A 72,089-nucleotide genomic window follows, 5' to 3' on the forward strand; every position below is an offset into this window, starting at 1 on the left:
CACACACACACACACACACACACACACACATACAATTAACGAGGATAAGAATCAATCCAAGCGTAACTTTTTTGGTAGAAATTATAGAGTGACTTTAAGATTCTTGGACCTAAAGATAAAGTTTGTTTTTCAGATGTTCAGGAGGATGTTCTAAAGAAGGATAGACTGGAATCTAATGAAGTTAATGGTAATTAATAGTAACGCTGAATTGGAAAGTTTAAGTTTTGAAACAAACGGAGCGTTAATCCCTCTCTTACAAAAAAGTCGCTAAATTGGTAACAATGGTGTTTTTAAAGAATTGCGTTTATTTATTTCATTTCTAGATAAAATGCTATGGTGAGATTCTTTACATATATTTCTTAAGATAACCGTTTACTTAGACTTGAGCTCCACCAAGTGTATCGAAGAAGAGAGAGAGATCCTTCGCATGCCGCTAAACTTTATAGTACAATTTCGCGATCACGCGCAAAGAAGCTAATCTGGCTTGTGTGTTAGCGAACTAAAGCATCACTGCGGTCGGCACTTTAACATGATCATTTAGAATTTTAATATTTTTTTCATTTACAAATGTTTTTTGTAAATGAAATTTTGTAAATGTTTCATTTATAAATGTAATTAATTGATTCGATATTTTGTGTCCTTCTAGCGGGTAAAACTTGTTAACTGTTCTTTCAACAGTAAGTGATCTATCGTAAGAGATTACCTCTACTTCTGCTGCCCGTACCTGCCCATTACTGGATTGTAGTAAACTTTAAATTATGCCCATTTTCCAAACTGAACGTGGAACTTTTGAATCATCAATTAACACGACGTTGCTAACTTTTATTTGAAACCTCCAATTCTGATTTGTAATGGTTTTGTGAAGTTCTCTTATATTAGTTAAATATTCCTTTTTCCAAACATTCCAGTAGTGTTCCAAAATCACCTTATGAAGTAAATATCTTTGATAATCTTCGCTTTAAACAGTAAAATTATTAGATTTCACAGATTCCAGAGGCATTTCTTCTAAATAAAAAATGATTTGGAGTGAGAGGCTCGTCTCTATGTATTTTATAAACAAAAGTGATTGGACGGTTATTTGTAATTACTTCAACTTCAGCCAATATTGTCAGCATTTCTCATATGCAAATCTTGATGTGCCAAGGCTTTTTTTAAGTGTTCTATTTGTAGTTGGGATAATCCTCTTGAATACTCCTTCCCGCCAAGGCTCAGCAGGAACGTTGAAACATCAATGTATACGTTGCGAATTCGAGAAGTTTCTGCAGAAAAGTTAGAACCATTGTCACTAATAAAATAAACGAGTGCGCCAAAGCGACCAATAAAACGATGAAGGCCACGAATGAAAGCTTCTGCTGTACAATCTGGAACCCGATCTAAATAGAGAAAACGTGTACTCAACATGTAGCAACAAATATCCTCGCTTTATACATAACATTACTTTCATATATTTCTTAAGATAACCGTTTATAAAAAAGTTACAAATCCGCTAAGCTTTTTAGTGCAACTTCGCTGTCATGCGGAAAGAAGCTAATCTGGCCGGTGCGTTAGCGAACTAATGCAACAATTAAATAGGAAGAGCAAGTGAAATATTTAGTGCTTGATTTTTTTACACATATATGTTAAGGAAATATGAAAATGCGGCTTTCTAAAGGAGAATTAAGAAAGAAACTATGCAAATGACAATCAATTATCAAAACAATTCGGGTGACTTTACTATCGCAATACCAACGTTTCAAAGTTAACGTAATCTCGAGCTTTTGTTAACATGCCGTTAGACGACTTAGTTTGAGAGTAAAATCATTTATTCCTTTTTTTGAATTAAAAATTATTATCTATCACACCACCAAGATAAGTTTTGAACAGGTCTTCCAAAACTGTTGGGTTTTGAGCTATAGCCCCACCTCACCCCTCCTCCTCCCCTCCTTAGTTTAGCTCAAATGTTAACTAAATTGAGCTCAATTGCCTGATTTAAAAACTTAATTCCATATGTTATTAATGGTCATATGTCTGTAAATTACTATTTTTATCTTATACTTAAAATACGAACAAAAGATTCGTTTCACGAAGAAATAATTGTGCAGGCAATGTTATAAACAATGAAAAAATGTAAATAATTGTCTAAAGTAAATGATAAACGAAACAAATCTAACTTTAAAACATTTAAGCATTTTTTGATTTAAAACTATAATGTAATGACATTTGAAACTCGAACGCAAGATGAATTAAAGTCAATTTTTAGGAGAAATACTTTAGAGGTAATACAGGTTTTCAATGTTCTGGCTGGAACCTCTTCATAAACTAAATAAACAGCTAGGGAGAGGTGGGATGTAATAACAATATCCTAGGTGGAAAAAATTCCATAGTTTCTTTTCAGGGGAAGAATGGACAGCTATTTAAGATCTCACTGTTCCAAAAAAAGACTTCCCACCCAAACCTTCTGACCCAGAGAAACCCTCTTGAGGAATGATAGTATGTATCTAGAGGATCAAAAAATTTTAAACTCAAAATCACTGATTGGCGTCCGAGAGGGATAATTGCATTTAAAGTTTATGCTAAAAATGAAAAGGTTCAAAGAAAATAAAATCAGTTGTATTAAAAAAAAATTCTGTATTAAGTCAAAGTAACTCTACATACATAAAAAACAATAAAATTAAATTTACTGTCACCTAAAAAAACGAAAAATCTTTTTAAATTTTTTTTCTGGAGTTAAGCGAACTAAGACTTCGGAGTTTTGTTGCGCAACGCAAACCTAAAAGTCACGTAAAATTCTGGAAAAAGACATGTATATGTTTGTTTACATTTGTGTTTTTTAGATTTGTATTTGTTTAAAACAAAAAATTTAATTTTTCATGACAAAATGCCTAATAGGTCAAAGACTCATGAAAAAACCGAAAACGTATCTGCTTTCTTTGTTTCAAAATGGCTTCTAGAGCACTGACAATATGAAACACAGATCACAGGTTATTTTACAGAAACAGATTGATTTTTAAGATCCAAGAGTCTCTCTTGGTGTATGTGAGGCCTGTAGATCATCACATAGAAGATGTGATGAAGGTCAGAAGGTCACTTTGCCAGAACTTCACAACTTTAATTCAATCAGTCTAAAAAGACTGACCAGAACTTCAACCTGTGATTGCAAGATTTGCTCAACTGCAAGACTATATGGAAAAGTCTACTTTTCTTGATAACTCATCCAACCCAGGACCAGCCAAGGTTACAAAAGCTCAAAATACTGTAGAGAAAAGATGTGGAAAATGCTTTTCAGTCATTGGCCGTGATTTTGCTCATGTACGTCTCAAACAAGCACAAGGAGGCAGTCCATTTCCAGTCCTTCAAGGTAAATAATGTCTATAATGTGAATAAAAAGTATAATTGGTTTGTGTAATAGTTGAGAATCTTGACTACATTTTGTAATTTATTTGCAGGTTCATCACGATCCAAATGCCTCTTTTCAGAAAAAGAAGTCCTTGGTGCTGAAGACATAGCAAAAGTACAAATTAACACTGGTCTTTATAACTCTGGAGTGCAGAAACTGGTTTCAACCTTGAGCAATGTGTCACAGACCCGCATTAAAGAAAAAAATTTTGAAACTAACTTTCAGTCTTTTGGGCGACAACTTGCATCTGAATTTACTCACACTGTGGTTCTGTTTTCATCAGAAAGCAAATTAGCAGAACCAAAAGTAGTTGCACATTGCATTAATCCAAAGACTCTTCTAGAAAAAACTCTACTCAAAAGAAACATTTCTCAAAACACCCTTGTAAAAGTGGGTATAGATGGGGAAGGAGGTTTTCTCAAAGTCAGTTTGGGTGTTATTGATGTGCAACAAACCCCACAACATGTCGCTAGAAGACTTCTGACTCATCAAACTGCAAAAGATTCCAGTGTCAAAAGGCAGCTTTTACTTGCTGTTTGTGAGGAACTTCCAGAAACCTATGAGAATGTGAAAACAATCTTTGAACTTGTCCAAGTGCACCAAATAAGTTTCTTCTTGTCTTGTGGCATGAAACTTGCAGACATTATTTGTGGAATTCAGTCACATGCTAGTTCACACCCTTGTACATGGTGTGACATTGATGCAAAGAATCTTGCAAGCTGTGGAACTCCTTGAACCTTTGGTTCTATCAAGAAAAACTTTAAAGCTTTCATTGCCTCTGGGGGTGATAGCAAAAAAGAAAAATGGTTTATCAACACTATTCATTCTCCAATTATCAGTCTTCCTGATGATTCTCTCCTTATTGACCTTATCTCTCGAATGGAGTACCATCTGTTATTAGGAGTTGTGAACCATCTGCTTAAGTCGCTCAAAGACTCTTGGACTAATGTTGACAAGTGGCTTTCATTGGTCCTCCAAATTTTAGGCATAAATTTAAAATGCAATTTTCTCTCTCGGACGCCGATCAGTGATTTTGAGTAAAATATTTTTTTCATCCTCTAGGTACAGACTACCATCCCTCAAGAAGGTTTCTCTGGGACAGATGGTTTGGGTGGGAAGCCTTTTTTTGGAACAGTGATCTATGTTAAAATAGATTAAGACGCCTAGATATAGCTCGAGGGCGTTCAAACTCGTAAAAACGGTGTTAATTTCATAAAAAGTTGTTTGATATTATTCAAAGTTTAAGCCATTTAAATCTCTCAACGTAAGTTTTAGCAAAAGTGAAGGATATTAGTCAAATTTTTCCTTCAAAAATGGTAACGAAAGAATTTTTGTGATCAACTATTAACTTGCGTGGCTTAAAGCCAACTTTTAAAATTAAAAAAAGTTTTGGCGAGTCGCTAAACTGACAGCTATAATGTAATACCACTCAAGATACCAAAAGGTTTAAGAGATTAAACAAAGTACAATTGATTTCGGTCGTCCCCAACTTTTTACTAACTTTTATTTAATTCATTAGCTTTGACACTAGGAGATATAAAACATACATAAGAAGTTTAAAATATTAGAAAGTTCCAAAAGTCGTTCCTTTACGTACCGCACTAAATAAACTTGAAGACCATAAACGTTATCGTCAGATTAAGCTATATTTAGGTTTTATTAGCAGTGTTACCAACAGTTAAAACCTTAAGTCTAACTCCTCCCAGCCTTTTTTCTATAAGCAATGATAAAAGCCAAAATAAGGTTTTTCATTACCACATATTGGCCATATACCCATTCACTCCAATAAATGTACATTAATGTAAAGTAATTAAGTAGTTATAAAGTTTTAACTTTGACACAAAAGGCCATGATAAAATAAAATTATAAAAGGGTTAGTAATAATATTAATAAGTTAATAATAAGTTTGTAAAACTAATTATTAGAAACATTTGACGAGTGGCACTTGAATAAAAAAATTAGCAATCTTATCGGCAATTTAATAATTACAACTTTTTTCCAATCACGCTCAACTGCTTGAATTTTCTTGAAATCATTCAAACTTGAAAACAATTTGAAACAATTCAAAATCATTCGAATTTGAAAAAAATATTTGAAACACTCTTCAGTTGTTATATTGTAAAATAGAGAATTAGATTCGATAAAATATGTTTTCGTAGATTCGACAAAATATGTTTTCGTAGATTCGATAAAATATGTTTTCGTAGATTTGATAAAATATGTTTTCGTAGATTCGATAAAAGATGTTTTCGTAGATTCGATAAAATATGTTTGAACTTAGCAAGATTTAAGAGAGTTAAGAAGAGATTTTATTAAAGATTCGAATTAATCAGGACAGACGAGCAGCTAGCATCAACAGCAATCTCCTTTATGAGCCTCTCAATATCATTGAGAGGCTCATGAACGAAGTTGCTGAAAATATATTGTTGCATAATTGGCATTTAAATCTCTTGTAAAGGTAAAAGTTGCTATAATAGTTGGCGAACATTAGGCTTAGAACATCTTCTAAAAGAGCATGCAACTCAAATACTTGAGCAGGTGGTACAGTGGAAGCAAAGAATAATAAAGTGAAAAAAACAAATATTTTATCTAATTAATTTTTTTATTTTAGTTGTCTATAATATTGTTTACTATATATAATAATTTTATGCTAATATGTTGTTATAGAAAATTGTAGCTTATTCATTTTGTTGATATTAATAATTCATATCAGTTACTTAGTCGTATTTCATATGAATAATTTTAAGAAAAATCATGATGAGGATCATGACTTATGATGATCACATATATAATAGGTAAATAAAAATTTTGATGTAGCATATATTGTTTCAAATTTATTTTTGAAAAATGTTTTGAATTCTATGCTTATCAAGCAAGTTAGTTTTTTATATTTCTTTGCCTTCAATGTCTTTAATTTCCCAGTTTTATTATAAATTGCATCACAACTTGCATCTAAATAATATTTAAACAAATCAGTGAAAAATTGAATGACATATATAAAATTTTTGTTAACTTACAAATTTTTAAAACTTGAACAGAGCAATTATTGGAAATAAGAATTTTTTATTTGCTTAAACATTAAGAATTGGTTGTTAAGCAACTTAACTTTGGACTAAGTGTTTAACTTTTACAAACCAGATTGTATTTTTCATTTGAAGATATTGAAAAGATACTGTAGCTGTTGTTTTGAATTAGACGAGGTTAAATTAAATCAATTCTATTTTTCAATCATGAGTTTTAACATGGCAAAACTTTTAATTTCCAAAAATATGTTTTTAAAAACCAGACTTTAAATAATTCAAGTACGACAAGCAGCTTTCATTAAAATGCGTTTTTTACTTAGCATGTAGCTTTAAAATTTATGACCAAATTTGTATTTTTTAATACTTTTGCTTAGTTTTATTTTTAAAACTAATGATCAAATTAATACAAAAAAAAACTATATAATAATAATAATAATAATATAACCAATTTTACGGAAAAATGAATCAAATGACTTATTTTTCCAAAAAAAAAATTTTTGCATAGTTTCTTTTTAATCTTGCAATTAAAAAAAACCATGATAAATTTGTAGTGTTTAAGGAAGCTTTTTACCCTTCCTACAAACGGCACTTATTCTATTGACCACCATTTGTTTGTTTTTAAAAAACTGAATATGGTCAAGCAAAAGTTTTAGAAATATCTTACACTCTTTAATTATACTTTTCAATAACTGTTTAAGAAAATATTATAAGACTAATAGTTTTATTATAAGATTTTTCGGTAGGAAGTAATTAATAGTTATTAAACTATGCAATAGTTATTTTATAGCAATAGTTATATATATATACATATATAGTTATATATATATATATATAGTTATATATATATAGTTATATATATATATAGATATATATATATAGTATAGTTATATATATTTTATATGCTATTGTTATTTTATTATTATGCAATACACGATACCATCGTGTGATAAACCCATGCGATGTAGCCACTAAGCACTCAGTGAAGATTTTTCTTTACCAAATCGCAAAAGACTTTCAGTAAGACATTTTCATAATTCTGACTTTTTGCCAGTTTCCTAATTATTATAAATCAATCACATTCTAGTTGTTACGCTCCTTTTACGCAATAGGTTCAACAAGTTCAGATTTTAACAGTTATTTTTTCCATTTTTATCGTTATAAAGTAAATTCAGGCATTGTAGCAACGAGGAAGTAGAGTTGGAAGATCTTGGCTGGGAGAAGGCTGTTTTTACTAATAAAAGTTATATGCGATTATACCATATATATGCGATTGAAGTACAGTTTACTGATGAAAAAGTTTTCTTGTCTCCCCCCCCCCCTATTCTCCCACCTCCGTATAAAAACCGGCCCCTCGATTTTCGAAACATAATGAATAACTTATGTTATACTTACTAATGTTTAAAAATTGACAATGTAAAATGAAATGTTTTTTAACACATTTTTAACAAAAGTACAAAATATCATGATTCTTAAAGTATAATGATAATAATAACAATAATGATAATAGTAATAATAATAATAACAGAAATAATAACAGTAGTAATAAAATAACAACAGAAATAATAACAATAATAATAATAACAAATCGATATTTCATTTTATGAATAGTGTCTCTTAAGAGAAGACAAATACTTTATAGCACTTTTATTAATAGCATATTCTTTAATGAGTTCTAAAGTCGCATTAGGAAGTTATTGATTTCCACTTTGTCTGTTACTTTTTTTAAATCTTCAGGAAATGGAAGATGTAGAATATCGTCAACAATTAACTTACCTCTTTGACTGTTATTTATTTCATTTATACGGTAATCAGTGTTTGGTATCAATGGTAGGTTTAAAGCTTCTGCCAGAATAATTTTTTCTATCAAAAGTGCTTTTCGTGCACTTCCTGAACCAAGCGTTGGATAATATGTTTTGGGAGGTCAATAAATCCACATGAAAAACCTTGATTGCGACACTCCTAGAAATTAAAAAAATTTCAACACTCTGTTGAAATATAAAACCAATAATTGCGTCAAACGATAAACTGATTTTACTAGAAAAAGTTTAAATAATAACTTATGCTTCGGTTGTTTTTTATTGTTTGCTTGTTATCGTTGTGATGCATGTTATTGACTTAAATATCTGAGGTCCTTTTTTTCCAGGTATATTATTTAATTATCGCTTTTAATTTTTTTATTTGTATATACTATTATATTTCTGATATGATATAGATATTAAATATATTTGGTAAGGAAAAATGGATATCATTTAAAAATTACTAGTATATAATTACTTTTAAAAATCTGTTCTTAAAGGCATATGAAAGAATACTTGATTTGCAGAAAATAGTATCCTCGCTAAAGATCCCTTTATCCACCCACTCCTCACCCCCTTTCTGTTGTCATAATTGATAAAATGTAATAAAACTCCTTATTTATCTAATTAGTAACTTTATGTATTTTCTACTCTCGTTGACATAGCACCCGTTTCGCATTGCACACTACGCCACTGATAGAAAATACAAGGGATTTGTATTATTTGTTAGTAATTTAAAATTTGCACGAATTACGTTATTGCATAATTAAATAACTGTTGCTTATAGTCACAGAAGGGATTGTTGTTTTTTTTTTATAAAGTTAAAATTATATCTATGTATTTTTGCTTTCAGTTTACTTGCAGTAATACCTATGATTTTATACTTTTTATATTTTTAATATAAACGTAGACGTTTATACGATTAAAAATGCAGGTTTTTTTAAAATATGGCACATATACAGCTATTAATATACTGGTATAAACTGTCCTAACTGATGTGTTTGTGTAATTGTGCTATAAATATTGATATTGACCTGGTTATACCATAAATAGTATCGGCTTATCTTATATTGTATCGGCTTTCTTAATATGTATATCCTTTTGTGGTACATCCCGTTAGGGCTTTACATCCTAATTATATGTCTTAGCTGTTTTCTTCAATCTTTCTTCCTCGCATTTCCTTACAACTATTCGATGTAGCGTGGCGTCGTTTAAGTTTGGTTGCTATGAAAATTTGATGAAATAATTGTACTGTTGTCACGTCGAAGTTTCCTTCTCTCGCATGCTTAATTCAAGTGGAGTGGGGGTGGGATATAGATCTAAGTTTAGGTTTAAAAAACGAGACGCGAAAGGGGGTCCTAATAAAAAGTACTGATTACGCTAGAATGAATAAAAAGCCTAATCCGACGTTTGAAATTTTCTTGAAGTTATTTGTGTGATAATTTGTGATTAAATATAACTAATTGATTAAATATAACTAACTGATTAAATATAGTTTAGGAGTTAAATATAGTTAAATATAATAAATATAGTTTAGTAACTGATTAAATATAGTTTAGGAGTTAAGGTAAATTTACTACATTTGTTCTACCTTAGAATGTAGATAATTTACTTTTTTTTACTTGTCACAAATGTGTAAAAATATGTTTTGTATTAATATAGTAAAAGATATTGTTTAAATTTGGAATAAATTTAAAAATTCAATAGTCAATGAACAGTTGGCCGTAGAACCCATACTTAACCAGTCAAGTTTGATCAAAGAAAAGGACTAATTTTGTAAACTTTTTTTGAAAATAAAACAAAAGCAAAGAGATTGAAAAAAAAGTAATGAAACGAAAAAAGTAATGAAACGAAAAAAAAACTAAATTTTTACGAAGTAAAAATTATTAACGCAAGGCTTACAAAAAATTTTGAAGTGCTTGTTACAGAGGCCTGCGACATAGGTGCCTGTAATTGGGTGAACACCTTTCTAAATTAAAGATCAAAATTTAGATATGAATGAAAATAAGTTAAGAGACTCAATTGAGAAATAAAATGCCACTTGGTAATATACTATTATACTGAGCTTGTGGTGAAAGCATTGATGACAGGCACGTGTCATGCAAGAAACTACTCGCATTTGTCATGTATAAAAGGTGGCTTTATTAGTAACAGACACGATAATACCAGAGATTTGTTAACTGTTTGTCTAAATAAAGTTTGTATTCAAGTTCAAGCAGGGCAACATTTATTTCCGTTAACAAAAGAAAACTTTATAGTAAGACTGCCTATACAAGCAACAAAGCCAGGTTAGATATGAAAGCAAAAGGATTTAAGGGAAAGATGTTTTTTTTTGAAATTAAGAGTTACGCACGTAAATTAAATATTAAAACTAAGTTAAACATTAAAACGTAAATAAACAAAAACTAACTAACAAAAAAGACACCCCGTAGCCTGGAAAAAACGCGAATATTTGCGACAAGTTGTAGAAGTGAAACTTGTTACATTTACCTTATTGATTTTTGATACAAATGATGGTTTCGAAAACGAATGTCAAAAATTAAGAGTACTACTTGCGCTCAAACTATCTAGGTAAAAATGGCGATAGGTACGAAGCAGTCATAAAAACCCTAAACCCGAACAAAATCGGTCACGAACACTTTTAAGCATTTCGTCACTGATGACTATCGCTTAGAAAATGCGTTAAGTGGCCTAGTTTAAAATAAGTATTTTTGTATTTCCTTCTTTCTTTGCATAATGCTAAAAATAAATTAACTTAAAATTTATTCTCTATTTCAATCTACATTCATTTTTAGGATTTTCGGCAAAGTAACGTAAAAGAAAAAATGTATTGTTTTCTTAAAATAAATAACAACAGGTGTATGTGTAGTGGCTCACCACAACATCTTTACCATTTCTTTTTCGGCCGCGCTAAGATGTTTTGTTATAGGGCTGGTTATAATCCCCATTTTGGACCCAAGTACGAAACACAATACGCGGTTTAGACCCTGGGTGGCTTTGTCGTCGCAGCAGAAAATCGTGTCTTGTCAAGCCAATAAAATATTTAAACTAAATAATTTTTGATGAAAATTTAAAACGATATTAAACCCTTTAAAAAAATTAGATATGCTTTGTGTTTCTTTACATTTTTTTATAGCGATTGTTTTCAAATTAAACACTAAAAATTTGATTATTTTATCTATAACATGCGCGACGGATATTTATTATAAAAGTTCTTAACACTTAATAAATAAAGATGAATGATAAGCAGGACAAGTTCGAATTATTACTCAAAACAAAGTAATGAAAAAATATTACATAAACTTTTACAAAACTTTAACAGTTGAATCAAATAACGCAATATAAATAATATAGGAACTTTTTTAAAACAATAATTCCAACTAAAGTCACTGACTGAAAACGTTAGGCGCCAAATATTTTAAATGGTTAAGTACTTTTTGATCTTAAGAACCTGATACTAAGTAGAACTTTATCCGTCGGTCATTTTTGTTGAATGACTTTAACTTATCACACCCTGTAAATATCCATGGGTAACATCACCCAAAAGGACCGAACAAATCCTTTTAGATGGGCATTATATAGACCTAGTGTGAACATTTAGAGCTGTTTTTGAAATCTTTTAACTACGTCCGAGCCATTTTTTTCATTTTTAAGTTATATAGTGAAAATAACCAAAATCCAAGATTTTCCAAAAAAATAAACAGCTCAAAATCATAAATTACAGTGATTTTTTTAAGTTGTAGGTATATAGAGATCATAATAAAATAATTTTAAGTCATTTCAAACATCCCAGAAGATCAAATAATTATTGGAAATTAAAAAAATGAATTTCATTTGAATTTAGTTACTTTGTAATGACTAAGCATCAGCAATGATTTTATGTACATGTACGCATGCATGCACTAACTTTTCAAATTAAAAAGGGTTAAATCCTTCCCTGTCATCCCCCTTCCATTGGCATGAAGTACACAATAAGATTATGTACACAAAAAATTGTGTACACATAAAGATTATCATGAAATTTATGAAATAAAAAACATTCATAATTATTTTTCCTTGTTGAATGAAGATCATTTTTTAAAATGAAGACATAAAGCATCAAAAATGCCAAATAAAGCAAAAACACATGAAGAATGCAGAAAGTCTGTTTGTTTTCTTTGCATGAGGAAAGGAGACCGAGAGTTAAATGACTTTATCATTGGAAAAATTCACAAATTGTTGAAAACAGACATTGACTTTGCAGATGAAAGAGTCCCACAGGCTATTTGCAATGCTTGCCGAACTCTCTTGCAAAAGAGAGATGCTGGGGACATGAGTGTTTCACTTCCTGCAATCTACAACTTCTCTGCAATCATTGTCAAGCCTTTGACACGAACATCTGGTCCATGTGACTGCCTCATTTGCCAAATAGCAAAACTCAAGCTCAACCAGAAACATCCCTTGGCACCAAAAGAACTGAACAGAAACCTTGACCAAGGTGAATCTTCTAAGCCTGGCCCATCACCAAAGTCCCGCTTACAGTCATCAGAGAAAAGATGCGCACAATGTTTGTCCATTCTTGCAAGAGGTTTCAGACATTCATGCACAATCGGAACAAGACACCAAAACTTGCAAGCATTGGTCCAGTCAGATCCTGTTGGTGCTGAGCAAATTGCATCTGCCATCATCAGCTCAAAGGATGCATTTCCTGGAGGAACTGTCCGGCTGAGTCAAGCAAGAGGAGGGCAGTTATTTCCATTAACACCAGGTAATAATAAACTTCTGTGGGAATCACTTTTACTCATAACTATTGTTGTTGTAATCATTCACAAGTAACAAAAAGTTGTTAAATTTATTTCATTTGCTTTTTAGGCCCAGCATCTGCACGCAAATCAACCAGTTCAACACTTACAATGCAAAGCTTGTTATATGTTCAGTTGAACAAAGGACTATCCAACACGGGAATGCGACAACTTGCCTCAACACTTAACAAAGCAACAGAAACTCGACTAGTTGAGCCATTTTTCCAGCAAAAGTTTGCTGCTGTAGGAAAATCGTTGAATGATTTCTTCGAACTATCAGTTGTCAACATTTCAGCAGAAAAGGAAAAGCTGAAGAGAAGAGAACAATCATTCACTGCAAAAATCTTGAGGACTTAACCAACAAGGTGTTGTTGTCAAGGGAATACGGCTCCAATCATTTTGTCAAGCCTGGCATTGATGGAGGAGGATCATTCTTGAAAATGAGCTTAGCAGTTATCAAGGTAACTGATGAAGATGATGAAACAAGAAGTCCTCAACAAAAAAGTCTTCGCTTGCTGACAAGCTCATCTGCCCGAGACACAGGTGTCAAGCGGCAGCTCATAGTTGCCATCGCTGAAAATGTTTCTGAAACATATGAGAACGTCAAATTGATGATGAACATCATTCAATTAAATGATGTTTCTTTCTGCATGCGATCTCAAGATGGCTAACATCATTTGCGGAATTCAATCCCATTCAAGCAAACACCCTTGTTGCTGGTGCAACATTGATTCTGACAATCTCTCAGAATATGGAACATCCAGAAGTTTCGGATCAATCAAGGAGAGATTTGAAGCCTATGTTGCAGCTGGATCGGATACAAAATCAGCAAAAGATTTTGACAATGTAATCCATCCACCACTGATTAAAATGGATGACTCAACACTCATTTTGGATGTGATTCCATCAATGGAACTCCATCTTCTTCTTGGAATTGTCAATCATCTTTTCAAGAATCTTTCTGAGTTATGGCCTGGTGCCAAAGAATGGCCAACTTGGCTGCACATTTAGCTCTAGCCATACTATGGCAGACACTTTGCTGGCAATGAATGTCATAAGCTTATGCAAAACCTTGACATTCTCCAAAGAATGGCAGAAAAAGCTTGTGCCTATCAAGCATTTGGTTTCATTGAAACTCTAAGACATTTCAAAGAAGTTGTCACTTCATGCTTTGGAACAACTCTGCAGGAAAATTATAAAGAAACGATTCAGAAGTTTAAAACTTCTTTCCTATTCTTGCCAATATCGGTGACACCTAAGGTCCATGCTGTTTTCTACCATGTTTCTGAATTTGTAGAAAAACATCAAACCTCCCTCGGAATCTTCAGCGAACAAGCAACCGAAGCAATGCATTCAAGGTTTAAGGTTCACTGGGAGCGGTACAAGCGCATCCCAACTCATCCAGAATATGGAAAACAACTCTTCAATTGTGTTGTTGACTATAACAGCAAGCATCTGTAACAAACAACACCTACAAACTCAACTTTTTCAGAAATATATGTTTTGGACTAAAAAAAATTATAAATTGTAAATTTAGAATTTTTTGAGAAATTTAAAAACTGTTTTTGGATTATGCATTTTGTGAAGAAAGCTTTTAATTCTAGTCTCAAATTTGCAATATGTAAGAATCTGTTTATTTTTTATTATAAATATTGTCCAGACCAAGCAAGTTGTGAAAATATACTTTATGGAATTTTACACTTTGTGGTTATTTTACCATAGAACGTTAAAATGAGAAAAATGGCTCTGACAAACTTTTGGATGTTTGAAATGACTTAAAATTATTTTATTATGATCTCTATATACCTACAACTTAAAAAAATCACTGTAATTTATGATTTTGAGCTGTTTATTTTTTTGGAAAATCTTGGATTTTGGTTATTTTCACTATATAACTTAAAAATGAAAAAAATGGCTCGGACGTAGTTAAAAGATTTCAAAAACAGCTCTAAATGTTCACACTAGGTCTATATAATGCCCATCTAAAAGGATTTGTTCGGTCCTTTCGGGTGATGTTAGCCATGGATATTTACAGGGTGTGTTATGTATTGTTCTTTTCAAAATTGTTATTTTTAAAATGACAGACTATTTAAAAATTCATTACTAAATAAAATTTTTGAGGTAGTAAAAATCCTAAAACCGACTTCTTTAACACGTGTCAATTGCTAAAGTATGTTTGTTTTGCGCGGACAAGGTCGTAAATGACAAAACAGCAAGCTAACAAAAATGTTGTAACAAGTGACAGAGAAAAATACTTTGAATCTTTTCATACCCGAGATATTTCCCGCTATATTCCTGGTCAAAATTCCTGTTTCTAACTTAAGCACTTTAAAACTTTGCAGTTACTAAAATAATAGGCAATGTAAAAAATATATTTGTCACACTTGTAACACGTTACACCACGTAAAAACCGGCCTTCGGCATAAATCAAAATCTACAAATGTTGTTTTAGATTTTCCAGTATCGTGTTGGAAAACTTTATGTGCATTTCGTGTCACTTGTGAAATCATTCTGAATGCTAATTTTTTGTACCACTTAAGTATAACTTTTACGCAATGTGCCTTAACTATGTAACTGTTGATCAACTCTGTCAACCCCTCCCATGTGACTTTTAAATGATCGTACTACTGATGGTTTTTTATTGCAGAGTCATTTACATAGGTTTTACCAATGGTAATCTTTTTTGCTTAATGGTATGTTAACAACATACAACCCTCTGCTTATTTCCTGACTTATTTTTGACAGCTCAATATTACATGCAATAACACGCAAATCAACTGTGGAGCAATAGAATACAGCTTACTCTTTTTCTAATGCAAAATTCAGCAATGTCTTTGCGGTAATTTTTTCTATTTGATTTAACTGTTCCACCAAGGTGTGTATTTCTTTCTAAGAGAAAAGTTGCTAATGTAGGGCTCGCGTAGTCGTTATCTGTAAGTAGTATACGCCCTTTATCTAAAAAAGATTCCATTAGTGCAGCTGGTATTTGCTCAGTGCTGGGTATATCCTCATTTCCATCTTCATAAAACATGTTTTTACCACAATATATCAAAAAATTGAGTGTAATATTACTTCATGTAGTAAATTTATGAAGTTTTATGCCAAAGCTTTTTGTAGGAATATATAGCTTAAAATGCAACCGTCCTTGAAAGCATACAAATGATTTGTCAACACTAAGATTTTGTCTGGAGTAAAATACATTACATACATACATACATTCATACATACATACATACATACATACATACATACATTCTTACATACATACATTAGGGTGCATCACAACTGCATGGAAAAAAATTGAATGTCTAATTCAGAGCTGTCTATATTTCTATTTTGTTCCATTATGACATCAGATAAGTTAGGCAAGATTTTTAAAATCTAAGTACATTTAGAGGTCCCCCATGAAGAAAAGCATTTATTCAAATTACCACCAATGTGCGACGCTGAATAAATCACAGAAACAGTCACAGAAAATTCCGTATAATTATGTCTATTTTGACTATAATAATGTTAAACCTCAAAATTCAATGTTTTAGAGCCACATTAAAAAAAACTGCAATTTTACTTGAAATTATCGAATAACTTTGTTAAATCTCTAGTTTAAATATAATTTTTAAAATGTAAAAGTTGAAATTATTGAAATCTGAAACAGTTTGACTGTGATTAACCTTTTTGAGTATAATGCAGTTATCAGAATGCCAGTTAGTTTTGTTGTGTTGTGACATCTTTTCTTTTGAGGCACAGATTTGGAATGTCTTTGCGATCTTTTTCGACAACCTGAAAAACGTTTTGAAAATGTTCATCCGATCGAGCAGTTTCGACAAAGTCCGATGCTAGTTTGACACCTCTCTCGGCACCATTATTTGCAACATTCACTGCTGCAACATTTTCATTACTCAATATATAAGAGCAGACTTGTTCCACTCATTGACAGGAAGTTGTAAAAAGTTGGTATCCAACTGAAGACGATAAATTGTGAACCATGAATCGACCTAAACAAGGTCGCACAGCCGTGTTGAACGATCAATGTACAATGGAAGTCGTGGATTGCCCCATCCATTACCAAATCGATTGAGTTGCGCTTGCAGATCAGCCAACGGTTTGACTTTGAGTATAGCATCTGCTAGAGCTTGTCGTTCCAACAAAGGTACATGATCACTGAACAGTGCGAGAGGAACCATTTCTGCAGTTAGATACCAAAGATGGCAATTTAATGCTCGAACTGCTGATTGAGAAATAACTTTGTCAACAACCTCATATTCCAGTAGGCGCTTGTAGAGCTGTAGATCATTCAAAGGCGAATCTACGGTTTTCTTGCATGTGAGCCACCATGTGATGTAAATATGAGTAACGAATGTTGTAAATGCACGTATTTTTGTAACTTGGTGGCGACTGGTAGTTGTTCCCGGTAAAAGTTCTGCAATTTGTGATTCTAAAAATGCAATTTTGAGACTGTAGATAGCCATCCAGCGAGCCTTATGCAGAGCACCAGGTCTTCTAAAATTCACTTCACCATTGGAAGCAGACAGGTAGACTAGCGATAGCTCGGAAAATTCTCGGTAGTCATCAAGTAAAAATTCAACCTGTTCGTTGACTAGAGCGATCACCTCATCTTTTAGCATTGCCAGGAGCTCTTGAGCCTGCATGCCATGATCAGCTGGACGGAATGGAAGTACTTGAGAGGAATTATGTGATACCAAATCCCAATTACTGCGAAGTCTTGTAAATAATGTGACATCTAGTGATTTTAATGCTTTAATCTTTAGATCCGTGAAAACATGTGAAAGAATTACTTCACCAATATGATGGCGACAGCCTGACCAAAGGACAGCACGTTGCAATTTATTTTGTATGGCAATACAAGCAGCTGTCATGTGGCCAGTGTTTGAGCTTGTTGTGTCAAATGTCATATTCATAATTCTATCATTACAATTCCACTCGGTCATCAGCTTCATTGTTAATTCAGCTATAACTTGTCCGCATGTTTGGTCTGTGGCTTTGAAATAACTTGGAACTCCCAGCAACTTAATCTACTTAGCATCGCCCACAATCACAGTCATGCGTTCTTCTGTAATATGATGATTCTTAAGAGTTGAAGTCATTTTTCCATCCCAATGCAAGGAACACAGTTAAGGTGGTACCCAATGATCTTGGATTTTATTTGATATTGCACTTACTACCTTGCATCGTGAACGATCCGCAGTTGTATAAGAAGCAGCAACCATAGAAACATCGCCTCCGGACTCATTTATCAATCCTTGTGTGAATGCTGCTTGTTGTGTTGGCTTCATCTTCAATCGAGTTGCCAGTGACACAAGACTTGGTCAGCTAAGCACATTAGTAGGTATGAATGCTGTTGTTCCCAGTGGAAGTCTTTGCCGTTTTGAAATTTTTTCTTTTGTTGCAGCTTCGAAATCTACATCGTCTTCCGAAGCGGGACTGTTAGATCGGATACTACTGCCCTCATCGCTTAACACGACTTCAGATGATACCATGGCTGATGATGTTTCAATCTCACGATGTGCTCGCTTCATACGCTCAATTTCTGCGGCATTTCGACAATGGCGTCTGGATATTTTTTTGCAAGTGTCTTGTCAAAAGCCCCAAAACTGGCAGTTCTGTCACCTTTCATTGAGAAATGCCAGAAATGCCAGATTCTCTGCATTCTTAATGAGACTTTCCACATTTGGAGGCCAGAGCTGAAAAGTTGATGCCAACATAGTCTGCATTTCCTCCAGTTTGTTGTTATTATCAAGCAGTTTGACAATTTTTTTGCAGGCTCTACGATCTGTAACCATTGGAATGTTGGCTTTTTAATAGAATTTTTTAATTTTGTCTAGCACAATCTTTGCAGTTGTGAATCTAGCAGGAGCACCGACAGACCCTGTTTGCTGAGATTTTGTAGCAACATTTGCGTGGTACATCATACACCTCAAAACCTGCATACATGTTGGCAGCCGAATGCCAGTTATTGTTCCATCATCAACACAAACTGAGGTTCCTAACCCAAAGATGTTCGTGGCTAGTCAAGTTTGTCGTTTTGTTTTTGACCCGGATTCTGGAGTTTTTTGATGACTGACTGCCACCAGTGAAGAAAGAATAAAATTGTTGAGTTTATTAGATTTAGGAGGTGTTACTGCTTTGTCTAATATTGCATTATCGTTCAAATCCATTTCGTGAAACTATGAAAGAAAAAACAAAAACATCAAAATTAAACATGGCAACCAAAGATTAAAAACATAGAAACCAAAGACTAAATATTATAATAATTTATTCTGCGTTCAAATACCAGGAACGACTATCAATTAAGAAAAATTAAATCACACCAGTCAAGTTTTCTAATTACAAACCGAGGTCCATCAATATGGAATCGTTTCCAAAACAAAAATATTAAAGACCTAAAAAGCATTTCATCGTTTAAACAACAAACTAAAATGCATGTCCTTAATTCCTGACATATATATTATAGTTTACAGTATTTGTTTTCAAATTTTTTTGTATTTTTTCTTTTTATTTATTTTTTATTTTTTTCTTCTAATGTGTTTTAATTTTATTAAATTTTTTATTTTTCTTTAAAAATTAAAGTGTTTTTTTATTTTTATTTCAATAGTGACTAAAGGGGCTCTTTGAAAAGGTTGTGATGATAAACGCATCATCCTTACCTTCTTTGAGTCCCTGACTGATTATAACAGTATATATATATATATATATATATAAATATATATATATATATATATATATATATATATATATATATATATATATATATATATATATATATATGTATATATATATATATATATATATATATATATATATATATATATATATATATATATATATATATATATATTATAAATTAAAAGATTAAAGACGTTTTTTATAAAGGTTTTTTATGTTTACGATGTTATTTATTTTATATGAAAAAGTGTAACATTGTTTAATCAGCGAAATAAAAGTTAAATAAAAATTATAATTTAGATTTATTTTGTTATATAAAATCTGCAAAACTATCAAGGGCCTGGGGGACCTCTAAATATTGTCCCAATTTTTTTTTTTTTAGCATAATACTTATGTCAGCTGGCAAAACAAAATAAAATAGCAGACAACTGAAATTAAAAAAAAAATTTGTGATGCACCCTAATACATACATACATACATACATACATACATACATACATACATACATACATACATACATACATACATACATACATACATACATACATACATACATAAATACATACATACATACAAACATAAATACATACATACATACATACATACATACATACATACATACATACATACATACATACATACATACATACATACATACATACATACATACATGCATACATACATACATACATACAGACATACATACATGCATACATACATACATACATACAGACATACATACACACACAAATATACATATACAGTGGCGATAATATAAATAACACACTTTCATGACTAGTTTGTTTAACTTTTTGAAATCAAGATTTATGTTTTTATACCAATGGCTGGTATTTGTTATAACATCAACAATGTTTACTTATTTGAACGGAAAAACTCATTAAACATTTATAACTATAAAAATTGCTTGTTTAGCGGTCGTGTGTAAATTTTTGAGGTCATTTTAAGTAACACACATTTACTTTTTCTTAAAAAAAATCAAAGTTTTTGTATTATATCAAAAAAAACTTGTAAGCTTGTAATACATTTTGGACTGATGAGTTTAAGTTCAATTGCTCTGGATCCGACGGAAAACAATATTTCGTTGTCCTTAAAGCTAAGAACTCAGCCCTTGGTATACTCTAAAGACTGTAAAACATAGTGGTGGCAAGGTGATTGTTTGGGGTAGTTTTTCAAGGCGTGGTGTAGGCTCGTTGCATAGAATTCAAGGGACAATGGACCAACACATGTACAAAGAAATACTAGAAAACGTCATGTTGCCTTATGCCTAGGAAAATTTCTTTTGGTTAGTAAATTCCAGTAAGACGACGACCCAAAGCACACGGTCAAAAATGTTAAAATGTGGTTTAACGCTAACAAGATTGATGTTTTGGAGTAGCCCACGCAGTCACCAGACCCTAATCCGATAGAAAATTTGTGAAGAAAGTTGACAGAAACATAAATCGATCAATTGCAACAAATTTAGACTCATTTTGGATCAAAAATTGATCTTGTCAATGGGTCGTTGTTGTGAAGCAGTTATTGACTCAAAATGATACACGAGTAAATATTAATTTACCTCCAATAAAGTTTTTTAAACTATTTATACAAAAAATTTCTATGATTTTTATAGCTAAGGGACAAAATGATAATTCCTTAACAGGGTGTGCTATTTAAATTGCCCCCTTAATCTGTACCTCTGAATCATTTATATGATCGAATTTTTTTTTTAACTAAGTTAATTTATTTTTTTACTCAGTAATGTTATCCTCTAAAACTAATATTTTATTAGGTTAAGAGGAAAATTCTCTCAAAAATTCAGATTATTATCCTCTATAACATACACATACAATCAGGGCTGGATTAAACAATTGTGTGGCCCTGGGGCACTGAAATTTGTGGGGGCCCTCGAGAAAGATTTTCAAGCAAGCATAGCTAACGTTTAATACCGTTTACCGGTTTTAAAATTGTATTGTAATGTAATGTGTTAAATCTAAAGTAACTCCGCAAAAAGTTTGACCATTATATAAATTGGGGGTAATGCTAAAGCAATGTATGGACAAATAAAAACAATCAATATACATGAAACATATAATGATATAAACATGTATTTTGTTCAACTTTGTAAAAATTTGTAAGATTATAAAGAAATGTAAGCCTTTCTAGCTTTTTGCAAAACAAATGTTTTCACAATATCTGAGAAATTAATCTCCCGTCGTAAATCGGATTCTATGCTCATTAGTGTCAAATAAGAAAGTCGATTTTGGCTCTTGTTGGTCCTTAGTCTGTTTTTTATAAGTTTCGATATGGAAAACGATCGTTCTCCCGAACAATTAGAGACTATTAGGACCAAGTACATCCTTAATAGGATTTCTACATTTCGAAAACTTGAGATGAAGTTATTCGCATTTAAAATTTTGTAAAAGAAAAGTTCTTTGGGCACATTTGCATTAGCATTATAGTCATCCATATAAAGCTTTAGAAGGGCTGAAATTGATCAAGCTCATTTCCGAGACTTTCTTCAAGGTCGGGCTTGTACTTGTTAACCAAATTGTTCGCAGACGTCATTATTTCGTTTGATTTCATTTCATCAAGGCGATTCAAAAAGCCAATATACTCACATACATTCTTGTAAGCAATTATTCTGTCTCTAAGTGAGACATTAAATTGGTCAATCACTGGGATAAAACTTGTTGTGCGAAACTGATCACTTGGGGATTGCTGAACTTTATTTCCAGTTTCATAACCTGATGGGTTGAGGCGAACATTTCTATTCCGCTGACGACGTTGAGCTTGCGAATATTCAGTTGAACCAGATAATTTTTGTGCACGTTCTTCATATTAAGCAAAACATTCTCGTTTTGATTCCACGAATGCTTTCAGTGAAGTAAAGGCATCTACTGCAGACTGCAATACCATTTCAGGATTTATTGATTTCAGGAGATATTGGAGCATTGAATCGCTCCAATATCTCATTCCAAAACAATGAATATAGCGCAGTTTTGATCTTGCACATTTGCTTGTGAAGACCAGCAGCATTGCGAACAATATCCTTTTCCTCCTTGTTAACTGAAATTTTTTCCAAAGCCACCTTAAGCTTGTCATATCCAACAACAAGTGAATTAACTGCATCATGTCTGCATGACCAACGACAATCACTCAATCCTTTAGGTGTCAGCAGTTTTTTCTTGTTTGTCTTTTCTTGAGAGCTAGACAGTGCTTCTGTAAGGATTTGGTAACGTGAAGGTGATGCTGTAAAAAAGACGTGCAAACTCTTTTTTAACGTTCTTGAACAAAGTCAAAGAATTTCACTGCTGCAGAACATGTTTTTGCTGCTGCCATACCAACTAAATTCAGCGAATGTGCACAATATGGGACATAAATGCATAGGTCGTTTTGTTCCTTTATCAAAGCTTGCATTCCGCAATATTTACCGCTCATGTTGGCAGCATTGTCATATGATTGACCTCGACAGTCATGTAAACTGATTCCATTGGATTCCAGATATTTCAATAATGCCTCTGTCATTTCACGACCAGTGTGACCTGTATTAGGGATAAATGTTAAGAATCTCTCATTCGGTATTAACTTTTGCATATCCATTTAAGGAATTATAATAGTTAACTGATCAATATGAGCCTCATCTGGTGTAGAATCGACAGATACCGAGAAATACTTTGATTTTTTGATAGAACAGAAAATGTACTTTAAAACTTGTGAGCCCGTCAAATATATAATTTCTTCGCAAATAGTGGAAGACAGATAACTGGTATGGTCTCTTCCTTTATTCGCATGCATCTTAATGTGAGCAGCAAGAAAAGTGTCATATTCACTCAGCAGTTCCTAAAATTCCAAGATAATTCCCATTTTGTGGTGATCCAACAATTTCATTATCGCCTCGAAAAGCTAACCCTCGTTCTGCAATGAACTTTATATTACTTATCACACGTTGCAGTATTTGATTCCAGTACACCCATATTTTAGATTCCTGCTTTGCTAGCTCATGGTAAATTCCTTCAGACTTTTCGTCACGCTGTGCCAAAGTTATATTTGCTTCTAGATTGCCTTTAGATGATTCATGTTCACTGACACGCAATGAGGCATGTTTCCATTAGCAAAAACCAAAAAAATTAGTTTGAATTGAAAAATTAGTAGTGATACTTTTGGACCCAGTCAATTTGCAAATAAAGCAGTATACTTTTCCTGTGTGTGAGGAAAAGCACAACCAATTACGTTGACATGTTTCACTATTTGTTGTTTTTCGTAGGAACAAATTTGGGTTACATTTCCGAAAAAAGGTTGAGCCATCAGGTTTTTCCTGTTTCTGTGATATTTAATATTTCCTTAGAGTATCTTGATTACAGTTTTGCAACAACAAGGTTGGTAGTGTTTGATTGTCACCAATGTCTTGCGATAGAAACTCTTCAACTGGTGGTAGTATAGCTGAAGTTCCAGGTAGTGACTTTAAAGAATCTAAATCTCCATCTCGTTTTCTCAAAAAGGCACTAATTTTTCTTGATTTTGCAAAAACTTCCTGTGCTTTTTTCTCTTTTTCTTGAGCTGACTTACGCTTTGAAGATTCACTTTCATAATTGCGAAAAGATTTATGTCTGACAGACATTATTTTTCTAAAAAATATTGAACTTTAGTGTTAAATGTTACTGCTATAACCTAATATTTTAATTATATATATATATATATATATATATATATATATATATATATATATATATATATATATATATATATATATATATTTATATATATATATATATTAGTAGTAGAAAATCACTTCACGAATTTTTTTTTTATTTTTTTTTTTTTCCATTTTTTCCATTAAAACTGAAAAAAATTTTGTTAAGAGATTTTCTACTACTAATATAATTGCTCTGTTCTTTTAAGAAAATTGAACACTCTATTGTGTAGAATACTATTTAAAGTTGTTTTAATATATATATATATATATATATATATATATATATATATATATATATATATATATATATATATATATGTATATATATATATATATATATATATATATATATATATATATATATATATATATATGTATATATATATATATATATATATATATATATACATATATATATATATATATATATATATATATATATATATATATATATATATATATATATATATATATATATATATATATATGTATTAGGGATATGACAATTTCATAACCCTTTATGCCCTTTCTGACTCTATCCCTAAACCCTATATGACTTTCAAAGCCGAAGTCTTTTTTTGAGACTCTGTATCTCTGTTTAAAATGTTGATAATCAGCTAATGCTTAAGCTGTTCCTAATGTATATTTGAAAATAAATGCTATCCAATAGAAGTTTGATCCAAATGTTGTACTTTTTATATAGATAATAACTTATAAAAGCTATTAAATGCGTACTAATTTACTAGTTTCTTTGAGCCACAGTACACATTTCACTTTATTCAAAGATTATATCTTTTTTGACTTCATATAACTTAAAAAGTAAACAAAAAATTTTGATAAAATAAGTTTAACATTTAATATAAACAAAACCATTTACATTTAAAAAAAGATTTTTCAAAAATTTAAACCAATTTTTTCTAAAATGACACAAATTTCAACTAAAACCACTATTTTTAATAAAATAGATTATCATTTGATACAAACAAAACCATTTACATTGAAACAAATAGACCATGCAAAAGTTTTTTGTTAGTTATTTGTTACCATTTTTATTTTTTTCCTACAAACCGCACGATATGATTTTTTTTTACTCCAAATCTGACACACATACCCTAAGGTGCGATCTAAATATGGCATGATATATGCTTATAAGTGTTTCGAAATTTACAAAATGTCTGATAATAACTTGCATTCCTACTGATCGGCTTAGCTTAGTCTATAATTTAGTTTGAGATGACTTGAAAGAAAGACCGAAACTCCTTGGTAGTTCACAGCTTTTTACGAAGTTAATATTTTTCCATTTATATTGAAAGTGCATTGTTACTTGTTTTTTTGGTTTTCGGTTTTAAAGACAACTATTTTAGTTTTCGTAGCACTTAGTAACATTTTATTCGCTCTAAGTCAATTAATAACAGAATATATAACCTCATTAGTTTTTAACTGCATTTTTTCAAGCGAATCTTCAACAATTAACAGGTTAGTATCATCTACAAAATGGTATGTTAAAACATTATTAATGCCGGTAGATCTATAATTTAGTTTGAGATTATAATTTAGATTGTTGATGTATATAAGGAAGAGCATAGGCCGGTTGAGCCCTATTCCTAAACCTAACTCTTGAGGAACTCCCGAAATTACAGTTTTGGTTAATGAATTGCTTCCTTAACTGTAACGTATTGAAGTCTATTATTTAAGTAAGATTCAAACCATTTAAGAGAATACTATGTACACCATAGTATTTTAATTTGGTGAGAAAAACATCGTGAATCACGGTGTCAAGAGTTTTGAGATGAAACGATTTAAAAAATAAGAACTTGAGGAGACATATGAAAAGATTTTTATTACTTATGTTCCAACTTTTTTTAATTGTAACTTAAGTTTCAATATAGTAGAAAAAACATTAATTTGAGGCACAAAACACAATCAATAACTCATATTTTTCAAAAAGTCGAGACAGAACAAAATAATTCTAACTTCGCGATATATATATATATATATATATATATATATATATATATATATATATATATATATATATATATATATATATATATATATATATATAGTAATATACATATATATATATATATATGTATATATATATATATATATATATATATATATATATTTATATATAAATTAAATATATATATATATATATATATATATATATATGCTGAAAAAATGAGGAGGGGCAATTAATAATGAGCGTCAGCCCAAATGCCTGTAACTAAATATTAAAAAATGGGCCGCGCGAGTAGGTCACACGTAGAGGATGAGGAGTGGGGGTAGTGCCTTTTTGTAATTAAAAAACAAAAGTCATTGTTTTATGAAATTTGCTGACTGACTGGTCTAAATGGTCAAATGTGCCGACTAAATAAATGAAAAATTAATTGATTAGATCAAAGGAGCGGGGGAGGAGGGGCGAAGGGGAATGACCACACTACCTTACGTGCCGGCCTTGGATGGATATACTAACTTTCTTAATATTGTTTATATTGTATGCCCTGAGAAGTCCTAATGGATTTATTTCAGAGCACCGCGGATGAGCATGTAACTAGGAAATTTACGCTGCCTACCAAACCTACGGTGCAAATTGGCCAAAGCTGGATTTGGACCCTGGATACCTAAGTTAATGCATTTTGATACCTAAATTAATAAAATTAAGGGCGGAATTAAGAAGCGTTTTTCCGATCTTTAGTTAACAAAATAAATGAACTACAACTTATTAATTTTTACTTTCATCTGAATTAAGTAAATTTCAAAAGTAAAATATAGACAAATTATAATAAAAATAAAAATGAAACAAATCAACAACTTAATATGCTGAATGAACTGTAAACTTAAATCGTTTAAAAAGATTTAATCAAATATTTTTTGATACTAATGAGTACTACAAGAATGTTACGATTCCAATTCTTGACCAATTGTCATTTCAGATTTAGTTACGTTTCTCTAATAGAAACTTGCTGTTTATAATGGATTCTTTGCTGTGCTCACTAACGTTTTAAATGTTTCTGAATAGAGAAAAATTTTTATTCTTTTTTTAAATGAGTACGAGGATGATCTTCCTGAGCCACGCTATAATATGACTAAATTAAATGTGGAAAGACTACACAACTACTAAAGTAACAATAAACTGAAATGAACTAGTGGCAAAGAAATAACTATTTGCATCACTGAATCATGATTCCAAGATTTTTCTTCATTATTTATCATTATCTTAAAGCATTTGAGAATAGCAGGAAGTAACTCTAAAATCGCATTTAGACTATAAATTCTGGCAATCCCTCCTGTACGACATACATCAATGAGGCGAGAATGGCGAGCTTCTGGAAACATTTCTTTTATTATTTTTTTTTTAGAATATCAAAACGCTTCGGACTAAAGTTAAAGAACTAAGATACAATACGCACATTTGCCATCCTTTTGCTGATTACTTGTAATTTACAGGCATTTACAACACAAATATTGAAAACATGAGATCCACAGTGTACATACATAGCTTTTCGATAAATAGTCTTTATTCTTATTGCAGCACCAGAATATCTCCCCGCCATATTACCAGCACCATCATAACCTTAACCAACACAAAGTTTCATTTCTAATCCTGTTTAACAGTGTTCAAAATTTGGTTTATCATAGCTTCTCTAAACAAGCCTGAATCACAAGAATAAAGCAAAAAATAATTCACAAATTTCACGATTATTATTTACAAAACGCAACACAAATGACATTTGCTCCACATTGCTAACATCAGATGCTTCATCTGCTAATATTGAAAAAAATTTGGTTTTTTTAACTTCAGATATTAATATAGAAATTATAATATCATTAAAAATATTTATCAGCTCATTTTGAGTAGTTTTAGATTGATATGTAGCATTTTTAAGAACGGTAACAATTTGCCCATCCACCAAATCATTTTCTGCGTAAGTAGATTATAGTTAAAAAATTGCTCGAAGTTACCTTAGTTATTATTTTCGTTTTTATAGTAAAAAGGAATCATCTCGGTGTACTCGGAAAGGTTTTGTTTGCCGCACATAATAATTAACAGAAATACTGGTTTTAATATTTTTCTATTTTTCCTGACTTGTTCATCAATTACTGTGTTGAGATTTAAATCAATAAAATTTGTCATTTGTTCCATACATTGGCGAAAATGAGTACTGCTGAAGTTAGGTGAATTAATGAGCTTTCAGCATGTTTATAAAAAAATTTTAATGGGCTTTGAATATGCCACAAGTGGAGATTTATAAAACTGATCATATTTGCTTGCATTACGACTTGATTCTTCAGATCCGAAAATAACACAATTATCAAAAAAATATTTTTATTTTTCTGAATATGCAAGCCAAGAGAACAAAGAGAGCCAAGAGAATTGAAAAGAGGGGCGGCCTGATTTATTGCATTCAAAATGAAAACTAAAACTTTGCTTATGAACATTTTTAAGTAAATCGTATTTTTCTTCATTGTTCAATTTATTAATTCTATAAGTTGCATCGAGCCCAACATTTGATTTGTTTACAAAAGGTAGTTCACAATAATTTCCAAAAATTGAAGAATTACTTTCTGAGTTTAAATTTTTTGGTGGCTCACTAGATATACTTATTGAAGAATATTTTGCAGCGACAGTGTAGAACTTTTTAATTTAAGTGGCGACGATACTGAATAAACTTTTTTTTCTGCAGGAAAAGATTAATAAATAGTAAATTGATCAATTTTAAGGTTTTTTCTTTTTTTAAAGAAACTACATTTACTTGACTGCTTCCTGAGAAGAATCTAGAAACAAGAAAGTAGATTTTAAAGTAGAAACCTGATTTTCCTGAGTTTTTTTAACAGGTACTTCGGCTAATTTAGGTGCAAAAATATCAGGAATATTGTATTTTTTAGACGAACTTGTTAAAGCTATTAGAGGGACAAAATGATCTCTGTTTACTAATATACTAGAGGCCTGATTAAATCCTACGATAACTGAAGAGCAACAAAAAATGTGTACTTTTTTTGAAGAGTGTTCAACACAAGGTCTAATAGTGCAATTAAAAAACATATCATAAACATTCTTCTCTACTTTTTTTGTATTATTTTCACAAGGATAACACTGCTCAACAAAAAAAAACTTTTTGAAAACACCATGAATTTAAATAGCTTTTTCTAAACCAGTTTTTTGCGCTGATTTCAAATCTGCTTTCAGTTTTCTTCCAGCGCGTCTAGTTCTTGAGTTATTTGGAATTTTAATTTTCAAACATTCTGTACTTTATCCCTATACATAAACATTGATGAACATTCAATATTTCAAGCACCACTTATATCTATACAAATAAGTCAAAGTCTCTGTGACTAGGTTAATTCGTAAACATTTATACACATTTAATAGTTTAAAGACTGTTGACTAAAGCATATAAGTCACTTAAAATCTCTGCGAATATGACTTCCTTTTGTAAACTTTTTCTGGTTCATCACGATAAAGCATCCAACAGTAGTCACCTAGCATGCTTTCATTCCAGAATCCTTGGTAACGCTTTTCCATCACTTGAACATCTTGGTGGAATCGTTCACCTTGTTCATCACTCAGAGCGCCCAAATTTTCAGGAAAAATGCCAAATGCGAATGCAGAAAATGCATTTTCAATGCCATACGACAGCCCACTTTTTGGAACAAATCGAGTAGCTTTTGAATACAATTTTCATTTTCACACGATTTGTGATTACCCAAGAATTTCTTACAAACCCATACAAACGCTTTCCACGCTTCTTTTTTGTCGGAAATAAGTGACTCTTCAAATCCATGGTCTTTCGAAACCTCTCGAATTTGGGGTCCGACAAAAAAGCCTTTATTGAGTTTCGCTGCACAAAATTTTGGGAAATTTTTCAACCATGTATTGAAAACTCGCTGATTCAGTTTTATCTAATGCTTTTACAAAAGTTTTTCATCAAACCAAGCTTGATGTGGCAAAAATATTTTGTCTGGATCAACCAGCGTAATATGGTGAACGCTGCTTACACCGGGTTCGTATTCAGTTCTCAACATCCAATCATGTTTTACGTAATGTTTGTTCACAGCACGACTATCCCATAAACAAAGAAAGCAGCAGAACTTGGTAAACTCTGTTTGCATACCCATTAACATCCAATGACTTTCAAATCACCACAAATGTTCCACTGATGAGTTTTGTAATCAATAGCGTAATAGTTTATAGTAATATTTTCATATTTTCGTGAGTTTCATTTAAGTGTACGGAATGAGCAATTGGAATACATGGCTTTTGATTACTAATATGCAACAACACAGCCTTTAAACTCCTCTTGGATAAATCAGTGAAGAGGCGCCAATCACGAGGCGAATGCACTTGGGATAAATTTTCGAAAAGATCATTTACATTGTTGCAGTAGCATTAGGATCCATCAATGATGAAAAACCTAGATAAATTGTTGTTGTGCTTTCGAAAGTGGGATACTTTGACACCAACTGCTAACAAATTCTTTTCTTTCAGTCTTGACGCTAAAAGTTCAGCTTTTTCCTTGGAAAGGGACAAGTCTCTAACCAAATCATTCAGTTCACCTTGTGTGAAAACTTTGGGCTCTTCGCCGTCAATATCTGGATCAAAGTCAACATCAGCCGCATCTTGACGTTCAACATCAACAACACATTCGTCTACAACAGAGTCTTATCCATCAGCTGGTGGTACTGGAATGAGCAGGGTGCTGTCATGAGGAACAGGCCTCATGGCCGAATCCAAATTCGGGTACACAATTTGGTGCTTATTTTTCGACGAAAATCCAGCAGTATTAACAGCGCAAAAATAGCAGTCATTGTAATGATCTTTTGGTTTCCTCCAAATCATTGGTATAGCAAATCGAAAAGAAGACCTTCGTTTGTTGATCCAATCTCGTAATAAGCTGCAACAACTACACTGTAAAAAAACTAACGCCAAAATAACAAAAAAAAATATAACGCCAGAGTTGAGCAAATATAACGCTAGTTAACCGTTATATTAGGCGTTATATTAGGCGTTATATTTGCTCAACTCTGCCGTTATATTGGCGTTATATTTAGAAAAAATAAACTAACGCTTCATCCGTTATATTTGGCGTTATATTTGCTCAACTCTGGCGTTATATTTAGAAAAAATAAACTAACGGTTGAAGCGTTATATTTGGCGTTATATTTATTTTATATATCTTATGTTTACAAACATAATATTAAAAAAAATTAAAAATTTAAGAAATAATAATTATGTATATATAATAATGACCATTTATAATCATTTTGAAAAGATATATCATTACCATTTTTAATGTCGATGCCGCTAAAAAGTGCAAAATAAAAAACATAATTATCAAATGAAACTTTAAAATTTAAATATTAAATAATCTTTAAGATTCATATATGATTGGTATGATTATATAATAATCTCTAAGATTCAAATATGGTCTTTTACAAACATTTTGAAAAGATATAACCTTAACATTGCTTCCAAGTGTCGATGCCACTAAAGAATACAAAATAAAAAGGATAATAAGCATATGACTCCTTTAACAGTTATGGAATATGAAAAGATACATGTAACTTTACCACTGGTATCAAATGATGTCGCCATTAAAGATTAAAAAATAATAATTTAAAACGACATTTCTTCATACTAAGTTTTATAATCATTTTGAAAAAAATATTTAACAAAGCTCTATCATTAAAGACTACAAAATACATAAGATAAGATAATTCGTATTGAAAAGATACATGTAACTTTACCACTGGTACTAGATTTTGTTGCCACTAAAGATTACAAAATAAAGTGAACAATAATTTAAAAAGACATCTTTTACTAAGTCCTTTATAATCATTTTGAAAAGATACCTTACCATTGCTACTAGATGTAAATGTCATTAAAGACTACAATATGGAATAGATATATAGCAAAAAAATATCTTTAAAATTAATATTCTGTAAGATTATCATTGAAAAAACACCTTATAAAAAGGTATAACATAAAATCATTTGATTGCTTATTTCGAACTATTTCGAAAAGATACAACTTTACCATTGCAACTAGATGTTGATGTAACTAATAAATAAAAAATTCAAAAGAAAACAAACAGGCAACTCCTTCAAAATATATGGAATATATACTTGTAGTCAAAAGATACTTGTGACTTTACCCCTGTTGTTACACCAGATGTCTAAGCTACAGAAGTCTATATAATGAAAAGGTTGATAAGCACACAACAACTTTAAAATTTATAAAATGTTTATTTATATTGAAAATGTTTATAAACATCTTTAAATTGTATGCTACTTATAATGATTTTGAAAAGATATAATCAATAATATCATCAATTGGCACAGATACTCTTGCCCCTTAAAAATACAATATAAAAAGGGTATAATATATAATCATTTAATTGGTTAATTATAACCATTTTGAAAAGATATAACCTTACCATTGCTGAATGTTGGTGCCACTAATAAATACAAAATAAAATAAAAAACAAATAATCCCTTCCAAATTTAAGGAATCGTTGTGAAAAGATACTCGTCGTGAAAAGATACATGTAACTTTACCACTGGTACTAGCAGGCCTTGTTTTAAAGCGTTAAGCGTAGAGCGCTTTTTGATTGCGTTTAGCTATTTTAATCAGTAAGATATTTTGATAAAGCAATTTTTAATTTTATTAAAAAAAAAAAATTAATAATAATTAGCATAATCAAAATCCCTTACTGCTTAAAATAGCTTAACGCTTACAAAAAGCGCTCAACGCTTAACGCTTTAAAACAAGGCTACTATGTACTAGATGTCGATGTACCTAAAGTTTATAAAATAGAAAGTTTGATAAGCAAATGTCAACTTTAAAAATAATGATAAAAAATACTGTATACTGTATAGTGTGTATTAATAAATATACATTAAATATACACATGCACTTGTTAAATATACATGTTAATATTTAAGTCAGTTTAAATACCACAAAGAATTTTAAAATAATATTAAAATAAAGATTATACAAGATTAGAAGTTTGCACATCATCATATTTAATTTAATTTCAATTAGCTTAAATAATGGGTTATATATTTTATTTAGGTATTATTACTTTAATTTTGTAACAAAAACGAAAAGACAAGAAAATAATTTATGATTAAATTCAAAGAAATTACCATTCTCCATTTTTAAATGTATAAAAAAACTTTTAAAAATTTATGAACTACTGAATTTTAACACATATCTTGCTGCAGCCTTTGATTTATGAGGGTAGTTGATTTTTAGAATAGTTTCTTGGAAAATCCCAAGTAACTGGGCAAAACAAGATGGATAGCATAAATCTTTAAGATAATATACTGCTATTATTGAAGCTATAACTTCCTCCATGCATAATATTTGTGTAGCACATAATTCAATTCCAGTTCGTGACCGAATACCAAAATATAAACCATTGAGCACTACTTGTGGACCATACAATGAGGGAAGTGCAAGTTCTGCATCGATGTTATCAGCCTAATAAGAAAAATCATAATTTATGTAGTTTGTTTAAAATTATACTTTTAAAGGTAAACCAATCAAAAAAATCATTAATAAGATATTAAAAAAACTTACATGTGATTGCAAAAAAAGAAAATCTTTACTTTTTCGAGAAATAAACATACTTTGCAATTCCATTACACTTGAAATAATATTTGCATTATCTTTAAATGCCGCCTTTATAAATAATCTAGAACAGCTAACAATATTTTCATGTTGGGGAAAGAATCGCTTAAACTCATCAATAAGAAGAGATGGGGCTATTCTGAGTCTATTTGGAATTTGTTCAAATATTTGGTGGTAAAATAAGTTTCTGTTAAGGATGCTCAATACAGCAATAGATGGTATAGTTTTTCCAAGTTCGTTCTGTTATACAGTTAACACAAATAATTAGTAGTTTACAGTAAAATTTCAAAAAAATAAATGGTATCTTTGATTAAAAAATATATACTTTGGCTATCAATAAAATCTTTCATATCAACACAAAAAACACTTATATTCAAGGATTTCGAAACAATAAACAAGTTTATATAAAACATGTTAAACTAAAAAAAAGGAAATATACCTTTATCTCTGCCTCAATTTCATTGGTTGATAAAACTGGTTCAGCACATGCTACAATCTCCTTGATTGCTAAAGTATTATGCCCTCTAGCCAGTTGGAAAAATTTTGGGGAACTTTCATGCATCTTTGACCATCTTTGTTGACGAAGATTGTTACTTATCTGTACAAACATTGGCTCCTAAAAACAACAAATTTTCAAAACTGTTGATTAAACTAAATAATCATAGTCACGACATAACTAAATAATACTGTTTTAATGATGTATATACAGTTACGCCTATGATTAGTGGGCGTAACAGTAGGTGTAATGAAAGTAGTTTTATTTAATATTAAACACTTGGTGTTCAGCAAATCAACCTTTTGGCTTAAACTATTTTTTGTTTAGTTTATAAAATAAAAATGAAATGAAAAAATAAAAATGTAATAGAAAAAAAGAAACCCTACACCACCAGTGACTTTGTTTTCTGTCAACTTATTCAAGATGGTCTAAGTAGAAGCAATTAAATTTATTGTGCTCGTTTTTTCTAATAATTTTATAATAAAGAATTTTTACTAACAAAACGTGTCTATCCTCACCACCTACAAGATTATTGTTTTAGCAATGCATTTATATTAATTAGTACTTTCTTAATAACTTTTTAGCAAAAAACATGTTTTTAAAGATTGCATTGTATTATTATAATTCAGTTAAAAAGAAAAAAGTAGGAAATCACAAAAACATACCCAATCATCTTTGAACTGAGGATAGAGGTTTTTTAAAGTAATCTTGAGTCGCGAAAAGAACTCCCTGTTACCATAATTGTCATTAGCTCTCACTTTTAATGATGCAAATTGAGTTAGCGCATTCTTCAATTCTTTCAATACAAAAACATTACTAACTCCATTGAGCAATTCTATAACTGGCACAGAAAAATAAGTCAGCAGAAGTTCGACATCTGATTGAGGAAGTTTAACTTTGGACATCTAAAAATATATTAGTTCTAAAAAGCAATAAGAAAAATAATTTTAAATGAAAAAGTAAAATAACAAGATTAGTAAATAATAACTTGAAATAACAATTTTTATACTTAAAATATATATTTTTACACTTAAAATACATATGCTTAAAATTATGGTTAACAAGACACAGAAAGTATCAAAAACAGTTGCTTATACTTCATAACAATATATATTGTTTTGCTTGAAACTAAAAAATGACACTCAATATTATGAATATTGAAGAAACTATGGCTAACCCTTAATCAATATTAAAAAGCAAACACACAAAAAAAAGACTTGAAACATTAAGGAGATAAATAGGTTACTAAGTAGTTTTAAGACAGTTAAGTTACTCTAGACTTTCTATTATTGTAAAGTCCTCACCTACTACGCTTTAAAACGACTCAAATTTTATTATATCATTTTTAATTTTATAACTGGATAAAAAACAACTATCAAAATAGACTTTCCATTTCATCTCAATTTCTTTCAAACTTCAATTATAATGAAGATAAAGATTTTTTTTTAATAATCGCAATATATAAATATTAATAATATATAAGTACTTTAATTAAGATAAGCCTGAAATATGGTTACGTAGAGTTTTTAAGATATAAAATTTTAACTAGTTTATTGTGTTAGCTGATTTGAAATACCATCATAAGACAAATTTGGAATAGCAAGTGGAAATACAAGGATAAGATCACTAACTGGTAGTCCAATTGTGCACCATGGAAACTGTAAAGTCTCAGGAAATACAATATTAATTGAAGAAAATGAAGGTAATCTGCAGGTGGAATAAACATTTGAGTGTAAAGTGTCTAATTTTATTGTTTCAAAGTGTCTTTTTCCAGATAATGATACTATTTTATTGATTTGGTGGAAAATAAACTGATCATTCTCAAATATAGTGATTATCGACCCATTTTTATATAAAATTCCATCAATATTTGCACTTTTTATTGCTCCGGAAAAGTATTTTAGTTCATCCTCATTATAATAGACATCAGCTTTAATTGCACCAATTGAATTAAAAAATTGTGCTGTGGTATTTGCTATCATTGATTTACAGGCTGTATAAGGAATGTTCTTGAAGTTAAAATGTCGAAAATTCTTAATCACTTAATGTTTGCGTTCAAAAGCCATGCACATGTGCTCCCTTAAAGGGCCTGAAGTAGCAGCCTGAGCTGGATAGTGGATAAGAAAATGGAGCTTCGGTATAAATTTATGAGGGTATAAACCCAAAAACAGTTCATGATGCATCGCAATGATTTCTTTCAAATCAGTAATGTATTTTTTTGTTGTGATTGGAGACATGTATAGCTGAACTATTTGAATCAATTTTAGCAAAAATTTAAGATGTTCATTTTGAGCCTACATAATTTTCAATGAGAAAAATGGTAAGACTCTTGTAAGAGTAAGTATTTGACCACTTCCAAAATTACCTTTAATTTTACATGTTTTTAAAACTTTACCAGGTTTTTAATGCCCGCTGGATAGACAAATGATTGGAGCCATGCATTTAATGATAATATTGTTACAAAATTACTTTCAATAGCGTATGAAAGAAACAGTTCAAACTGAAGAGGAAAAACACTTTCTAAAAGATCATGCATTGGGTCAAATAAGATTCCCTTTGTTACATCAAATAGTGGAACTGAAAAAAGTACACTTGATAAAGATACCCCATGATATTTTGACCATTTAATTTTATCTTTAGGTCTAAGGCCGGAATCTGATTAATTTGCTTTAATTAAATATTCTTACCGTATTTATTACGTACCGGGCATTGTTCATGCCTAGTATTTGCATACATATCCCCTCTTGTTGAAGTACAAAGTCTGCAGCATCGAACAGTCTTCCAGCAAAAACCTTCTTTAAATCCACCAACAGCATTGCAGCTAACGAATCGCCAGAAAAAGAACACAACTCACCACTCAATACTTGAGGAACTCCTAACACTGATATCATTATCCCTTTCATAAGTTTTGACATAACATCAATAAAGTCAGTCAACCGTGCACGGAAGAAGATATTGTCTTTAATCATCTTACTACCTGTAAATGTTAAAGGAAATATGGTTGATTTTCTTCCACGGTATTTTGCACGAATATTGTTAATTCGAAAATATATTGCCTAAAGTTTGTGTTTTGACCATGCTATACCGATAGGATATGTGATACGAATATCATCGCAATAAATAGCTATACTAATTTTAATATCAACAAACTTAGCAATCTCAGGAGATTGAAGTAAAAAAGATTACGTAAAATTTATCTAAAAAGGGAACAATATAACCTTGTTATTTGAGACTAACGGATTTAACTAAAGGCATTTTGAATACACGCACAAAATATTTTTCACAACAATTTTGAGATGTTAAAATTTCACAACAAGATATTTAACTTGGGCACAACGATATCCGGCACAATCAGCATTTTCTTTAAATGCAGAAAAATTGATTCTAAAATGTTTTGAGCACACCTGTGTTTACCTTGAAAATGCAAAGCTAAAGCTCCTAAAGAATCATTTTTTTAAATCACAATCAGTTATTTGTATTTTTCTGCTTCTGCAATTAAATTAACATCAAAATTATCCTCTACAAGTACTGAACATTGCTCAGTATGCTTTTGAATATATATATATATATATATATATATATATATATATATATATATATATATATATATATATCATATATATATATATATATATATATATATATATATATATATACATATATATATATATATATATATATATATATATATATATATATATATATATATATATATATATATATATATATATATATATATATATATATATATACACACATATATATATATTTCTCAGCCAAAAATATCTTCTGATATAAAAAATATTGTATAACAACGTCACATTTGTGTATTTTTTATGATTTACGTTTGTTATAATATAACAAACGTATAAACATATAACAAACAAATAAATATAACTTGTATGTATTAGTTTGTTATATGTTTATGCTTGTTACATATATTCACATGTGTTTTTTTATGTATTATTTTTTTCTTTAATGTACTTTTTATGCTATATTTTGTGAATATAATAGGTTGAAATATAATAGGTTGGTAGTAAAAACATTATAAAAAAATATATGTATACTTACTTTGTTGGACAAACGCAAACAAATCGGAATTTGCGACAACAATTTCGCTTCGATTTTTTAAGGTGACTTTTATTGCCTTCATGTTATTAATATTTTTATGTAATGAATACATAAATTTGGAAAAAAATAGCCTGAGAATAAAATAATATAACGGATAAATATAACGGATGAATTTAAGGGAAGAATATAACGGATAAAGTTTATCATTTGAAAGGAATCGATCAAGCATACATAAATTATAACGCAAACAAAAAAATATAACGCCAATATAACGGATAGCTTTTACTTATTTCAAAGTCATCCGTTATATTGGCGTTAGTTTTTTTAGAGTGTATAGCAAGCCACATGTGGTGCCCAAGGAAATTTTTTTTTCAACTTATATATTCGAAGAATATTAGAATTGAAAAAACATTAAACATTAATATGCGAAGTTTAAAAAAAAAATTTTAAACTTTAAGTTTTTGTTGGATGAATTAAAACATGATTTTAAAATTATTTGTCTTACGAAAATTTGGTGTAAGTGTGATGAAACAAATGCGCAATTTGAACTAATTAATTACAAATCAGTTCACGAACCACGTAATTTTGGTATTGGTGGGGGGGGCGTAAGTATTTTTATCCACAACTCAATTAATTATTGGTTACGTAACGGTCTCTGTGTGAATGAAATAGATTGTGAGTCATTATGCATTAAATTAAAAAATAAAAACACAAAAAAACATAATTGTAAACGCGACATATAGACCACCATCAGGTAATTTAAAAAATTTAAAACTCATCTTAAATCATTCATAACAGCTATCAATAAAACGCGAGATCATATCTTTTTGGCTGGGGATCTAAACATTAACCTAAAAAAACATGCTTTCAATTAACATTGTAAAAAATTTTATAAACACTCTTCTTCAAAATAACTTAATTCCAACAATAAACAAGCCAACTAGAGTGACTAACAACTCTTCTACACTTCTTGATAATATAATAACTAATAACTGTCTTAACACAGGTATAATCAAAACTTATCCGATCATTTCCCAACATTCTTAGTTACTAATAACATAATAAATAACAATATTCCTTCTAAAACTACCGTATTTAAGCGACAGATCAATGAAAACTCTGTAAAACAGTTTCAAAACCTTTAAAGAAACAACTTTGATTAGAATCTGGTATTGCAATCAAACGATGCCAACAACTCATATGACCTATTTCTAAGTCAATTCTGCAAGCAATATGAAATAGCATTTCCTGATTTTTCAAAAACAGTTATGACTCCATGGATGTCTAATGGGCTACTAAAATCCTCAAAAAGAAAACAAAAATTATATGGTAAATACTTAAAAAAATAAACTTATAAAAATGAAATGACACATAAAAACTACAAAAATATATTCGAAAAAACAAAAAGAAACTCTAAAAAGCTTTATTATGCAAAGCTATTAGACAAAGCGAGCGGAAACACCAAAAAAACTTGAATCTAATTAAAGAGATAATTGGCAAAAATAATTAGGCGAGAAACACTCAGCCAAAAAAAATAACAATTGATGAAAAAAATATTTATGCTAAATCAATTATTGCTGAAAAAATAAACAATTTTTTTATTAATGCTGATCCAAATTTGGCATCAAAAATTCCTCTGAATTCAACTTCATTTGAGTCTTATTTAAAAAGTTACGATAAAGTTATGGATGAACCTAATTTTAAATTAATTTAATTGCGAACCGCCTTTTATAATCTTAAAACTTAAAATTTGATAAAATTAACGTTAATGATGTAAAATCTGTTTATCATATAATCGAACCTCTTTTGTTTCACATCTTATAATATTTCTTTTAAAACAGGTATTGTCCCGGAACAATTCAAAATTGCACGAATCACACCGGTAATTAAGACTGGCGATGACTCTATTATTTCTAATTATAGACCTATATCTATATTACCGTGTTTCTCAAAATTGCTTGAAAGAATAATGTACAACAGGCAATTCAATTATTTATCAGAAAACAATATGTTGTATTCAAAACAGTTTGGTTTCAAAAAAATAATGTTCCACTGAACATGCATTGGTTGAAATAGTCGATCAAATAACAAACGCATTATGTACTAACTACTTTACATTAGGAGTTTTCATTGATCTGTCAAAGGCTTTTGATACGTTAAACCATACCATACTAATAAAAAAACTTGAATATTATGGAGTAAAAAATAATAACTTACTTTGGTTCAAAAGCTTTTTGAAATAATAGAAAGCAATTTATCCAATATGAGCAAAACAAACAATTCCATATGCTGTAACTTGTGGTATCCCCCAGGGCTCTATTTTAGGACCCTTATTATTTTTAGTATATATAAATGATTTAAATTTAGCCATAAACTTCTTAAATTGTATTCTTTTTTCTTCAATCTTTTTATTCCCACAGAGATACTAAACACTTTTTGAAAACGAAGAGTTGGGTAAGGTTAATGAATGATTTATAAGTAATGGACTGTCTCTAAATGTGGATAAAACCAAATTTATTTTATTTCATAAAGTAAATAAAGAAGAAAATATTCCAATTAAACTGCCAAATCTAATAAATATTAACGCTAACATTAAAAGAGAAACTTCAGTTAACTTTTTGGACGTAATATTAGATGAACATTCAAGTTGGAGTGATCATATAAAAAACATTGAAAAAAAAAACATCAAAAAATATTGCCATGATATATAGGGCTAAACCATTTCTAAATAATAAATATTTAAAAAGTTTATATTTTCTTTTATTGTGATATTGCATGGGCAAGTGCAAATCATACAAAATTAAAAAAATTGTAAAGTAAACAAAAACATTCGTGCAGAATATTATTTGGAACTAATACAATTGTACCATGCGAGCCTCTTCTGCGTATACTAAGCGCATTAAACGTTTATAAAATCAACTTACACCAAGTTTTAATGTTCATGTATAAAATAAAGATGGGACTATCTCCTAAAATATTTCAGTCCTATTTTGAAAAAGTAGTGCATAAATACCCAACAAAATTTTCAAATAATAAATACATTGTACCAAAATATAATTCAAAACAAATTACATATTCAATTCAATATCGTGGACTTTATTTGTGAAAAAAGTTTCCTAATATTGCAAATACGAAAAAAGTTTGTAAACGACAGTTTAAAAATGAATCAAAACAGGTGTTATTAAATATGGGTTTTAACATTTCCGATATTTAATGCTTCTTTTAAACTAAAATTTGATTATATAGAATTTATCAACTTTTTTCATTATTTCAGTTATGGTGTTTCTTCTTATCTTAAAAGTTATTGTTGAAATCTAATTTGAGTTCTTGAATATTTTTTTTTTTTTAACCATTAATGAATTATTACTTATTTTACTTTTATTCAATTTGGTTTTAAAATATACATAAATATTACGGTTTTTGTAAATTAAATACTTTATTTCTAATTCTTCGTTCTTTATTTAGATATTTCTTTATTACAAAAATGTTATATATTTTATTTTTCATATTTTTCAATAAACACTTTGTATAATATACGTGTATAGTGTGTATAGTGTATGAAGTATTTCTTAAACTAATTGTTATTTATTTTTACATTTATAATTTTCAATAAATAATTTATAAAGTATAAACATATTATACGGTAATTGTAAATACGTACGGTTAGGGCTCGGTGATAAGACAAAATAATGTTTTATACTTGCTCCGCCAGTGTTTTATCTATAAACTTTTAAATTGTAAAAGCTATTAAACGGCGAAATAAAAAAACAGTCAAACAAAAATTAAAAAAAAGTAGTATTTTATAGCCTTTAGATATAGGTGTTTTCAAGACAGTCAGAGCATCTTAGAGGAACTGTTTGAAAACCTTTTATGGTTTAACATGAAACAAAAATGTTGATAAAACAACTTTTCCACAATTACCGAAATTGGTTACAGACACTGGGGCATTTAGTCGAAGCAATGCCATAATGGCTTTTGAAACTTGTGGAATTTTTCCACTAAAACGAAGTAAAACAAATAGTGAGAAATTGTCAACGGCAGAGCCTCTGACATCGGGTGTAATTATAAGCTCAAGTAATAACGAAAATCGAAATAAAATTACACCGGCAATCATTGACATCAATCGTATGAGCTCAGTACCATTGCGAGTCACAAGCTCAGATGAAATATAGTAAGCTCTGACTCCAAAAAAACAACTAGAAGCGGTAATTTTGAAACATAATCGACAAACGCAACCTGTGAAAAGCAACGAAAAAAAAAAAGAATCAAGAGAACATTGGCGAAATGTCTGAAATCTGATGAATCTCGTGCAAGATTAAATGAAATGAAATCAACCAAAAGAAAGCAAACCTAAAAAAAATAACTTATTTTTTTATATATTCAAGTAGAAAATATTAAAACTGAATCTATTTGATATCTTTTAAATAACAATTTTCTGTTATGTTTTCAGCGCTATTTTTACTTTTTTTTTTTAAAGTAATAATTTTTAAAAAGCAACAGTAGGTTGGTGCTAGTATATTTTTCAAATGTTTTTTTGATTTTATTTGTCAAAATTCCAATTATTATGTTACCCTTATAATGTATTTTTAACATTTAAAGCATAAAACACTCTACTGTCAAAGTTACCCCAGATAGAGGGTAACATTGACAGTGGCACTACAGCAACAAAAATAATTATCTATCAATAATATTACACAAAAAATTAAAAATTATAACAGTTTATGGCAGTAATATGATTGGTAAACGCTTAGAAATATCGGATACCAAATTTTTTTTGTCGCATGCTAGAAAAAAAAATTTTTCCAAAGATTTGTCAATGTTACACGACTTTACCTTATAAAAGATCCACTTCTTAAGCTGCTCAAATCCAATGTTGTTTATAAGTTTTCTTGTGCATGATGTAATGTCACTTACATTAGAGAAACCTCCAGACACTTACCAACAATGATTTATGAGCACCTTACAAGTGACAAACAATCTATGTTTACAAGCATTTAATTTCATCCGTTAATTGTAAAAATCTAAGTAACTACAATTGTTTTAAAATTTTGGACACCCCTCCTAACAAATTGAAAATTAAAGAAACACTTCATATTAAATGGGAAAACCCATCTTTAAATTAACAAACTGCTCATTATAATAAAAATTTGTTAATCTAGTTTATTTTATTTACGTATTATTTTTGTACTATTTACGCTATGATAATTTTTATTGGTTTGTAACAATTCTATTTGTCTGTTAATATTTCTCTGTAATGTCTTCAAATTTTAATTTTATATTTCAGAGTTTTAAATTGTAATTTTATCCTTTATAAAGGATATTTTTAAATCTTGACATGTTTTGTAGTTTACATATACATTTTTATAAAAATGTATATGTAAACTACAAAACATGTCAAGATTTAAAAATATCGTGTTTTTCTTAAAAATATTTTCACATTTGTTGCTTTTACGTTGCTCAAGAAATGCTTATGCTGCCTATGCTGAATATGGATAAAGACGTGTTTAGTACGTCTTTATGATTATAAAAAAAATTTTGGTTAGTAATTTTTTGAGTTTTAAAGCCTACTTTCTTTCTTTTTTTTAATGTTAAGTGAGATTTTATTTGCTCTTTAAAATACGGCTTCTTGTACAGTAGACACTACCGTTAACGCATTTTCACTTGCAACATCGATTATCTTACTGAAAAATTTATACACATTTTTATTAATATCATATTTCAGTAGTAACAAAATTTTAGAAGAACTTTAACGACATCCAAATAAAACGTTTACGCCGGCAAACCAAATACTTTACAATTTTCAAAATGATTTTTTTATAAGCACTATATTCTTAAAAAAATATTTATTTAAAAAAGAACACAAAAATGTTCTTTTTTAAGCTCTGCTTTTAAAAGCTCTGCCCTAAGAGCTTCTGTATAATTGGGAAACATTATTTGAATCATCACTGGCGGGTTTTTTTCTAGATATTTATTTACGCATTTTTCAGTTTAAATTTTTGTGAATGATATCGCCAAGCTGTTAATGTAACGCATATTGGAACTTAACACATGTTGCGCATAATGAAATTGTTTTAAAACTTTCTCTGCAAAAAATATAAACAAAATGTTGGTGGCGCTTTTTAGAGAGTTTTTTGACATAAACTAGTTACCTTGGCTTTATAAGAAATTGTAAAAACAATGGAGAAACAGATAACTTAAGTTTGTTTTATTCTTTTTAAAAAATTCAAATGGAGGCGGAGGCCAACGAAAACGCAAGTGCCACTCAAAAAAAGACGTTAGTATCGCATTTTGAGTCTTTCAAAACTTTTATAAAGAGTTTTTGCAAGGAGCTAAGAATGTCACCCTGGAAATCACTTATTGGTCCAGGGGAGTTACACGAGAATGATTTTTCCCTTGTTCATATGTGGTATATATTTATTTTATCGTTTATTCCAGTGTGCAGTTTACTAACGAATGTTGGGCTAATACGCCCATATATCGGAACAGACAGCGGTTTATGTAACTGGGATGTAAATCGACATAAGTGTGAGAGTATAATTGTTTTTTTTATTACATACAGAATAAGTTTTGCGCTTTCTGCTTTTTTTTTGCTGACGGCAATACTATTAACGCAAGTCAAAAAAGAAAATGCGTACGGCACATCAAGTTTGCACACTGGATTCTGGATTGAAAAAATTATCGTTGTTCTAGTAATATCTTGCGTAGCGTTTGCATTTCCACCGAGTACATTTGATAGAGTTTGGATATACTTTGTACTTTTCAGTGATCTCACGACCTCAACTTTACAAATGTTTTTAATTCGCGATGCTTCAAAATATCTTCATGAAAAATATTTTGTCATTAAAAAGAAAAATAACACAAAGCATGTTCAATTTTTTTTAATCTTATTTTGTGGTATGTTCTTGTCGACATTTATCGCCATTTTCTTCATTTCTTTTTCAATTTACGAACAAATTATATCACCAAGTAGCACACAATTTAGTATCTTAGCAACAATTATTACAGTTACAATAATATTGAGCTTTTTGGTTTATACCGCAGTTCGTGAAAAGCAAGAGTTTTTTTCTTCTACCCAGGTAGCTTCTTTCTGCGGATTACTGTTATATAAGTCATCAACTTATCACGTTTCAAAAGATGAATCAAATGTAATTTCTACAGATTTTTCAAAAGTTGTTTCAGTTGCAATGTTATACATAACAATAATATACGCTTTTGTCAGAAAAGATCGTGTATTTTACTTTTTTTATTTCAAATGGACAATATGTCGAGAACACTCTCTTGTAGATAGACGATTAAAAGTACCTTGGAATACAAATGAAAAAAAACAAAACAAGGTTAATCCTAACGAGACCTTGCTTGATCTTGATGCTGGCATAGATCCAAAACCATTAGAATCTATAGACCTAAAACAATCGCAGTTTTTATTGATTGATGTTAAAGAACCTGGTTATCATGTATCGTACAACGAAGCTTTGATTCATGCAGTGTTGTTTGTTGTTTCACTAAAATCAACTGGCTTAGTAACAAACTATTTCCAGCTCTCTGGATCTACAGAAAAGCTGCACTTAGAAAAAACTGTAGCTGCATCAGCTGCGTTGCTTTTTAGCAGTATTTTTGTTCCCCTTCTTTATTGTTGGTTTTTAGTATTTAAACATTTTACGTTTGAGTCAATAAATCCGCTCTCAACAAACAGGTTGCTTGAAGAATTTTTAAAGGTATTTTGGCACATTATTTTTATAACTTTTGTTAAAACCCCACTATGTTTTAAAAAATCAACTCTCTCTCGATATGTCTATACCATTTTTTTCTTAACAACGTTTACGTTGGCGTGTGTTGGTTTGACTCCACTTTTTAGGCGTTTTTTAGAGAAAACAACTTTTTTTTGCGACCATGTTGGCGCATTAGGCGCATGTATGTCAAAAGATCCAGCGTTTATTGGACTCTATCGTGTTTTTGCAACTGCTGGGATTTTTTTTTTAATTCTCTCAGTTCTTTTATTGAGAATAAAGACTGTTGACAACCCACGTGATTCAATTCATAACGGAAGTTGGTTGCTTAAATTTATTCTACTAATATTAATATTTGTATTGCTTGTAAATATGCCTAATAAATTCAGTCGAGTATGGCTTTACACTAGTTTATTTGCTACGTTTGCATTTGCGTTTGTGCAGTTGTTATGTCTTCTTGATATTGTAGACATTATAAATACCTCATGGACTGAAACTACAAAATGGTCTCCAAATACTGTTTATGTCAGTTCAACAAGTTTAACTACGTTTATGTACGCAATCTCTACAGCAGCATTTGTATGTTTTTATGTCTACTTTGCTCACAATTACAATTGCCGTGTCAATCGCCTTTTTATTAGTATCAACTTGGTTATATGCATTTCAGCTAGCATCATTTCCATACATCCAATAATCAAATCAGGAGGTTTGTTACGTTCAGCTCTTGTGACCTCATTTTGCATGTATTTAACTTGGTCAGCGCTTAACTATAATCCAAATGAAAAATGTAATCCCCTAGCACATACTATAATAATGTTAGAGCCTAAACCAACGCGAGATGCTGTATCAATTATGGATATTTTTTTTCTCGTTATTACACTTATTTATTTTACTACACGTGTTGAAATTGTATCTTTTAATATGGAAGAATTGTTTCCTAAATATTTATTCCACTTAAAAGTTTTTAACACTAATAATACTGAAATAAATAATGAAAACCTTACAGCAGAGCAACTACAAAAGCGTAGACAAAACAATCAATTTCGTCCAACAAATAAAGAAAAAACTTTAAAAGATAGAATACTTTTTGGTGAAAACTGTTGTAGAGAGTATTTACATAATGATTCAAAATGCGAACAAGTAGCAGTTCAAACAGCATATAGCTATACCTGCCTTCATTTTGTTTATTATCTGGCCACCTCGTATTCTTTTGCCTTACTTACACACTGGTTAGAGCCTGTTCCAGGATCTGCATTCAAAATAAACATTCATTGGGCAATCATGTCAGTAAAAATGCTTGGAAGTTCGACGTGTGCGCTATTATATGTATGGACATTAATTGCACCAACTTTAAAAAGCATGTACATAAAACGACAAGACAATTAGTTATTTATATACAATCAGTATTTTGGTTTAAAATAATAATAACAACATTAATTACAATAATTTTTACTATTTTAACTAATATTTAAATGATATTTTAACTAAAAAGTTTAGAGCATTATATTTCATGAGAACTATTTTTGTAACTTATTCACATATTTTAGTTATTATTTATAAACAAAAAAGTCTAAAAATAGTAGGGAAAAAACAAAGTTTTATTTTTATTTTTTTTTAATGTTTATATTAGGTGTTCTCTGCTATTTTCCACTACCTGCCATAGCGTCCTCAGCTAAAAGTGCGATTTTTAAAATCATGTTACTCTAAACAAAACAAAATATTAGAAACAAAAAACAAACATAATAAGCAGACTGGTTTTATTATAATATATTTTAGAATGGTTTTATTATATTTTATATTTTAATATTTTTAATATAAATTGTATATAATATATAAATTATTAAACATAATATATTTAATATAAATTAATATATTTAAGTTTAAACCGATAATTCGATGAGGGCACAATTAGACAGCTAAATCGTTATTCAACATAGTTACCTTATTTAAAAATCAACACCAGTAGGTAATTGATTCAGGGTCGTACGATGAGTGGTTAAGAGGTCAATTGTAATACAATCGTGAGAAATATAACTGATAAATATAAAATCTAAATCGTAATATATGATATATAAATATATAATAAAATATAAATTATGGGCGACCTCTCTTCCCCTAGAATTAAAATATTTTGTCGGAAAAATAAGATTTTTTTCAGTTACACCATACAGTCTTTATCTTTTTGGTAAGACCCTGAGTCGATTATATTAAAAAGATGCTCTGTTTATTAAAAAATAAAATCTACACAAAAAGTTAGTTATTTCACGATTATATTTTAAAGGATGACCTCTTGCTGATTGATAACATTTTGCTGATTGATAACATTAAAAAAACATCTTTTCCATTTTGCAAAAAGTCGCAGTTCAATATATTAATAATTAACTCCCGAAAAAAATGGCTGCCCCGAAAGATATTCATATTTGAAAATATCTCGCAAACTTCCTAAAAATTTCTGCTTCTGTCCATTAAACTTTTAGCAAATGGGGGAGAAGTCGCTTTAGATTTTTCTGTTCCCGTTAGAAAGGCTTCAAGAAAAGAAAATGTGTTTATCGTATTTACACGTCCAATGAACTAATCAAATCCAATTATAATTTCCTTTTAGGTATAAGATCGAAAAATAAAACATATTCTTTCGTAAGAAGTGACTAATTTTTTAATTCTAGAAAAAATTAACGTATATAAAAAAGCGACGTTATTTCAGTTTAATGAAAACATAAATTAATATCAAAAATTTAATATTAATCTGAATAAAAAAAAGATAATAAAGCAAATAATTTTAAAATATATTTTAAATTTTAAACTATAAAAAAAAATTTATTCTATGGGATTTTTCCGTAAAAACTAATTATTTGAGCTTTTGTATTTATGGGGGAATTATTTTTACTGCTTTGCTGTTCTAAAAAAAAATGAATCTCAATCTTCAAATTTTTAGTGTTCACAGTTGCACTATAATATTAAAGTAAAGATATTTTAGTTAACGCTTTTAATTTAATTATTTATCTATACTTTTTTATAAAAAGATCATAGTAATAAATATTTTAGTAATAAAAAAGTTAATATTATTAATAAAGATTTTAGTAATAAATTTTATAAAAAGATTTTAGTAAAAAGATTAAAATGTAGATATTTTTATTATAATGTAGAGCAGCTTCAATATTAGTAATACAGACAAAATCTGTATTAATATCCCTAAAATAATCTTTGTTGACAATCCACTAAACTAGTTCACACCAAATCCATGTTATCCTATAACCACTTAATTAGTTCACACCAAAAGCAGAAACCCAAACAGATTCCCAACCTTCTTTTTTTAGTATTTAACAATGGACAAAATTGTACAACTCATTAATTCATTAATCTTGTAATGCTATTCAATTATAAATAAAGATTTATATATATATATATATATATATATATATATATATATATATATATATATATATATATATATATATATATATATATATATATATATATATATATATATATATATATATATATATATAATTAAATTTTAAATTTTATAAAGACAAGCTTACTCATGCAAACCCATAACTAAAACAGATGAAGGCTTCAAACATTTACCAAATCAGTATATATTGAAATATATTATTATGTTTAAACATAAAATTGGAGCCCAATTGAATTTGTAAATGAATTTTTTTAAGGTGGTACTAGCCTTTATAAAATTTATATTTTTTTATAAGTACCATTAAATTTGTTTATATAAGTACCACCTTAAGGTGGTACTTATATAAACAAATTTAGTCCTTGAGCAACTGAAAACCCCTACAGTACCCTTGAAAAAACAAGTTATCCTAATTCTCTTTAGCATATTGCGGTCCTTAACTGTATGACAAATTAATACCAAAAACTTCCTCAATATCTTTTTTAAAAAATATAGAGTTTATGAGTTCTAATAAAAAAAAACTTATTTGAAATACAAGCAATTATATAGAAATTTTATAATATCTAATAAGTAAACAAAAAAGTCAAAAATACATCAAACAAAAAATCAAAACCTTAAAATGCAGAGCAAGCAGAGGCGGTTCTACGAATAAAAAGAGGGTAAAATTCTCAAATCTAAAATTTACCCGACTGAATTGTGTAAAATATCCGACTAGCCGTCTAAACTCGAAAAAAAACCGACAATCATATGAAAAACACTCTCTTTAGGGGGGTGGAACATCCCCCCTTCCTCTCATCCATAAAATCACCTCTCAAAGCAAGTATGTATATACATATACATGTTATATTTATATTATGCTTCATAATACAACTAGCTGTATTGAAAAATATAATCAGTCATAAACAAAATAGTTATAAGTATCTCATGAAATTAATAAAAAAAAAGGGTTCTCGACGAGAGTTCACACAATTTTCTGCGATTTTCTCTTGACTACATAAATAAAGGTATGTTTAAGTTTTACCTTTTTTTCTCAAAATATAAATTGTAATACTATTTTATTTTAATATATTACTTTTTACATTTACAAAATACTTTATATTATTTCAATTATTTTAGAAGTATTGTGAATGTATTTGTAATAAAAGTGTATATTGCTAAAACTTTTAAAAGCTATGTAGTTGTGAAAGTATAAAAAGTAGATACTATTTTGAAAACAAACTTTGCAGTTGTATCTAAAAGCAATATTCAATAAATCTAAAGAAGATAAATACTCAACATTGTTTTCATCGGTGAAAAAAGATAAGAAATAGACGATCGTGAAATTGATGACATCGCAGTAAAAGAACTGTTTGAAAGATTAGAAGAATACTGTTTGTGAATTTGAAAATATTTAAGACGGTCTTATATTATACAAAATAATTGACGGAATAAAATCAGACTTAGTCCGAAACAATCTACTTCGAAAATAAGCGGATTTAACATTAACAAAAGCAATTGCATATGCATAGGTCAAGAAGTTGCGAATGAAGAAAAGAAATCAATTGCACACGAAAAAGATATAGATGTGGTAAAGAAATTCATAAAGCCAAAACAAACAAATGTGACAATTGGACAAATACTGAAATGGAGAAAGTTCGCGAATAACGAAAATGTATCAAATAGCAAAACAGACTGGTTGAATCAAATAAACAAAACTTGAACCAAATAAATAATGGTTTAAATACAAAACTACAACAAAGGCAGTGCAAGAAATGCAATAAAACATGAGAGCTGAAAAACTATCCGGCATTTGGTCAAACGTGTCACAAATGTAACAAAGAAAATCATTGGGCGATTTGGTGCAGTTCAAAAAACATAAACAAAAATTTTGCTGTTGAATACCATTTTGAATCTGTATTTTTTAGTGAAATGAGTTGTAAAAAAGAAGCTTTGATAATCTGCAAAATTAATGATAAATTGATATGTGGAAAAACGACAATGGAGCTGAAGTTGATGTTATACCAAAAAGTCTACGACCAACTAACATCACGTGATAGTCTCATATATACAGATGTTAAGCTACGTAGTCATGGAGGGAATTATATTCCAGTACTTGGAACATCAAAGATGATGTGTTACTACATATGTTGTAAAAATTAGGTTAAATTTTATGCAGTGGAAACAACAAGCAAACTCGTTCTTAGCTTACAAACTTCTAAAGACTTGCAAGCTATCAAACTACTAAATGAAGTAAAAACTGTAGACACGAACGAACCTAAGTGCCGACAGCAAAAAGAAATGTCGGAGAAACTCGGAGCAAAACAAAACGGATTGAAGAAGGAAAATAGTTAAAAGTATTAAAAAAAACAAACAAAGGAATGATATCAATTGAAATACCAAATCATCCATTCAGGGCGGACTGGGAAGGGTTCGGCCCACTATTCCAAGTTCATTAGCGGCCCTATTACTACAGGTCGACCCCCCCCCCCCCCAAAAAAAAAATGTTTACTCATATTGTGATTACGGGTCTTTATAAACTTTGTGGGTCGAAGGCCAAATTATCTTTTATACAAAATAATAATAACTGAATGTTATGAATATGCTAATGGTTTTTATACCATTATTATATTTATGTTGTTGTACAATATCTAAATAGTTGATATTGTCATCAACATAACTTTTGCTAATATCTTGTATAAATTAGTATGAAAACATAACATAAATACATAATAATATAATCAATGTGATAAATTTGATATAACATAAAACATAATTAAACAAAATAAAAGTAATGATACTTTATAATCTTATGCCCTTATAGGTACTTTTAATATAAATTATAGATAGTTAGGTACAGTTAATATAAATTGAAATATTTAATATTTTGACATCAGCTTAGACATTAACGGTGATGAACTCTTTACTATTTCAAGTATGTCTTCAAATTCAATTTCGTCTAAAATTTCTTTTTCAACTGTCATAAGGAGAAATGCTTCCAAGTGTTCATTTCCAAGAGAAGAACGTAAACGATTTTTAATTATTTTCAATTTACTACAAACACGCTCGCAATTCACTTGACTCACGGATAGTGTTAATGCAAATTCTATGGCAGTAAAAAGATTAGCGTATAAAGGAGAATGCATATTAAGAGAATAAATTAGTTTGTGAACACACAAGAGACAAGAATCACGATTATGTCCATTATCATTTTCTCTCATAGACTTGTCACATCCTAGAAAAAAAATGAATTACCTATTAAGTTTTTAGTTATACTTGCTTATACACCTAGGTTTAAGTTACAACCTACCTAAATTGTTTTTTATTTTAACTGTCCTGATATCAGTGGGAAGTTCATATAAATTATCATTAATCCCATCATCTTCTTCATAGCTATTGTCATCAATGCTATCTAATATATATTATACGATTGGATTTGTTCAGCGGTTGTTTAACACTATTTTTAACTATACTTGCAAAATGTTTTAATTCAGCAATTAACAATGGATGGTCTACTGACGCCAAAGTAGACAATTTTTGTAACGCTGACTCTTGAAGATCATCTGACTTCAAATCCTTAAAATGTTTTGGTAAAAGAAATTGCATGTCAACAATTAAACTTGTATTATTTATAAATCTCTCTGACAGGCTAGTTTTTAGTTGATCAATAATACACAGGAATACTCCAACCTTAAATTTTTGTTTGGGATTTATTAGTGATTCATCGCTACATATTTCGTCAAACATTCGCTTTGTACGTCTTATTCTGTTTTGCTTAAACTCGGATTCGACAATTATATCTTCAGGTAATTTAACAGTTGTTAACTTGGTATTCATATCCGAACAAAATTTTTCTGATTCTGACATAACATCATCAAAATTAATTTTATCTATTTCTTTAATAGTTGTTTTGACCATTTCCCATGCAGCAAGGAGGTCTAAATTTTTAGTTTGTAAATAAGTTGACGTAGAACCAACAGTAATAAATATTTTTAAAAATACATGAGCTGTACATATGATTTTAAAATTGCATAAATTTTCTATTAAAGACGAGGCTTCGGATGAAGACTTTGGATCAAATTTACTTGATGTGGTAACAAAGTTAAGAGCACTAAGAACAACTGGATATAAACAGTCAGCACCACTGAAAACCCATTTTAATGCTTTTTCTCGTGACCACCATCGGGTTTCACCAATTTTTTAAAGTTTTCTTAATTTATTCTGACCAGTTCCTAGTTGTTCCTGTTGTTCTTTCCAAACATTCATTCTTTTGTAAGAGTCTGAGAAGAATGTTGATAGACGATTCAATAATCCAAATAGTTTAATAGCATCTTTATTATCACAAGTAACACAAATGCATAAATTCAAAATATGTGCATAACACCATATGTAAATACTGTTTTCATTTTCTTTTTTTATGTACGCATGAAGTCCATTGAAATCTCCTCGCATATTAGCAACACCATGAAAAGACTCACCAAAAATGTTTTTAAAATTAATCAAATGGTCATCAAAACATTTTATTAATAATTCATACATGCCTTTTCCAGAAGAATTTTTTACTTCTAATACAGCAAAGAGACGTTCCTTTACTACAGATTTAAAAACATATCGTATACAAACAGCAGCTTGGTCTGTAGACCCTATATCTTGTGTGCTGTCTACCTATGAACAAAATATTTAAAATATGTATTATATACACATATAGAAAAACACAAATATAATTTTCAAATAACATACTTGTATACTAAATTGTTTATCTCCCAATTCACCTTTAATTTTTCTTCTTATTAACTCTAATATAGCTAAGATAACTTTATTAACTGTATTCTTAGAGAGCATTGTTACTAAAGATCCTCTTCCTTTAGAATTATTAGAAATATTTTCTTTGCGCTTTTTACTACTTTCAATTGCAACTGTCAAATAGTCATTTAAAATTGAATCTCGCTTGGCTGTAAACTTTAAGAGTCCTAAAAAGTTTCCTCTATTATAGTTAATATTCTCACAGTTAATATTATATAAAGATTCAGATGAACCTGAACCTCTATAAGGGAGATTTTGTTTCCCCAAAAGCTTAACAATTTCAAAAACTTGCTTTAAAACATGAACACGTTCAAGTGCTTGTTTTTTTTTTAAATTCATCATATTTATATTTACAGAATTTTCAATATTGTAATTATTGGATGCTAAAATATATGCTTCCACAGCTAAACCATGAACTTGACTATTTTCATGTGATTCAATGGTGGCATATATATTTTTGAAATTTGTACATCCAGAACAAAAATTACTAGCTGAAGAACTGAATACCATGCAAATTGTGGAATAAACAGCTTCTACATAATTATTGCCTTTACATTTTACAGTCAACCATTTTCTTGGTATTAAATTACCTTTTAGGTCTGTTCGATTATATATTCTGTAAAGAGACCAAGCTACATTTTCTAAAAACTTAGGTTGACAAGGGTGAATTGTATTAACAAACTCCAATTTTTGAACCACGGTTAAATTTTTAGGATTTGTCGGAAATTTTAAATCAACTTTGTATCAACTTGTATAGTATAACCATAAATTTCCTACAAAAAAAAAAATCTCATATAAATTTAATGGGTAAACTATCTAATTAAAATGGCAATAAGTAAATGTCCTCACAATAGGAATGTCAGTTGTCGATGTACAAACCAAAATAAAATCAGAACCAGTTTTTCCAATACTACTATTCATAATACCTGTCTCATCATCTATAATACTATTGATATTGATATTAGAACGTATAATAATATCTTCTACCTAATGCAATCAAACAATTAGAAACATAAGTTTTTTGTATTTTATAGTCTACAAGACTACAACACAATTTATTTAAAAGTATTAGTTTTTTTAAATATCTTTGTGTACATTTTTTTATTTATTTACATTTTATATATTTTAATATGGTATATAAAATACTTTAATGTAGGATTTTTCGTTTCATCAGATTCTATTACTAATTCCAAACTTTTTTCATTGATGTTTAAGTTATTGGAACTATGCACAGTAGATGTACTAGTACATACAGGATCCTGTAATGATAATTCCAATATAAATTATTTTGAATAAGAAACATAAGTTTTTTTATTCTATAGTCTACAACACAATATTAAAATAAAAGTGTATAGCTAGGTTTTTTTTAAAAATACCTTTGTGTAAATTTTTTCTTTATTTACATTAAATATATTTTAATGTGGTAGGCAGTCTTGTTAAGAATACTTTTCAAATGTATTTGAATATAAATATAAATACTTTTTAGAAATATTCAAAATACTTAACATATATTTTTTTTTAGTTCCATAAATTGCATATTATAAATGTTATTTTTATTAATAATTATTAATATATAATATATAATTAACACGATATGCAAATGTATAGATATTTAAACTTATTTATAAATGTTTCAATGACTAAATATAGTTCTTTAATAAATAGTAAGTACAAGTGTCCCGTATGCCATGGTAGGAGCAGATGGGGGTTTCAGTCATTTTGTTATCTGCTTGTGTTTTGGGAAACTTTATTTATAAATTCTCGTAAGTCAAAACTATTAACATTAAATAATAATACTTTAAAAACAAAATTTAAATTAGTATATTACGAAAAATTGGTAATTGGAATTTCGAGTTGAACACTGGAATAAAAGTATTTAGTATTCTCGAATAAAAATACAAAACAAAGTATTTTTTAAATATTTAAAAATACACGGGTTGAAAGAATTTGAAAAGTATTTAAAATACAAAAAAAGTATTTAAATTTTAATTAAAATTAAAAAAAGTATTTAATTGCCGAACTTTCAGTTCGGCAATTCGTTTATCTCTAATTTTTCCGCTCCTCCTTTACGATTAGTTTTAACTTTATTCATTTTTATTTTTTAGAATTGACTATTAGTCCGTAGTCGTATCTTATATTATACTCGTTAGGTTAATGCACCTATTGTACTTTCCGGTAAATGTACGACGAACAGTATAGGTAATACTCAACAACAAATTATTATTAAGTTAATAATTGTTCCGGCAGTTGTAGTCAGTTTCTTCCTGATATACACCACCACGGTACCACCCACTGACCACAACCACACACACACACACACACACACACACACACACACACACACACACACACACACACACACACACACACACACAATATATTGTTCGTATTTATTTATAGATTATTGATACGTAAATACGTTGCTATCCATGACGTATATTGATATTGTCATATATTTGTGATATAATACCGATATCCGATAAGATGATAACGTTCGCAGAAACAAAATATTTTTGTTTGTTTTGAATATTGATGTCTATTTATATTTTAATATTTTATACTATGTGTCTATGTGTTAACGGGAAACGGCCACGTCCAATATAACAATAACTTATATTATATTATAAATTATAATAAAAGATAATAAAAAAAAAGTGCAAATATAAAATTATAGATATCTTTGCTTGAGGCCCAAAACGTTTAAGCAGGTACCGGCCCACTGTGCTATAGAATAGTGGCACACCGGGCCAGTCCGCTACTGCATCCATTTCAAATTGTAGAAACTGATTTATTTCACTGGAATAATCAAGATTTTGTATAAGTGGTCGACTATTATAGTTGTTATTGGGAAATCGAAAAGTTACAAACAGTGAAAAAGAAACTTAAAAATGATCTTTTCCAGATTTGGCATACCGCAGATAATATGGAGCTACAAGACACACAATTCACAATTATAAAAATTCCAAAAATTTAGCAGAGAGACATGAGCAAATAGCGAAAACTTGCTAACCAACTCCTGTTGACAGTTTTGCATCACCTGCTCAACTTATCAGTAGAAGAAGATTCAGATCAACACTTTTAACGTCTCTGTCACTACTTCATGTAAATCCTATTGACGTAAATAAATTTAGAAACAATCGTGAAAAAGTTCAAAATTTACAGTAGTAATATTACAACAAAAACGCGAAAGCATTGGAAAATATGTATGCGAGTGAGATAGTGTTCGTACCCATGATCGAAAAAATATGGAAAACAGGAAAAGTTGTTGAGAACAAACAACTACGAAGTTTTTTTTTTGAAGTAAAAACCTTAACTGGAAATGTTATTATAAGACACAGAAGACATCTACTAAAAGCAAAGCAAGAAATAGATTAGGATGTTAACTTATCAGATGATGACAGCGATACTAATGAATTAAAAGACATATTCAAAGGTAAAAAAAAACTGTCGAAAAACACAAACAATGATTAAAATACAATTCATAATAAATCATAAAACTGAAACATTACTATCAGACGGTCAGGAAGAATTTCGAGGAAACCTAAATATTATATTGATTACGACAGACATTTTTAAAAGAAGGAAGGTATAATGGCTGTTATGGAAACAGTTCTCTCTGAACAATATTTTCTAACAACCGTTCAGAATAACGATTAGCGAGTGTGGAATAAGAAATTTCTTTTGGAGAATTTTACAAAAAATGATTGCTAAAGTATTCTCTTAGAGACTAATTCCGCACGAGGAATTTTTGCTTAAAAGCGGTAGCGTTAAACTCAATAAAGGTTAAAATAGCAACACGAGAAGATTACGCACAATTAATGTAATAATTATTTAAAACAGTTTATATAGATATAGAAATAAATTTCAAACAAATATTAAAGCAACTCTTTTTCCAATAAATAAAAATACGAAACATTACTTAAGGGCAAATGAGCTGAAAAGGTTCAACAACGTCATTAACTAATCAATACCGTCACAGCTGAAACCAAAAACTGATAAAGTTGTGCATTTATTTTTATAATCGTTGGGTCAAATACGTCAGCAGAATCAAATTCAGTAAAAAAAAAACGCCGTTCATAACTATAACATAGTTAAAATTTCTTTCATCAATAAACAATTTCGGTCAAAAGTATTTCAGAAATGTAGGCCATAAAACATTGGTAAATTCAAAAGAATATTCTGTTGCGAAGATTAAACGTGTTCACAACAGTGGAAATTCAATTATTTAAATAGTATGATGAAGAAACTCAACGACAAACTTCAGGCTGCTGATGTACTGGACAAACTGTTTCGTGTTAATGCTATCCACAAACGTAAGAGAGAATTTCTTTGTTGCGTTGATGCTCAAAAGTCATACGAGCAACATAGATACGCCTTTACCTCTCCAGCAAAATTTCTTGCATAACATCGCATACGTTTTATTACAACCATGCTCACGGCAACCACTTAAACACAACCAATTTTATAATTCAAATTAAAACAAAATCCAATTTTGCTAAAAAATTCATCATCATATTTGCAGTTACCAACTAATTTGCGATATTTGAAAAAACTATTGATAAATTTCCTCCGTTTTTGCGCCATTAACCCATTCTCGCTGAACAGCAACAAGCAACATAAACTTATAGCTAGACCTTTCTCTATCAACAAGTCTGATTGGCCACATGTAATGCTTTTTTCTACGACCTATATTAAGAGAATGTCAAGCATTGACGTAGCAGGGATTCAGCTGCACAAAGACCTTGATAGTAGTATACTCTTAGCCACACATAAATGGGACAAGCTCACTGTATTTTAGTCGGTCTTTTTGCTATAAAATTCAACAAGAACACCCAAAAATCTCAAAGTTGTCATCAATTTTTGTATCGGTATGATTTAAATCAGTAATGGCAACAAAAATACAGACTACAAAGTTATAACTTTCACGATTAACGATTATTTTCATTCAGTTTTTTCCAATGAATCATCAGTACTTACATCAATATTTAAGGAGAACATAACATCAACCTTTAAAATTAACGAAAATTGATTTTACAAGTTGATGTTGTCGAAATTTGAAAAAGTGCCAAGACAAAAGTAAATCTTGGGGACTGGACGGATTACACTCACGTGTATTAAAAAAAGCTGCATAAATGTTGCAAAAGCATTTGTAACACCTCTTGCATTTATTTTTAGACGTTTTTTTAGACATTTTTTCAAAACTGGGGTTATCCTAATTCTCTAATGCAAAGCAAATCAAAAAAAAAATTAAATTTTCTCGAAATCATATGTTACCTGTACTTTATATTTACGTTTATGTATGTGTTGTAATTTTATTTTTCATATTTAATAATTTTTTTATACTAATGTGTGTGAATGTGTGTGTAAGTATTAATTTTTTAACTTTTTTCCATCGTTATCGATAAATTTTTTGTTTACTTTTTTGCATCAAATAATTAGGCGAGCAAAATATATAAATTAATGAAAATCAATTTAAAATTTTTCAATCAAGCTGAAAGCTTGTTACTACAGACCAGTGTCTCTAACCGTGCAAGCAAATGGAGAAAAATTATCTAAAAAAAGATAATAAAACTCCGTACAGTACACAACTTAAATTCAAAATCTCACCATGGATTCATGTATTACAAAGGCTGTCTTACAACTTAATAGAATCTTGCAGCATTCTTTCAAAGACAGTATACCGTGGTATCACCTCGCCGATATAATTTTACTGACTTCGTCAAAGCATTTGAAATAGTGTCGCACAATATGTAAAGTTACAATATATATATATATATATATATCTATTTAGCCAGTAGGAAAATTTATTAGTAATTATTATATACTTTCAACGACAAATCTATAAATATGTTTGTATCAAATATCAAATGTCTAGAGAGTGGATACTTATTTAGTTTTAGCTAATTTAAGTTCTTTTAGTCAGCACGGCATATGTTTTAGTTTGCAAAAAACTGGCGAAGTCGTTAGCAGTCTTAATAGTCAACCTTTTCAAAAATTTTGCCCCCTCCTGCCCACGTGAGAGCAACAAGTTAATGAAATATTTTTGAACTATTTTCAACTAGACTATATTCATCAATAAATTTTAAATTTCATAGTAAAATATTTTAGCGTTCAAAAAATGTGACCATATAAAGTTGCAAATTTTATATGGTCATAATTTCTGAACGCTGAGAAATTATACTATGAAACTTAAAATTTCTCGATAAATATAAGTCTAGTTGAAAATAGTACAAAAAACATTTCATCAACTTTTTGCTCTCACGTTTGGGGCAGGAGGAGGAGCAACTTCACCGATAATCATAATTTAAATAGCAATATGACGACAGCTTATGTATTATCTCATTTATCCCACGCAGCAATTAGCATCAGATTAGCATAAAATATTGAGAATGTAATAAATTTTTGATAATCTTGTTTTGTTCTGACGTAATTAAAATACTGAATAATGAAAAACTATAACGGGAATAGTAATTTTTTTAATAATAAAACAATGAAAGAATATTAACTTTATAACCAAGTGTTTAAAATAACACCGTCGAACTTGTTTGAATATACTTAAGCAAAAAACTCGCAAAAAATTAATAGCCTACCCATTAAAGAGGCTATACCATCTTAGAAACCTGCTCATCGTATGCCCCTTTCCCTTATCCTTTTGTTTTTTGCTTACAATGAACATCTTTTTCCGTAAATTCCTTGATCGTCCTCAAAAATATGCCAACCGAAATGTTAAAATACGCTCTTTAGTAATTTAATGCATTTTTAATAAAACACGAAACGAGAAATTATGTTGGAACTCACTATCCAAGTGCCAATAAATTACTTTTCTGCAAAATACAAAATTTAAGAAAAAAACTTGTAAAAAAGTAGAAATATCTACTGAACGTCTAGTATTTACAAAGTTTGTATCTATAAATTTTATTTTTAAATTTATATTCATCAAATTTATTAAATTAAGTTTTGTAATTATAAAACCTAAAGTTAAATATAATTTTTTACATTTTCGATTTAATTTTCTTTATTTTTATCGATAGTATTGACAATTATCGATACACACGATATTTTATTGTAGTTATCACTGATCATATTAGTGCGACTTAAAAGCACAGTTGCACAATAATTAAATTTATGCATATAAAATCGTGTTGTTAAAGCTACTCATAAGAATTAGTATATCTGCGCCTAACAAAAAAAACTTGAAAATATTAACTAATTTCTCTAACTATGTTCGATATATGCACAAATACACATATAAAAAGACTTTATATTAGGCCTAAATTTAATTTACAAATTAAAAAACCAAAAATGTCTAAAAACGTTTCGTAAATAAAAGAAAAAGAATAATCCTGTTAAATATCCCATGTATCTAACCAACGGTACGCTGCCTGAGTTCGATTAGGTTGATTACCAAGTGGACCAGACATTCCATAGCTTAGTCCGCGGAAAATATAGAAACTAAATTAAAAATATAAAACTCTTAAACGGTGAAAATGATTTTTGATAAAAATTTAACAAATTTTTTATATCTACTGTTAGCAAATCAACATACTGAGGTTATATATAAGTTTAGCAAGGTTATAGAATGCTGGGATAGAATTAACACAGGGTGTCTGCCAATATTTTAGGCTGGGTTTCCCTGATTTTTCTCTGATCCCTGATCCTCTAACTATTTGCCCTGATTTAATTTAAATCTAAACTCAACTTCACAAAAATTAAACCTAGATTCGTTTAGAAAAATGCTCTTCAATTGCAAAAATATAAACAATAATACAACCCACATTAAACGCATAAAGAAAAGTTCATAAATCTGCCAAATAAAATTTCATATTACGTATACCATACAAAACTTAATTGAGTTGCATAAATTTGATGAAGAGCCATTTTCCCTGATTTCTTCCTGATTTTTCAAAATTTTAACCTAATTTTTCTAATTATCCCACTGATTTTTCTGCAGGTATCTGAATTTCCTGACTTTTCTCTGTTTTCCCTGATCTGGCAAACACCCAATTGTTACATAAGTATTACATAAATGTTACAAATAGTATCTTAAACATTTTTTTGTTGGTGTAATGAAATATTTTTTTCAACATTCCAAGCATTGAATAAGCTTTTGATGTACAACTGGTTATGTGACTTTTCCATTTGAGATTTGATCATATTGTAATTTCAAAATATTTTTCGGTATCAGAGACTGCTATTATTTTGTCACCTAGTTTATAAATATAGCGAAGGTTATTTTTTCCAAAGTGCATAAGAGGGCATTTTTCACTATAAAATTATATTTGCCGGATCTCTGACCATTTGAAGGCTTGGTTAATTTCATTCTGAAGCTATTGACCATTCTCAGAGTGAGCTACTTTCTTCAGATTAACTCGGTGTCGTCTGCAAAGAGCTTAGAGTGTTAAAATCTCTGGTAAATCATTGATACATATAATGAATAAGATTGGAGAAGCTACCGCTCCTTGGTGAACACTGTTCGTTATCATTTCCCAGTTTGATGATTCATTGCCTTGTATCACTCTTTGGTGTCAATTAGTTAAAAAATCGCTAATCCAATTGCATATGACATTTGATATTTTTCATATATACAGTATCGGACAAAACGAGTGCAACCAAATAATGCTTAGTTTCTTTATATAAAAGTCCTGCATTTTTTCAATTTAGAGAAATAACTATGTATCACAAAGTTAATTATTTGTACACGAAAATTAATAAATTAATCAAAAGTATTAAAAAAAGTTGATTTCCTTCTGGACAAAACAAGTGCAACTCGACAAAATGTTGACCAAGCTGTATTTCGCTATCAATATTGTGTGGCCAATCCTTTGTTGTCGATCAGAGCCTTGCATCTTCGAGGCATAGATTCGATCAGGTGATCAATGAAACTTTGTGGAATCGCTGCCCAGGCTTTTTGGATTTGTTCAAACAGTTGATCCTTATTACGAACACCTTCACGATTAATTCTGCGGTTGACGATCTCCCACAGGTTCTCGATAGGGTTGAGATCTGGAGATTGAGGCGGCCAACCCATCACCGATAGGTGGTTGTCTTGAAACCACTGCTTGAAAAACCCATTTTATTGGCATATTCCATTCAGTATGAGGTAACATAACATCTTTCAGAATATTTTTATACATGAAACGGTGCATTATTCCATCGTTTCGATATATTGGACCTAAACCGTTAGCAGAAAAATACCCCTAGACCATTACATTGCCTCCACCATGCTTCACGGTCTTATGGCAGTAACGTAAATCGAGGCGTTTTCCGGCCGGTCGACGTACACGGCAAATGCCATCGCTTTCAATGATTTTGAACTTCGATTCATCACTGAACAGGACAGTTTGCCATTTCTGCACATTCCAGTCAATATGAGATGTAGCAAACAGGAGTCTTTTATTCTGATTTTTTAGTGAAATCAGCGGTTTCATTGCAGGGCGTCGAGAAAACAATCCAGCTTCAACAGCATGTTGTCTGATTGTTCGGTCCGATACAGGCAGCTCTAATTGCTTTTGTATCTCGACTGATGATATCCAGGGATCTATCTTGACGGATCTGACGATCATAGAATCCTCTCTAGAAGTGGTGGAACGCGGTCTTCCACCTTTGTTATCTGCTGCCAACTTCCCCGTAGAACGATATTTGGAACATAGTCTTTATACGGTCCATTTTTTCACGCGATATTTATCACAAATACTTTTTTGTGACATTCCACTTACGTAATTGCCAATAATTTTCCTTCTTAGTTCCAATCCAAGACTGTCATGAGCCATTTTTGCACTTGAATTCATAAAAATAATAAAAATAAATAATCACGCTTCTCAATGCTTACCGTGTTACATTTACCTTGTGATGATACAATAATGCTCTGTGGAACACAACGTCTTGGTTGGATGTGGACTGTATTGATGAAATGAAACACTTGTTGAATTTTATATCTTCTATGCTCTTCGATAAAACACTTTGATAAAACTCACTTTGATAAACTGTCTTGATAATACTGACTGATTTACTTCCATATACTGACTGAATTACATGTCTAATTACATGTCTCTTATATAGTAAAATGAACCTGTGTGAACCTGTTCTGGAAGATGCTTCTTTTCGATGCTTCTGGAAGCTTCTGGATGCGTCTGAATGCTTCTGAATGTTTCTGGATATTTCTGGATGCTACTGGATGCTTCCAGATGCTTCTTCTGGAAACTTCTGGAAGCTTCTGCAGGCTTCTGGAAACTTCTGGATACTTCCTTTAATTATTAAAAAACTTCCGTGACATTGACACGAACCAGACTTAAGAAAATGAAACAAACCAAAAAAGTTGCACTTCTTTTGTCCGCTTCAAAATGGCACTTTTCAACAAAATTCTGCCGGTGTACAGTCACCTGTCAGCTGATTGCTCATGTCATGGCATGCTATGACTCCAGACTTCTTAACTGTTTGCTGTGGTAGTATAGTTCGTTTTGTTTTTAAGACATGTAAAATTAGGAACACTTTTTAGCATTGTTCGATGTTGGTTGCAAATGTTTTGTCCAATACTGTATATACATTCCATATAACTTTGTTTGAATAAGCTTGATTAATAATTGTTCATGAGGTACAGTGTCAAAGGCTTTAGTAAAGTCAAATTATCGGATTTGTATAGGCATGAATGCCTGTCAACCTGTCATACAAATATACTAATCATAAATTGTTGTTTCTTTATTTAGATAATTGTCTAGTTTGTTTTTAAAATGTTTAATTAATGGACCATTATTTGGCATGTTTATATATTGTGTCGGATATATTGTGTCGGATATATTGTGTCGGATATGTTGTGTCAGATATATTGAGTCGGATATAATACTTTCGAGCAATTTAGACTATTGAGGACAATGAATTTGAGGTTAATGAAACTGGTTTGTAGTTGCTAGCATCCTTTTTTGAATATTGGGGTTATGTCTGTCAATTTCGATTTAATTGGTACTCTTACGGTTTAGAGTGACTTTTCAAAAATCATAGTGAGCAGTAAAACAAAGACAGATGCACATCGTTTTAGTTTTACCATGTCTGATCCTGAAGAATTATATTCATTTAACTGAAGAAGTTTTTCTTAAATTAATTTCACATTTATTATATTATCTATTATTGCCTCACAAGGGTAAGACAAAAAGTAATTATTTGAAATTGGTAAATTATTGGTACTGTCCCTGGTAAAGACTGACTTAACTATTTGGTTAGGTTCTTTAATTAATTCATTACTGGGTGTTAAAGCTCAGATGGTATTTTTTAAATTTCAAGTTTTTACTGTTAATATATTTGAATAGTAGTTTTGGATTGTGAGTAGATTTACTTACAAGATTCTTTTCAAATGAGCGTTTTGCTTGTAGTGCTTTACTCTTTATGTCTTACCATACTGCTTTGTATTTTATTTTGCATTAAACCTGTCTATTATCTTCGAATATAAATTTAACCATAGTGACCTTTTGATATGCACTAAATCTTTAATTTCTCGTATGGTCCAGGGAGATATATTGACATTATGAGCTCTAGTTCCTTGTGGTATAAAAGACTCTATGATACTTGAGTAAATTAATAAAAATTTATTATACATTTTGTCTGCAGTTAAATTCTTGAAATGCATTGTCCAGTTCATTCCTTCAATGACTCTACTGATTTCAGAATAGTTTTCATTAAACTAGTTTAGTCAAAATCAGGGATGCGGAGACCAAAAGACCCTGGCTTTGTATCTCTATTTTTTCCAGGTCTGTGGTATCCAGAAGCTTTTATATCCATATGTAATATCCAGAAGCAATTCAGTTGAAGCCAAAATTACAAAAACAAATTTACTTTTGTAATTCTGACTTTTGTATTACTTTATGTATTATAAATCGTAGTATATTTTTACATTATACTTTTGTAAACAGACCACATGCATAATTTTCAGTTAAAAATAGCATAATCAGTTATGAATGGTATAAAAAAAAAATAGTTTATAGAGTTGTCACAGAAAAAGAAGAATTGGAAAGAAAAAAGAGGTTTAAAAGAAAAAATTATCCAAGTTCATAAGATTCGAACTAAATTAATAATGAATTTAAAAAGATATAAAAAGATGGGACTGTACATTGATAAAAATTAATATTTAATAATTAATGAAAAAAGTTATATTTTTTATTTTAGCTCAAGTATGAAAAACTTTCTTTTACAGAAAAACTTTAGTTTACAGATCTAATACTAGCACATCAATTTTGTAGGTCACATTGGATTTATACAGCAATAATGAAAACTCGCTTTTATAACAAAAAACCAGTTTAAAACTGGCTACCCGATTTTATAATTTCAAAAAACCAAAACCCGGTTTTTCGAAATTTTCCAGTGTTTGCCAAGCCCTACTTGGATCTTATTGTTTATGCCCGGAGTTCTGGAGTCCCGGTGCCCTTGCCGCCATTATACCTAAGGACTCAGCGTTCAAAAAATGATTGTTCCTCTTACTTAAAATTCTTAATATTTTTTTATTAGTAGTTCATAAACTTTTTTATATTTTTAGAGCTCCTGGATACCAAAAACTAGGAAAAAGGAATGTTTTTGTGACTTTTAAATCTGGAGTCCTTTTTGGGATTTCACATTCCTGGTCCAAATATTTCTTTGATGTTTTATTTTCGCTTTTAGTTGATTCATTGTCAATGGCTAATTTCCATATTGATACAGAATGTTCTTGTTTGGTGTTGCCAAGTGGAGGTAATTGCATTAATTCATATATGTTATTAGGGTTATCAGTGAATATTAAGTCTAAAGAACTTATGGATATAATACTATCGTTAAAGAACGTTGCATCACTAACGTGTTGATACAATAAAGATTTATTTACAGTACGAGCAAATTATTTGTCAAATTCATTATCACTTTCTAATGTCTAACAGTTCTATTGTCTTCAATTAAACTGTTTGATCATGTTATTTTAGAGTAATTAAAGTCTCCTATTAATAACAAACTTGTATATACTTTATTATTAATTTCAATTTTAGTATTTTTTTATTGCATCATTAAATTTTTTATTTAAAACCGAACTTCCTGGGCAGTATATGCATCCTATTAATATTTTCTCTTCATATTTTACTATAGTTACCCATATTATCTCAAGATTTTGTTCAATATTTGGAAATGTCACTTCATATCACACAAAATCTTACTTTATGTAGATAGCTATGCCACCACCTCTTCTTCTGTCACTTCTGTCTTTTTGGTATAATAAATAGCCATCTAAAATTGGTATCTGGTGTACTCTTATTGAAACTTCAAATTCCAGCAGCTTATAATACTATATTTCCAATCACAAGAAATACACAAAAAGCAAATTTTATTTGAAAATTCTTTATGTTCTACTTGTAACAAACATTTACTTGTTGATTGCAAAATGGACAAAAAAAAACATATTTACAATATTAAAAATAACTGATAAGTTCATACATATATAAATATTGACATTTTCAATAGTTTTTTTGTAGATAATGTGAATGTTGAATTATATTAAAAGTCTAAACATAGTCTTTGTAATTAACTCATTCCTTTTTTTACTTTTTCTCTTAAGCTGTGTAAAACTGTTAAACAGTTTAACAAGCATAAAAGATGAATTTCAAGTCAAATATATATCAAGTACTTAGACTTTGTTGGAGATAAAATGAAGTACTAAGACTTTATAAGAGATAAAACAAGTACTTAGACTTTATAGAAGATAACATGAAGTACTAAGACTTTTTTAGGAGAAAGTGAAACACTTAGACTTTATAGTTCTTTAGAGATAAAATGATCTACAACATGTTGTGATTGTTATGCACATTATTATGAATAATAATAAAAATAAAATGATAAATTGATTCTTTTAATTGGTTTTTTTAGGTAAACAATAAATAAGAATTATTTTTTGAATTTAAAATAATTTTTATTCATTGTTCAAACATATTTAGTTTATCTAATGAAAACAATTTTAAAAAAAGTGAAAAAAAAGCCTTTTGTCTTTTTTTAACATAGGACCTAACTTAAACTTTATCTTTACATTTAAATATTTATTCAGCACTTTTTGTTTATATATTTACATTTATTGAATATTAGTTAAATTACCTAAATATTGCAACTCCAACAATTAATGTAACTCCGCCACTATAAACAATGTCACGTGTTTGGTTTGAAGTAAATAATAAAGAAACTAAACGACACAAGTGCTCCAGAAGAATTCCTAAAAAAAACAAACTGAAATAACTGTTGAAATAACACTAACTCAATTTTTTTTAAGATTGCAAAAGTTAAACTGGTTTTCATTACAAACATTACAATTTAAAAATTTGTTATCAAAGTTTAAAATTTTTTTCAGTCAATCGTTAAAAAAGCAATAATTAAATACCAAAACTGACAGTAAGAACATTGAAGCTATTAAAACACTATTGAAAAACTCTACTGTAAGCTCCAAAAATGACATTCTTATAAAGCCAGGCTAATCAGTAACGATAAAGTGTTGACTTTAAGTTAAGAATAGACCCATTCACCTGTACATTTTGAAAATAATCTTCAATGTTATAGTTTTTAAAACTATTTAGATATCCTAAATGGATATCAAAATATCATAAATGGATTTTGGGCTCAAAAAAATTAAACAAGCTGAAATTTTTGTTACTTGGAAAACATTTCTAAAACTCAAAACTTGTTATTTGAATTTTATTATTTTATCTTATTATTATTAAACCATCATAACTTAAAACTTTTGAATTTTATTTTTTTTTGTGTTGTTTTGAAAAAATTTACGAAATGTAGCAGTGTATATAGTGAGCTCAAACTATCAGTGTACATCAAACTATAAGTGTATATAACTTTTTCAAAAGCAAGCATAATTTATGAGGAAAAGTCCTTTATTATCAATGAATACTGGAAAAAATGTTTTCATTCACCATAACCTCCAACTGATAGACTCTATTGAAGTATGTTTGTTTAGCTGTTCTTGTCAGATGAAAATATTTTTGAGACAAGTATTTGATAGATTTTATCAAGGTATGTTTGTTCAACTTGGTTTGGTCTAATGAAAATGTTTTTTTGATAGGTATTTGATAGATTTTGTAGAAGTATGTTTGTTCAACTTGGTCTGGTCTAATGAAAATATTTTTGTGACAGGTGTTTGTTAGATTTTGTTGAAGTATTTTTGTTCAACTTAGTCTTATTTAATGAAAATGTTTTTGTGACAGGTTTTGGCTAGTTTTTAAGTGGATGATATGACATTATGTAATTTCATTTTCTAATTAAACAACTAGATTCGTTGTATATACTACAGATATGTTTGATAATGAGTCTGTTTTACAAAGAATGGATGACCTCAATTTTTGTCTGTGATTATAAATAATTCTAATATTTTTGTTTAATGACTTCATGGTTAGTTCAACTTGAAAAGTGTTGCTATCTGCATTTTGATTGGTAGTTATTTTATTTTCTAATAACCCAATTAATACGAATTTATAGCTTTATTTTCATGTAATTTGTTGTCTATTTTAATTGCTTTAATAAATACAGCATTTGCAAATGAAGCAGACTGACAATATTATTACAACTTATGATGGTGAAGTTTGATGCAGGTGTATTTCAGTTTATTATTCACTTTTTCAAGCAATTTTATCTATTTAATTAGGTTACTGATAACATAGCAAATTTCACTAAATCAGACATAGGTGCAATATGTAGAAGCTGATGACAGCAAATCACATATCGGCCAATTTTTTTTTAAGAAACTTGAATGCTTCATTTTTGTAGGAGTCCATTTTCATGAATAGAGGGCTGCCAACCTAAGCCAATGGATTACCTCCTGTTGCAAACTTTTAAGAATCTCATTAGCACAATAACACAAGTTTATTGTTTAAAGTTGTGTTTTTTATCTAGTACCGGTAAACAACATATAGTTGAAATTTATCTATTGAAGACAAACAACTGCGCTATCAGCAAGTGAACAGCAGATCAAAACAAAAAGAAAAAACAAAAATAATTAAAGTTGCATACATGTTATGTGACTTTGCGCATTGTGTTTATTTTTTTCACAGTTTTGTACAACACAATTATTTATTTATTTTAAGTGCAGTGATTAAACAATCAATAGGAATATTTTCTTTATGGGTAAAAAAGATCTTTCATCATGTAAAAAAGATATAAAGGCCCTTAATAATATTATAACATTTTCAATAGGAAAGATGGGAAGTTTATGAAGTTAGCGTACAATGAATAAAGAAGAAAATTTAGTTAGGGGATTATTGGAATCTGAAACAAAAAAAAACACGCAGCAGAAGACCTTTTTATACTTTAAGGTTAGAAAGATTTTCAAAAATAATTTGCCTGAAAAATAGATTTGTTACCACAAAACTGATAAAATTGCAATTCCAAATTGCAAATGTAAATGCTCCTGTGCAGACCGCTTGAAAATTAAAAGCTTTGAGGCCTGCCAGAAATTTTAAATTAGCAGCTGCAATGAAAGTCAAGCATCTGAAGTGGACCAAACAGTGGTCATAATAAAGATGTGAACTTCTGGAGATAAGTGGTTCATATTATTTTTATTACAAATGATAAGTTGAATATCATTTTCTATAAAATAAAGAAAAATCAGCAAAGATATTTTGAAAATTTTTGCTATTTTTGACAAGTCTGCTACAACAACAAAAGAATGAAAAAATTTCCAACAAAAGATGAAAACACGTTTGAAATTATGAACAATAAATTGCGTTTATGCATTGTCACCACAGAGAAAAGTTTCATTCTGAAGCACCCTACAAAAATGACTGCATCATTCAGGCTGTAAAGCACCCTACAAAAATGAAAATCTAGTCAGTCATCTAATGGCAAAAGTACTGGATACCTGTGAGTGGTAAAAGGTAATGAGACAAAATCAATACAACAAAGACCTAAAAAATTAGTTTATTCCACAGCTCAGAGAATGGTTTCCAAATGGAGAACAATTTATTTTTATGCAAGATAATGTTCTCTGCCACACAGGACTGTCTGTTAAAGTATTTTAAAAGTTAAAGAGCAAAATATCCCTCAGTTAGATTGGCCAGGTAATTGCCCAGATATGAACCCTATTGAAAACATGTGGGAGCTGATAAAGAAAAAACAGCAAATGATATGATCACAAACCAAATGCAAAACTTAAAAAAGATCATTCATGCGTGGAATCATCATACTCAAATGAAGAAAACGGTACAGTCTTTTATTGATAGCATGCCATACAGAACTAAAGCTTTAATTGTGACTAAAGGTGACTCAACATAATATTAACATTTGATTGCATTAATTTTAATTTTTTTCAAAAGTTAATATATAATTTTTCTATAACTACAATGTTTCATTTGTGTTAAAAAACAAGTAATAACGCAAGTAATATATTTATAGCTTGATTGTTTTTACAAGATATAATTTATTTGCATTGTATCTAGTAAATGTAAGAGTATATATTCTCAAAAGAAAAGTTTTTATAGAACAAAAAATTTTCAGAGATTTTGAAACTTTGAAACTGTCGCAATAAATAGAGATTTTAAAATCTCTTTTGATTTGGACAAGCTTTTATTTAAAATTTTATTCCTGTTTGGTTTTAAGTGTTCAACTTAAAAAACATATGCAT

At 29.6% G+C, this 72,089-nt stretch overlaps 5 protein-coding genes across 6 annotated transcripts in view; 1 reads left to right on the plus strand and 4 right to left on the minus strand.

The window, feature by feature from the left end:
- Positions 1-22,135: 22,135 nt before the first annotated feature.
- On the minus strand, positions 22,136-23,260 carry LOC136085179 (uncharacterized). Its single transcript, XM_065806467.1, has 3 exons — positions 23,002-23,260; positions 22,688-22,909; positions 22,136-22,491 (listed from the first exon to the last, which is right to left on the minus strand). Exons 1-3 carry the CDS (start codon positions 23,258-23,260, stop codon positions 22,136-22,138), a joined length of 837 nt encoding a protein of 278 aa, XP_065662539.1.
- Positions 23,261-33,385: 10,125 nt separating this feature from the next.
- LOC136084491 (uncharacterized) lies at positions 33,386-38,667 on the minus strand. Its single transcript, XM_065804498.1, has 5 exons — positions 38,561-38,667; positions 35,155-35,394; positions 34,433-34,609; positions 33,943-34,233; positions 33,386-33,843 (listed from the first exon to the last, which is right to left on the minus strand). The coding sequence occupies exons 2-5, from the start codon at positions 35,392-35,394 to the stop codon at positions 33,547-33,549; spliced, it is 1,005 nt and encodes a 334-aa protein (XP_065660570.1). The 5' UTR covers positions 38,561-38,667; the 3' UTR covers positions 33,386-33,546.
- Positions 38,668-44,562: 5,895 nt separating this feature from the next.
- LOC105843211 (uncharacterized) lies at positions 44,563-47,882 on the plus strand. Its single transcript, XM_065804499.1, has one exon. It carries the CDS (start codon positions 44,788-44,790, stop codon positions 47,671-47,673), a length of 2,886 nt encoding a protein of 961 aa, XP_065660571.1. The 5' UTR covers positions 44,563-44,787; the 3' UTR covers positions 47,674-47,882.
- A 45-nt stretch (positions 47,883-47,927) lies between these two features.
- Positions 47,928-58,906, minus strand: LOC136085180 (zinc finger MYM-type protein 1-like). The gene is made up of 9 exons (XM_065806468.1): positions 58,856-58,906; positions 55,660-55,734; positions 55,325-55,462; positions 55,214-55,248; positions 54,413-55,091; positions 53,899-54,337; positions 53,146-53,793; positions 52,600-52,907; positions 47,928-47,990 (listed from the first exon to the last, which is right to left on the minus strand). The coding sequence occupies exons 1-9, from the start codon at positions 58,904-58,906 to the stop codon at positions 47,928-47,930; spliced, it is 2,436 nt and encodes an 811-aa protein (XP_065662540.1).
- A 2,769-nt stretch (positions 58,907-61,675) lies between these two features.
- LOC100208416 (protein O-mannosyl-transferase 2) overlaps positions 61,676-72,089 on the minus strand; it is a 73,688-nt gene continuing 63,274 nt past the window's right edge. For both annotated transcript variants that reach the window (XM_065804500.1, XM_065804501.1), the window contains exons 21-22: positions 68,567-68,681; positions 61,676-61,927 (exon numbers count right to left, since the gene is read on the minus strand). In XM_065804500.1, the coding sequence (XP_065660572.1) occupies positions 61,822-61,927; positions 68,567-68,681 (221 nt within the window). In that variant the 3' untranslated portion in view covers positions 61,676-61,821. The remainder of the gene's footprint in view (positions 61,928-68,566; positions 68,682-72,089) is intronic.

This window comes from Hydra vulgaris, chromosome 09 (genome assembly GCF_038396675.1).
Source record: "Hydra vulgaris chromosome 09, alternate assembly HydraT2T_AEP".
Lineage (NCBI taxonomy): Eukaryota > Metazoa > Cnidaria > Hydrozoa > Anthoathecata > Hydridae > Hydra > Hydra vulgaris.

What these genes read in the sequence shown, in the direction of transcription:
- LOC136085180 (XM_065806468.1), bottom strand. Translation starts at nt 58,906, where the DNA reads ATGGTTGTAATAAAACGTATGCGATGTTATGCAAGAAATTTTGCTGGA. An exon ending in CGACAACTGACATTCCTATT is followed by an intron (nt 55,249 to 55,324) that starts GTGAGGACATTT and finishes TTTTTTTTGTAG; the next exon opens with GAAATTTATGGTTATACTAT. An exon ending in ACAGGAACAACTAGGAACTG is followed by an intron (nt 53,794 to 53,898) that starts GTCAGAATAAAT and finishes GTTTATATCCAG; the next exon opens with TTGTTCTTAGTGCTCTTAAC.
- LOC105843211 (XM_065804499.1), top strand. Translation starts at nt 44,788, where the DNA reads ATGGAGGCGGAGGCCAACGAAAACGCAAGTGCCACTCAAAAAAAGACG.
- LOC136085179 (XM_065806467.1), bottom strand. Translation starts at nt 23,260, where the DNA reads ATGGATATGCAAAAGTTAATACCGAATGAGAGATTCTTAACATTTATC. An exon ending in ACATTCGCTGAATTTAGTTG is followed by an intron (nt 22,910 to 23,001) that starts GTATGGCAGCAG and finishes TCTTTTTTACAG; the next exon opens with CATCACCTTCACGTTACCAA. An exon ending in TATTGTTCGCAATGCTGCTG is followed by an intron (nt 22,492 to 22,687) that starts GTCTTCACAAGC and finishes CTTAATATGAAG; the next exon opens with AACGTGCACAAAAATTATCT.
- LOC136084491 (XM_065804498.1), bottom strand. Translation starts at nt 35,394, where the DNA reads ATGTCCAAAGTTAAACTTCCTCAATCAGATGTCGAACTTCTGCTGACT. An exon ending in CTCAGTTCAAAGATGATTGG is followed by an intron (nt 34,610 to 35,154) that starts GTATGTTTTTGT and finishes TGTTGTTTTTAG; the next exon opens with GAGCCAATGTTTGTACAGAT. An exon ending in TTCTTTTTTTGCAATCACAT is followed by an intron (nt 33,844 to 33,942) that starts GTAAGTTTTTTT and finishes TTTTCTTATTAG; the next exon opens with GCTGATAACATCGATGCAGA.